The 72,089-nt window shown below is 38.5% G+C and overlaps 1 protein-coding gene and 2 gene segments (V, D, J or C); all 3 read left to right on the top strand.

The window, feature by feature from the left end:
* Window positions 1-25,430: 25,430 nt before the first annotated feature.
* On the top strand, window positions 25,431-54,216 carry LOC132847883 (ephrin type-B receptor 2). Of its 2 annotated transcripts, XR_009648670.1 has the most exons (8): window positions 25,431-25,580; window positions 34,964-35,025; window positions 35,321-36,005; window positions 44,377-44,526; window positions 51,210-51,232; window positions 52,952-53,036; window positions 53,845-53,895; window positions 54,186-54,216. XR_009648670.1 is itself a non-coding variant. In XM_060873390.1 (4 exons), the coding sequence occupies exons 1-4, from the start codon at window positions 25,508-25,510 to the stop codon at window positions 44,400-44,402; spliced, it is 846 nt and encodes a 281-aa protein (XP_060729373.1). In that variant the 5' UTR covers window positions 25,431-25,507; the 3' UTR covers window positions 44,403-44,865. The 2 variants fall into 2 exon arrangements, 1 of the variants encoding a protein (XP_060729373.1); XM_060873390.1 differs by lacking the exons at window positions 51,210-51,232; window positions 52,952-53,036; window positions 53,845-53,895; window positions 54,186-54,216 and having other exon boundaries at window positions 44,377-44,865.
* A 3,368-nt stretch (window positions 54,217-57,584) lies between these two features.
* LOC132847882 (T cell receptor alpha variable 12-3-like) lies at window positions 57,585-58,111 on the top strand. The segment is given in 2 exon segments: window positions 57,585-57,624; window positions 57,765-58,111. Coding segments are annotated over 2 exon segments (387 nt in total).
* A 9,425-nt stretch (window positions 58,112-67,536) lies between these two features.
* On the top strand, window positions 67,537-68,054 carry LOC132847880 (T cell receptor alpha variable 12-3-like). The segment is given in 2 exon segments: window positions 67,537-67,577; window positions 67,714-68,054. Coding segments are annotated over 2 exon segments (381 nt in total).
* Window positions 68,055-72,089: the final 4,035 nt, after the last annotated feature.

Here is a 72,089-nt window from a genome sequence, read left to right as displayed (position 1 = left end):
GGACTCACTAGCAGTGCTCAACATGCTTGCAGAAAATGGTCATAAAGTCAGCCGAGAGAAATTGCAGTTTTGTAAAGAGAAAGTTGAGTACCTTGGTAGGATGTTACAAGGAACAGATAGGTCTCCTACACCAGCTCATGTGGAAGCGGTACGCACCGCCCCAAAACCCCAAACAGTGAAACAAATGCTTTCCTTTTTAGGCATGGTGGGCTATAGTAGACAATGGATCTGTGACTTTGCGTTAAAAACAGCTCCTCTGCGTGCACTGATACATGCAGCCGATCAGAGAAATGAAAAAGCATCTCTTACTTGGACCTCAGAGGCCCTCGCAGCATTTGAGCTGCTAAAAGGTGATCTGTGCTCTGCACCCGCATTGGCTGGACCAGACTATAGCAGACCATTTCACCTATACGTCTCTGAGAAACAAGGCTTTGCGACTGCAGTCTTAACTCAACAACAGGGCCAGGGAAAGCAGCCTATCGCTTACTTTAGTACGTCACTTGATAACGTTGAAAAGGGAATGCCTCCTTGTTACAGAGGGTTGGCAGCGGCTGCTTTTGCTTATCAAAAGGCATCCACGATAACTATGGGCCACCCAACAACCCTGTATACGACCCATGCACTGCATGCCCTCTTGACTAGCCCAGCATTCGTAATTACCCATGCACGGAAAACAGGATATGACGTAATTCTGTCAGCACCTGAATTAACAATCCAGAGATGTCGTACGGTAAATCCGGCAGACAGAATGATGACCCCTTTAGAAGGAGAGCCACATGATTGTCATGCTGTCTCCAGTGCGCATCTAAAAGCGCGGCAAGATCTCGAGAATCAGCCACTGCCACATTCAACTCTGACTTATTTTGTCGACGGTTCGTGTTTTAGGGGAACGGAAGGGAATGTAGCTGGTTATGCGATCGTGGCCCCCAGCCTTGACCTATCATCCTTCGAAACCGTCCAGGCTCTGCCCGTGAGTCAGCCCTGTTCAGCCCAATTGGCAGAACTAAAAGCATTGACAGCAGCATGTGTATTGGCCAGTGGACAAACATGCACAATTTACACTGAATCAGCATATGCTTACGGAGTGTGTCATTTATACGGACCAATCTGGGCCCAGCGCGGGTTTCATAGGGCAGACGGCTCACCGGTTACGCATGGTCAGGCCATCTCAGATCTATTACATGCCATCAAACTCCCAGCTAAACTAGCTATTGTGAAGTGTGCTGCTCACAAAACGGATGGCACATTCGTGTCCAAGGGAAATGCGGCAGCGGATGAAGCCGCTAAAAAGGTGGCATCACAACGAGTAGATATCCTAGCAGTTACTGTCCCGCATGACACTCCTCCACCAGAGGCCAACTTGGCATCTTTAGCTGCCTCACAGAATGCAGCATCAGTCCATGAGACTACACGTTGGGAGGAAATGGGAGCACGGAAACACAGGCAAACTGGCCTATGGCGAGGGCCACATGGACACTTTGTTGCCCCTGTATCACTTTTGACTACCCTGATCAACACTGCGCATGGTTTGGACCATTGCGCAAGGGGGGAGGTGGTGAAAAGGCTTAAGAGAACATGGTGGTCGCCATTTTTAGACCCAACGATCGATCATGTATTAACTAGCTGTGAAATATGCGCCAAACGTAATATCAGGAAAAGCTTTACCGCTCCAATAGGGCACATCCCACAGCCCGACGGTCCATTCCGACATTTAGTGATTGATTTCATCGACATGGTTGAGAGGAAAGAAAGGAAAAGATATGTTTTGGTGGTAGTGGACAGGTTCAGTAGGTGGGTGGAAGCCCATCCTACAGCACATGCTGACACTGAGACGGTAGTGAAATTCCTTTGTAGAGAAGTGATACCTCGATTTGGAATTCCCGATAAGATCAGTTCGGATAATGGTATGCATTTCTTGAACAAAGTTGGATGTGTGTATCATCCGCAGTCGCAGGGTATGGTGGAAAGGGCTAATGGGACACTAAAAGCAAAATTGGCTAAAATCTGCGCAGAGACCAAATTGACATGTGTACAAGCACTACCATTGGCATTGATGAGTATGCGCATGCAGACGAATCGCATCACACACTTGACACCACACGAAATGCTTACGGGTCGACCCATGCCGGTGCCGTACTTGAGAGGTCCCTACAAAGGCCCCCCACTCGAACAATTAGAAGAGGAACTGGCTAGTTATGTAAAACACCTAACCCAAATACACAGAACTTTGTTTCAACAGGTAAAAGGGGCAACAGAAGCGAGAGCGATAGAACTACCCGACGAACTACGAAAAGTAGGACCAGGAGACTGGGTGTACATCAGAGCCTTCAAAAGGAAGTGGAACGACGTAAGAAGGACAGGACCATACAAGGTAACCCTAGCCACACCAACAGCCGTAAAGGTAGAAGGTAAGGCTGGATGGTACCACCTCAATCATTGCACACGTGCTCGAGACCCAGCTGTACCCTCAGCCCCAGAAGTATTCACCAGACAGGCACAGGACCCAGCACCGGAGACACCTGAAGCACCAGAGACACCTGAGACATCTGAGACACCTGAGACACAGGAAGACAAAGACACACCAACAGAGGACCCACCACCAGAGGCAAGACGGCCTGACGAGACCCAAGAAGGGAGGGTGCCGCCAGAAGAGCACTCTGATCCCTGTCCGGCACCGCCAGAGGTGCTACCTGAAACATCAGTAGGGGCCCCGGGAGATGACAGGCTGGGGCAGCCCGAGGAAGGAACCTCCCAGACAGTGATCAGCCCACAACAGGAGAATCGCTGGAGGGTAGGAGTAGAACAGGCACTAGATGCACTAAGACGCGAAGTGGAACAGATTCCCGAACTGCCCCAAGCAGCAAGAACACAAGAACGGGCTGACAGCCCAACCCTACCTGAGGCTGAGATACCGTCCACTATTAACAGGGCAGAGTGGGAACAGATACTTGCTGGGTGGGACAGCATAGATCAAGGGATAGAAAATATAGTGCCTGAAGATATAAGGGGTGGACCAGCATCCAGAACAAGAGCAAGAACTCGACAACAGGAACACAGCCACCGTCGGGAACCCCAGAGCAGCTGAAGATGGCCCCAAGTGGCACCAGAGAACAAATGAAAATGACCCAAAGAGATGTTAGAAGAATAAACCCAATGTCTGCAATATTAATAACGATGGCGATAGCAGCTATACTCATAATAGCAGCAGGGCTGCTGAGAACCATAAAGCGAACAACGGTCCAGATAGACTGTACTCAAATGTGGAAGATAAAAACTGGAGGCACAAGAGGCAGTAAGGTAAAATCATACGCCCACAACACGACCAGCAAGAGCCAGGAAAAGAAGAACCCAGAAGGCATCCAGCAAACACGGGTACCGCGTGAAGCAAAACAAACAATACTGGAACACTTGGAAGAAGTCAACCAAGGAACGGAAAATCTGTACCTTAAATGGCTGATGTTCACTGCCAAAGAAACTGTGAAAACAGACTGTGTAATATGTGCTCGGAGGAACTTACCTGTTAGGGTGGGCCCAATTCCAGGAAATTTAGCAACATGCCAGATGCGGAGCTGCAAGCTTATGTCACCATGCGCATTCCAGGGATGTGTCCCGTTCTGTCTGAATCGTTTCTTCGACCCAGCTATTCCATCAGTGAAAAGGCCAATAAGTAAGCCTGGAGAAACGCCAATAAGGTATGGCACTAAACATCTGTATGAAGAAAGCTGTGAGAGCATAGCCTCCCTAATAACAAGACCAATAGCTTCCAAGCCACCCGGAAATGTGAAAATAGCACACGATCTACGATTTCCCCACTGCTACAGAGGATATGGCCATAAAAAACTGGGAGAACTAAAGAACTGTGAGGAAGTGTGGGAAGCCAATAAAAATGTACGAGTACCATCTTTGGGGGTAGACGGGAAAATATCGAAACATATCTGGACAATCTCCGACCTGGTGAAAAAAGGAACGCTGCCAATAGCAGATGTATTCTGGTATTGCGGACAGGGACAGTCATTGCGACAAAAACTTCCAGAGCAATGGGGAGGAATCTGTGCCCCAGTAATCCTGATTGGGGCCCTAAGGGTTCTGCCCATAGGACAGATAGAGAATCCTGTACCGACTCTTCCCCTAGGACCAATCACGAATCCTGTGCCGACTAGATTGCCAAGGAGGCGGAAAAGGTTCAGCTATGATGAGGATAAATCCGTTTATGTAGACTGGGCAGGAATTCCGGTAGGCATCCCGGATGAGTATAGAGCACAGGGACAATCGGCCGTGGATAACCTCTTAGTGTTCTTTCCATGGTTACAAATGAAGAAAAACGCAGAATGGATCAACTACATATGGTATAATCAACAGCGATTCGTAAACGCCACAATCCTAGCTTTTCAGGGAATCGAGCAACAATTACATGCAGTATCTGTAATGGCATTACAAAACAGACTTGCCATCGATACCATGAGAGCACCCGATGACGGGGTGTGCAGTCTGATTGGAGATGAATGTTGTTCAGTAATACCAATCCATACAGGGGAAGGAGGTAACCTTACCATAGCCCTCAAAGCATTGGAGGATCTGCGCATGGAACATGTGCGAAACACCCACAAACCAGATGCAACCGGAAGAACTTGGTGGTACTGGCTGTTTTCAGGAAGCTGGAGAGCTATTCTAGCACGAATGGGGACGGTGCTAGCAACATTCTTGTTAATACTAATGCTGATTACTTGCTGTGTGATACCTTTGATTCGTAAAATGATTTCTAATGCCACACAGTCTATATTTGGACAGAATCTGCAGATCGTAGAAAATATTGAACCAGAGTACATGGAAATGAAAACCTTCGGGATATATGACATCCCCAAAAAGGCACTGGCCTGCCCAGACAATATAAAATTCCTGTAAATAAAATGTAGTGTGGTATGTTAAGATGGAAGAAAAATAAAAAATATAAAAATGAGTAACATAAAATTACATAAAAAACAAAAAACAATGAAGTATATACAAAGCACCTCAAGTTAAAACCTAAGTAGTACACATTGCGTAGAACTATTTATAATCTAGAAAACTAGAATGGTGTTATGTGTTGTTTGTCCCCGTGTTCTTTGTGTCCTGTAAAGTAACAGGAAGTGTGGAGAAGAAAATGACGAATATGGGACAAAGCAGGGACATCCTGAGGGACGAACTGGGAGAGTGGAGGTTGACCCACTGGGACAACCCAATTCCACAACAGGCAGACTACATCACCATGGACAGAAAGTGGGTAGCAGCACGGGAGAAACAGGTGTACGGGCCCTTGAACGAGGAAGGAGTCCAGATTTGGGTAACATACACGAAATACCACCTGATGCGAGAGGTATCGTATGGACTCAAGGTGGGAAACCTAGAGTGGCATTCTTTGAACACACCAATGTGGAAGAACATGGAAACCATCACGATTTGTGCAGGGACTGATAGACTATGGGGTGACCAACCCGTAAAAGTAGAACAGCTCTTGGAAGCCTTACCAAGTGCAAGGGCTGGAAGGCAACCTAGGGAACGGGGTGAAGTGCTAGTAACCTCTCCCCTGTTCCCCACCAAGCCTCTCTACGTGGTGCAAAGCCACCAGGGGCAGAAGTACACCGTTCTAAGAGGCGACAGAGAACAACGAAGAGAACCCACACACAAAGAGTAATAGATAACCTTCACTAATAATGTATTCACTAATGATGTATGTAATAAGTAGGGCACATCAGTAATCTAGTACTATAAGTGATCTGTAATCGACATGACATGTAATGCATAATTAATATGACATAAAAACATGTAAATGCATATAACATGCTGGGATGTATATACTTAAGTGCAAGGTCCAGGTGATGAATACACTGTCGAGCATAAAAAAGCTGACAAGGTGAGAATTTTTCCCTATCAATTGGCAAGTATGGGAGGGTTTTTTCGCTCACCTCTGGACCAATGTTTAGACATGAATAATGTATGTATGATGTATGTTGTGCTAGCATAAAATATGACATGCTTCCCTTTGCCACCCATAACTCCATCGAGTTTGTAGCTCTGCAGCTACAAAAGGGGGGAATTATGTGGGATTTTTATAAGATAAAGATACACCACGGCCCAGGGGAAAGATGAGATGAGAAAAACGTACATCAAGAGTCAAGTGTTATACTGTGCATAGGTCAGGAAGCAAGCAGGTCGTCGAGGTCAGTGATTGATTAACCACCCCTATAGGCTAAGAATACACAGAAACCAACTCACACACACACACAGGCAGAAAAGACACGCGCACACAGCATTAAGGAAAAACTGAGCAGAAGGGTTTTAATAAAGAAATGCAAAATCATAAGGAGTCACTTCTTAACATAAAAAGGTTTGACAGCATAGCGAGGAGGGTGTTGAGTCCTTTTATTGACACGCCATGGAGCTTGAGTAGCCTGAGTATGTGTAGATGGAGGTGGAAGAGTCTGAGTAGACTTGGTAACAACTGTAGCAGTCTGTGTTGAGACATCAACCCCCTTAACAGCAGACGTGTCGCTGGGTCGACCACGACTCTCCATATCCTGGATATAATGAGTAATGACCTCAGTAAAAAGATCAGCAGTAGGTGAAGGTGTGGAAAGGTCGGTTTCATCCAGAAGGTGTTTGACCCATGCAGAGATTGAAGCTAGAACACACCACAAACAGGGCCTTAGTAAGCATATGCAATACATGGCCATTGGGGTAATGAGTAAACCAATGACCACTGCACACCATATTCACAGAGACTGAACAGTAGAAGGACAGGTTTTAATCATATAGAAGAGAAAAAGTGCTAGAGTACAAGGAAAATCCATACATACCCATGAATAAGTGTGTTATGTTGACCCCAGAAAAAGAGAATAAGTCAAAAAGCACATGAAACCAACTTATAAACTCCATGGCCTGATGACGTAGGTCCAAAGTCCATGAGACCGGGGCCCTCCGGATGGAAAATAATGGAAAATTGAGAGGGCCTAAAGCACGGGCAAAACTTTCCAATGTGGAAATAATGGTAATTTCTGAAGCGGGCGAAACTGTGTACGTGAGCGGAATTATGATTGGATAACGAAGGGGGTATGGCAAAAGGGGGGGCATGTCAGAACTGTATATAAGCTTGTTGCAATCAGCAGTGCTTCGGTGCAAGTATCGTCTACTGGACAAACTTGTATCCCTGGTACCAGCTGGTTAATTGCTGTCTATACGACTGTCAATAAACCTACCTCAACTGAATCCATTCTTCGTGAGTTTGGCTGATCATTTCTTCTTTGAATTTTTACTTAGGACAGTTGTTTAAACTTATAGTCAGATTGCAGGAGCTAGCCTGGGCCAATGTAGGTTGGAGTCGGTTTTCTCCTACAAGAGGTCTAAAGCGCTCAGATTCTGCACTATATCATTGTGCTCTAAGAGACATAACACAGTGATACAGAGTCAGTGAAAGACTTTACAAAAACTTATAAAACCACATCAAAGATCCTTCCTTTACCAACCTGTTATCAGTTAACCACAGACACAAATGATAATTGTGGTAATTTTGTGGTATAAATGAATAAAGAAGCAAACAAGCAAACACTCCACAGTGTGTTACAGGTGCACAGGACATGAAATTGAGTTTATTGTACTTTTCTTGACAGTTTTGTCCATGATACACTGTAATCAATAGTCATTTAAAATTTACTGATTAATTAAATGGTGCATTCATTTAGTCATTCAGTCTTGTGTGTGTTATGTGGTATGTAAAGGATAAATAAAAAACTCCTCTAGAGAGTAGAAAGTTCAGTGGAAAGTTTGCTTTCACTTTAACTGCATGTACATTTGATTGCCAAAGGTCAATGTTTCTGTTACTGAATCTTTTCTAAAACATGACCGTGAGATTACGGATGTCTCTGATGTTATAGAGTTAACTCTATTCTGTTCCCACTAGAACTCAACACATTTTTATCTGCCAGCATTTGTTAGGTTGCAGCTGCAGGGCACTAAGCACTTGTTTATGATGTTTAAACGGTAAAGTAGGTTTGTATGTGATTATATAATACATTGTAGTTTTAGTTATGTCATAGACACACTGATAGAAATGACTAACTTACTTTAGGAAACATACTGTACTTGTATGTCTTTTGACAATTTTCTTTGTTTACCATGACACAGTTCACCAATTTCCAACAAACAGTAGCACTAATTCAGCTCTTATAGCCAGCAATGAATAAAGTGTTAGGGTTTAACAGAAATCAGACAATAGTATGATGTTAAAGGTGACTTTATGATCCAGCTGAAAGGACAGAGCTCTATACTGAGACATTGTGGCTTTGGTCTAGTGGAATACCTACACTATGGTAATGCTCAGTACATTTGTACACTGATACAAATACATTGATTTGTATTTATCAAGGAATCTCCTGTCCTTATGTGCAACAGAATAAATAGAAAATGACGATATGGACACTTAGAATCTTCTGTTAAAAACCTAGAATCAAGCACACAGAAAGTAGAGGTGCTATTTCAGGACTTGATGATGATGATGATGATGATGATGATGATAATAATAATAGTAATAGTAATAATAATCAGTTTTGCCAGTATGGTCACATTTCTAGATGCTACATTATATATTTATTTATTTATTTGAATTAGGACAGTGCACATTAATCAACAAATCAGCAATGAGCATCAGTGTAAATATGCCGGAATTACTTACAAGCATAACATGCATGTAGACATATTACACAGAACAACAGAGACTAAGTACAGTAAACAGCAGTCACACAGAAGTTAAAAGGCCACTAGGAACAGACATCCAATAAGAAAATGATTTACAAATGGGTACATCGCTGGTTTGATTTCAGCCATTGTTTAAGGTTTTTTTTTAAAGGTTAAGTAATTGTCACAATTCCTAACTTGAGTTGGTAATGTATTCCAAGACTGTGTGCCTCTGATAGACACCACCATTTGGCTAAGTTTAGTTCTGCGCCATTGTACATTACAGTTTCTTGTGGTTAATGCCCTAGTGTTTACTTTAATGTTAGTTTTTTTTGTATAAAGTCTCTTAATGGTGACGGGGCAAGCCCATTCAAAACTTTAAAAATGAGACAGACATCCAAAAACATCTGATAACTGTCAAGATCTAGGATATTATATTTACTTAGAATATTACAATGATGAAAATGTATAGGTTTCCTGTCTAGAATTTTCAATGTTTTCTTGAAGAGAGACTTGAGGGGTTTTAAGATGCTCTCGGTTGTATGAGACCAAGTTGTATAACAGTAAGTTATGTGAGTAAATATCATTGCATGCATATAAGCCTTTGCTAACTCAACAGTAAAAGGCCTTATATGTTGGAAATTTGACAAGTTAAATTTTATAATATTTGAGATTTTTTTTTACATGTTGTTTAAATGTCAGATGTGAATCAAAGACCACACCAAGATACTTAAATTGTTCTACCACATCTAGTCTCTCTCCAATGACTAAGACAGATGGCTCTGGCCCCTCTACTGGCTGCCGTAAGAAGAACATGCAGACAGTTTTTGTAGTATTCAGATGTAAACATGAGTTTCGGAGCCAAAGGGACACTGGTACCATGACCCCAGAAAGTATTGCAGCAGCTTCTTGTTTTGTTTTTGCGTGAGTATACAATACTGTATCATCATTTGATCATTTGATATTTGAACAGACATTTGGTAGGTTATTAACATAGAGACTGAATAAAATCGGCCCCAGTATTGAGCCTTGTGGGGCTCCAGCCGAACAAGTAAGATAAGATGACTGTGAATTTCCTATTTGTACAGCCTGTTTTCTGTCTGACAAATATGATTGCATCCAACAATGTGCTCTTTCAGAAAAATTAAAATAAGTCAATTAAGCAAGAAGCACATTATGATTAATGGTATCAAAAGCTTGTTTCAAGTCCAGAAAAACAGCCCCTACAAAGCTGCCCTGGTCTAACAGGCTTTTTAAATTCAAAAGAAAATAACAAGTGGCTGTTTCTGTTTCTGAGTGTTGTTTGCGAAAGCCAAACTGTTTAAGTGTTCAATTAACTGTGAGGCAACCCATTTTTCAGCTATTTTTGAAATTATTGGTAGAATGCTTATTGGGCAAAAATTCTCTGGTTTTGTCTTATCACCAGTCTTAAAGACTGGGATAACCCTAGCAGTCTTCCATGTTGAGGGCACTATTCCCTGTTTTATAGATAGATTTATCAGGTGTGCAATTGGGCTTGCAAGAGTTTTAAGAGTTGCAAGAGTTTTATGGAGTTTTAAAAGATTATTAGTAAAACCAAAAGTATCTCTGGCTTTTGAACATTTTAGAGATGAAATTATTTTTATAACGTCAGGGACAGCTATATCCTGTATACTAAATATTGGTTTATTAGCATCTAGAGGCTTATATGGGATGTCTGAGCATTTAAAATGCATTGTCAAATCCTCAACTGAGCTAATAAAGAATCTGTTAAAGCTATTGACGATAATGTCTAAATTATCAGTTAGCATAGTGTGGGAAAATAATTTTAAGTCATTGTTTTTTTCCTTTTAGATCTAGCATATTTCTGTGGATCATGTAGAAGCCCAATCAAGTTACAATGCTAGTTAAATTCAAACTTTACATTAGACTTGTGCTTCCTGTATCTCATTAATATGAAAGGAAAGGGGCAAGGTAACTCAGGGTATCATCTGTCTCTTTGCAACATTTGTCCCATTGTTTAAGGTGGCCATTTAAGGTGGCCAGTTTAAAGTGAAATTCCAGGATCTGGTGTGGGGGCTGTTACATCCTTTCATGCTTTGATTGTCACCTGAGTGTTTTGTCTCTATCTGATGGGACTGCCCCTAAAATGTGTATAATTACAATATATTACAACTTTAAGTCAGACTTGATGACTGCAGCGCCCGTGCCAGTACGCTCTGACTTGCAGACTCGTTTCATCGTGTATCTACAATAAAGACTACTGCACAAGGATATCCAAGTCTCCTGGTCTTCTCTGGAAAAAGTTTACAACAATAGCATTAACTTGAAGTTGCAGATCTTTGTAATTTACACCTTTATTTCATCCTAACAGATCATTTAAATTTTCCCATATTAATTTTCCGAATGTTTTCAAAAGCAAATATTAAACCGGTCAATAAGGAAATTTCCATCTGTCCCTTTAATTATCTCAATAAAGAAATTTGCTTTAGCTTTACGGATCTGATTTACAACTTTATTTCTAAGTGATGTAAAAATCTGACGGTCACTTGTAATCCCTGTTTTTAAAGATTTTTTAAGTGCATGATCTCGCTCTTTCATTAATTTCCTAATGTCATCACTTAGTCAGGGAAGGTTTTTTTCTTCGTTGTTTGTATTCCCTCTTTTTTGTAAAATGGGCTAAAATGTCTTTGACGCTTTTAATTAAGATGTCAGAACTAGCGTCAATATCATTGTTGTTCAATACGTTAGCCCAATCTAGTTGATGCAGTTCATTTTTCAGATTTTGTTGATCACCTTTGGGTATAAAGTAATGATGAGTAACTCTAGTAGGTGTCATTAAGTGCTGTCTCTTAATTTTTCTTGAGCACAATAAAATTGTGGTCGGAGAGTCCAGATAGAAAATTAAGTCGTAGAAATTCTATCAGGCTTATTAGTAAATATTAAGTCAATTGTTGTTTTTGACATATTTGTTATTCTTGTTGGTCCTTTTATAGTCTGTGTTAAATTATACTTGTCTGCAAGTTGTTTCAGTTTCTTTCTGTCTGACTTATTGTCCCAGTTGATATTAAGATCACCCATGAAAAAGATTCCCTTTTAGAATTACACTGTTTTAAAATTGTCTCAAATTGATCATAAAATAACTCAGTCCAGGGTGTATCCTGCCTTGATGCCCAGTGACGCCTGAGATAGGCACAGGCTCGCCGTGACCCGAGAATAGTTCGGATAAGCGGTAGAAAATGAGTGAGAGAGTGAGTGAATGATCATAAAATATATCTTTCACAGAGCGAGGTCGATACATACAAATCACTATGAAAGACATTGCTGTAGACAGTGTTATATTCTAACCAATGCATTCAACATTAACTTCTACTGGCCACCTAATTAATTCACATTTAAAATTGTCCCTAACATAAACCAATACTCCCCCTCCTCGCCCTGTTTCTCTGTCTCTTCTGAATACATTATATCATGGAATGTTGACGGCTGCTAAAGGTGATGAATGAGTCAACCAACTTTCAGATATTCCTAGTATATCAATATTAGATTCACTTAATAAATGTTCCATTTGCTCTGTTTTATTAACAATACTACGAATAATAATATGGCCCAACAAAAGACCTTTTGGTTTTGATCGTGAATCCCGAAAAAATTTTAGCATTGTTAAAAGTTTGAAAGAAATGCATTTTATGTTGTTTCTTAATTGCTGGATTTTCAAGGATTTTAATTTTACAATAGCAGAGGAACATTTTTGTACAGTCAATGGAGGTGCAATGAGGTCACGTTGTCTCGAAACCGAACATATTTATTGAATTGAAACCTTTATTGCCCCGAAGGGAATTTGTTTTGCACTCAAGGAAGCCACATTAACATCCAACATTACAAAATAGAAGACACAAAAAAAAAGAAAAAAAACATAACACAAAAACAGCAATGATAGTGACATACAATAATCAGTCCAATATCTAAAAATGAATCAATAGCTAATTAAAAAATTTCTTTCAAAATTCTATGTGCCTATGTCTGATCTGTTCAGTAACTGAATGCTCCTCGGTACAAATGATGTAATGGCACGTTTAGTTTTTGTTGGTGGCATTCGAAATCTACATCCAGATGGGAGTAAGTAGAACTCTAGGAAAAGTGGGTGATATGGATCATCCAGTATCCTCAATGCCAGATTGAGGGTATACTGATCTATAAGATTGGAGATGCTTTTAACATCGGATACATAATTTTTCTGCCCATTTTAGTCATAGAGTTACAAACGGGTCATTTGATATAGACCCTGTAGACTGAAGTTGCAATCCTGCTATGTGTAAATGTATCCCATCTTGCTGTGATTGTAGCCCCGCTAACGGTAACTGAAACTGCAGCCCAGCTAACTGTGCTTGTGACAAGGCTGACTGGTGCTGTGGCCTTGACAGTAATTGTTGTGACCCAGCTTCTAATGTTAAAGCTCCAGTTACCTGTGATTGTAGCACAGCTAGTGATTAATATAGCCCATCAAGGAATGGTTGTTGCCTAACTTCCCGTTGTTGCATCCCAGCTTGCCAGGTTAGCAGCAGTTGTAACCCAGTAAGCTGCGGTTGTAGCCATGTTAAAAGCAGTTACATTTACATTTACATTTACAGCATTTGGCAGACGCCCTTATCCAGAGCGACGTACATAAGTGCTTAAATCTCTAACATTGAATACATTAATGCTGGATCACTAAGTTACATACTTAAGATACCATGAGTTTAAAACATTTGTTCAAAGTTACAATGAAAGTGTCAAAGGTGTGTTTTTTTTTTTGTTTTTTTGTTTTTTTTAAATGCAAAAGATAATGAAAGAAGTGCTAGTTGAAGTGTTTCCTGAATAAGTAGGTCTTCAACCGCCGCTTGAAAATAGCCAGTGACTCAGCTGTCCGGACCTCTAGGGGAAGTTCGTTCCACCACCTTGGTGCCAGTACAGAGAAGAGTCTTGTAGTATACTTGCCTCTTACCCTGAGAGATGGTGGAACCAGTCGAGCAGTGCTGGTAGATCGGAGGGTGCGGGGTGCAGTGCGAGGAGTGATGAGGGCTTTGAGGTAAGAGGGAGCTGGTCCATTTTTGGCTTTGTAGGTCAGCATCAGTGTTTTGAATCTGATGCGTGCAGCTACCGGAAGCCAGTGGAGGGATCGCAGCAGCGGGGTGGTATGAGAGAACTTTGGCAGGTTGAAAACAAGCCGGGCAGCTGCATTTTGGATCATTTGCAGAGGACGGATTGCGTTCATAGGTAGACCTGCCAGCAGTGCATTGCAGTAATCCAGTCTAGAAATGACAAGAGACTGAACAAGTACCTGAGCAGCCTGTGTGGACAGAAATGGTCGAATCCTTCTAATGTTGTAGAGAAGAAACCGACATGAGCGAGTCACATTAGCAACATGAGAGGAAAAGGACAGTTGTAGCCCAGATAGCTGCGGTGGCAGCCTGGCTAGCTGCGGTGGCATCCTGGCTAGCTGCTGTTGTAATCCGGCTAGCTGCGGTTGTAACCCGGCTAGCTGCGGTTGTAGCCCGGCGAGTTGCTGTTGTAAGCGGGTTAGCTGTAGTCGTAGCCCAGTTAGCTGCGGATGCAGCCCAGTCAGCTGTGATTGCGGCCTGGTTAGCTGTAGTTGTAGCCCGGCTAATTGTGGCTGCAGTTCGGCTAGCTGTGGTAGTAACATGTTTAGCTGTAGTTGTAACCCGGCTAGTTGAAACTGTAGTCCGGCTAGCTGTGCATGTGGTATGGTTAGCTGTAGTTGTAAATGAGCCAGCTTTGTGTTTAATGATAGAGGCCCAGGATTTACTTCAATATCACCAGCCAAGAGTAGTATAATCAAAAGATGAATGACTCCCAGAAATGGTCTAGTTGGGACTGATGGTTCACGTTTACCTGGGGGTGGCCTAGCATGGCCATAATCCAGCAGTGTTGTGAGTAAAAGATGTTGACTCCTCTTGGCTGGGTACAGGGCTTGATCCTCCATTTTTCTTGGATAAGTTAAACTCAGGAGAAGATAAAAAGATACAAAGGCAGTAGACAGACATGCTGATGGCAAAATCCAAGTTGTTTTGATGTCATTAAAGGGTCTTTGAATCAAACACACAGAACCTGCCAAACTGTGTGTCTGCATCTTGGCAGCCATCTTGACCTTCACAAGATGTAAACATTGGTCCAGCAGCACTTCTGGTTTCATATTTTTTAAATACTACTTAATTAAACCTTAAAAGGTATTTGTGTAAAATTTTCATTTGGTTAAAATGTAAAACAAAACTAAAACTGAAAGAAAGTTATTCTGGACAATCTTCTAAATTTGTGTGTGTGTGCACATCTTTCATTTAGGTGCCACAGCATGAGGTGGTTTTGTAAAAAATGCTTTTAGCTTTTAGTCAGAAAAAGGCTACAACTTTTAAACCATTTACAGCTCAAACATGGACATTCTGGCTGTCAGTCATCAACCCCTTGTCTTTATGCTGATTGCCCTTGTTTATTTAAAACATTTAATGCTCTTCAAATACATTTGTCCCGACACCACACAGAATCGGACAAACCAGTTTCGTTTTTGCTCACAAAAAGTATTCTCGTCGCTTCACAACATTAAGGTTGAACCACTATAGTTATGTTCTCTATTTTAGCAATGTTTCTACCTTTCTGGACCTTAAAAGGTGCCATGGCATTGCTGCTTATGTGTGGATCAGAAGCCCTTTGATTTCACCAAAAATATCTTAATTTGTCTTCTGGAGATGAACGATGGTCTTACGGGTGTGGAACAACATGAGGGGGAGGAAATAATGACAGAAATTTTATTTTTTGGGTGAACTAACCCTTTAAGTGCAAAGGGTGATCACTTATCACATAAAATTAAAGAGAACATACAACTTACTGTACAGTATTGTAACCACTTTTTCACTCATTTGTGTATTTGACAGGATGTCAGAAGAGACATGATTGAAGATAGCTTCACCAATCGTGTAATGAAGATCATTGTTCTGGGCAGCACCGCAGGAGAGGAAGATCCCAACATAGCTGACGTCATCATCGTCATTGAGGGAACTGAGGTACTGTCGGGATGCAAGAATCTCACAAATGCCTGCCTTCTGCTCATGGGCTTCATTTACTTCCTGAACTTAAGCTATCCTTCAAAGCTAAGAAACACATTTGAAGTGTTTCAGAAAATCTTTCTTGGACTGTTTGTCCATTTGTTTTATCTTTTTTCTTTTTAATTGTTTTTCAGGAGTTTAATAAAAGTACTAAAGGAAATAAAAGTACTCAAGGAAAATGTCTGTCAGTGTTTTTTTTTATTGAAGACATCAGTTGTAATACATCACAAATTATGTTAGGTAATGTTTAAAGAATATTTAAAGTAAAGGTTACTCAGGATAACTAAAAGATAACTAGGCATCTTGTGTAAAAAAGGCAATAAATCATAATATATTTATAAGCATTACTTAAGTAATATTTAAAAACAAAGCCAATAAAATTAACTGGGAATTCCCAAGTAAACTTAACTTAAAAATGTCTAATTAAACCTACTAATAATTATGTTTAGCACTAGATTTACTAAGGCTGCGCAAATTTGCGTAAAATCCCTGGACCTCACACCTACTAGCACCCTGTCAGGACTCTGCCCGGATGCATTTATGCCACATGCATTTATTTACGTTTCCTGTCACGTGTCTGCCCCGCCTTCGTCTGCTCCTCCCTGTCGTTACACCTGATCCTTATTGTGTCTTCGTTGTTTGTTGTATTTAACTGTGCCGCGTTGCCTCGTGCAGCGCGGCATCTACTGTGGTTTTGTTCTGTTTCTAGTCTGCGTCATGTTTCGTGTTTTCTGTTATTAAACCCTGTTTGTTTTAGCTATCCTGCGTTTGGGTCCGCTCTGTTCCGTGTTCATTACACACCCCTACAGCTCCATTGTTCTCCTGCTTTTGTTGTGCAAACACCCCCATCACCTGTGAGGCCTGGCGCATTTGCATTTGTTCACTCAGTGTAGCTCAGATCCAAGGCAGGCCAAACCTCTGTGTATGACATGGAAACCTTCAGAAACGCCTGCCGTATTTATACAAAAGAAGCACATTCACAATATATGGATACACAAGTCTGTTTTATTTTAAAGTGTTTCAAACTTTACAGCGTTTGCAGACCCAGTGTCCATCGTCCCTGCATTTGGCACAGGTGAATTTCTGACATGTTGCACAGGTAAACCTGCTGCGATTCCTGTTGCAGCTCTCTTGCACCTGGCACTGCGTTGTCTGTACTGTCCCTGGCACAGCAGCTGCAGCAGCTTCAGCAGCCCGCCTCTGTGCCAATATTTATTGCTGCATGAATCGGCAACGAAGTTCCTTAGCTAGAAGACTCAGAAATGATCTTCTTTTGCCTGTCCACCCTGTACATGATTGTACAAAATGTAGGCATTCACCACCGCCAGGTCAAGCATATTGTAAAAAAACGCTACTGGCCACCTGCGTGTTGCTGCTCTTACGGAATACATCCGTGCCATTTGGTCCAACATGTCTACACCACACTGTAAAAGCAGAGAGAGAGAGTCATGAGTATACGTGCTTTTTTCTATAGGCCTGTATAGTACACATCAGAAAACATTGTAGCACTGGTGTAAAATTATACACACATTCACATACCTTCATGTGGTTATAGTCTGTTATCGTGTTGGGTTTCCTCTTTCTGCCATCACCGATCGTCACGTCTTGGTGCATGGAACTTAGAACACACAGTCTAGTTTTTTTTGGGTGCATAAATTGTCAAGGAGACACTGCCACTTCTAAGCACTGAAGTGGAGAATACCTCTCGCTATGCAGTGTCTTTTGCAAGTTGAGTAAGTTCACGCTGGACTTTATTCACCGTGCCCAGTAGCGTTGTTTTGCGCTGCAGCAGTCTGTGCGACAGTGACAGTGAAGTAAAGAAATTGACCGACGTGACATTTCTGCCATCATCCAAAAATGGCTCCATCAGATTCATGACCACGCTCTCTGCCAGCCTTTCTCCCTTCTGATGACTGGGGTCCTTTCCGAACCTTGGTAGGGAACAGCTGTTCATCTATGGTCATGTGTTCTCCTGGAGTGAAACTCTCAGCACAGTTCTTGTTGAAGTGTGTCCAGATGTCGGAGACCGCAGCAAATTTGTCTAGCAAAAATGTTTACAAGTGTATAGCTAATTGTTCTGTCTGGAGGCCAACTGAAATGCAATGCCCAATGCTTTGAACAGTGTTTGACTGTGTGTGTGTGTGTGTGTGTGTGTGTGTGTGTAGCATCATTTCCATAGATCATATTCTGCCCTCTGCTAGGCAAAGGCATATCAAAAGTGTGAAATATTTACAAATGTGTGCCTTTTTTTTTTCTGGAGGCCTAATGAAATGCAATACCCAATTTGTGTATGTGTGTGTGTGTGTATGTGTGTGTGTGTGTGGTGTGTGAGTGTGTGTTTTGGGTGTGTGTGTTAGTGGACATTTTATGTGTGCATTTTTGTGTCTGTATGTATGTTCATTGTGCTGAAAAGGGCAAAAGTGTGACCTATTACCCCACTAAATGTGTATTTTACAAACACATAGTTCAATGAAAATAGACAAAATTAATTTTACTTGCAAAGTTCATAATTTGGAACAATCCTGGTAAATTTCAGGCAAATATGTGGAAGGAGACCCAAGTTATGACACATTAAACTTTCCAGATGAGTCAAATAGACCCCACGGGTCTCATTTATAAAACTGTGCGTAGGATCCCTACTAAAAGTTTGCGTACGCCAAAAAGAATTCTGATTTATAAAACCGTGCGTACGCACACCTCTAAGCAATGTTCCCTTTATAAATTACAGATCATTCGCAGATGGGCGGATGATTTGTGCGTGGGAAAATGGGGTGAGGAGCCAGCGTCTCAGGGGGTAGCCACTGTCGCCTGCAGGTTATAATTATATTAAAAGCAACATTATTATAATTATATTAAAAACAAAATTGTTACAGTTTCTACTTTTTAATATTGTTAAACTCACCAAGAAGCCAGTCATCATGTACTGCGCCTGTATTTAGTCTGTTCCCTACACTGTTATGTGTCAAGATAAAGGAATCATGTGTTGAACCAGGCCAGCATGCCACAATGTTTGTGAGGGTCATGTTGGAGTCACATATGATTTGCACATTAATAGAATGCACATGCTTTCTATTAACATAAGCAAATTCATTTTCAGATGGTGCCCTTATAGCAACATGAGCGCAGTCAATTGCGCCGATTAAATTTGGGAAACCAGACATTGCTGCAAATTGCATTTTAATTTCGGCCTGTTCTCGCACAGTGTAGGGGAACCTGATGTATCGACTACCCATATTAAGTATACCATTCAAAACGTGAGATATTATGGCACTCAGGGACGGCTGTGATATACCAGACCTATAGGGTGAGATGATAGATTCCAATAGAATTATTTCATATACAAAAAGGTCTTAGAGACAAAGTTGAGGATTACTTATAGTTTTTTAATATAAATAATTTACCTGTCTGCCAATTCCCGCTGGAAACAGCCGGTTGCCAAGAACCCCAGAGTGGTGAGGACTTGTATTTGGACTGGGCATGGTTCCGGCGTGTTGTCCTCTCTAATACTGGACCCAATTCAACACATAGATCTAAGAGCACAGCTCTAGGGAATCTAAATCGGCTTCTTGGCCAGGAAATCATCATGGTCCCTGAAAACTCGTTCTCTCCTTATTTTGCCATTGGCGTAATCCTCCAACAGTGCCAGCAGTGCCATCATGAAGCATTACAAAACCTTGACAAAATCCCAGAATCAATTTGTGGGCGCAAATTTAAGACGAAAATGTTATAGTGAACACATGCTTCTTCATGACGGTTTTGTAATGAACACCGTAATAGTTAGGACCGATGATGAGTAGCGATTGTGCTTCATGACTGTATTTGCAGACTTTGACATTTTATGATATATGTACATTAATGAAAATATTTCGTTTTTACACTGTGCTCTGCAGTTCTCTAATAAAAGGGTATTTCATGCTATTTTGTATCACATGTAGTCGCGCCATCTCCTCCTGCGCTCCTGTTGTGGACAATGTGACTGTAAGGCAGCACTGATTATTCATTCATTCATTCTTATCCGAACTACTCGGGTCACGGGGAGCCTGTGCCTATCCTCAGGCGTCATTGGGCATCAAGGCAGGATACACCCTGGACGGAGTAGCGCTGATTATTATTATTATTATTATTTTATTTTTAATACAATTTGAATTACATTTGGATTTTACTAGATGTATATAGCCTCAAACAATCGGCACAAATAACACTGTTGGATATAATCTTCATGATAATGTGAAATGGAGTGGAAAATTAAATGTCATTAATTCTTATAATCGTTCTTCTCACATGTATTTTCTACAATCTAACTTCAGTTCACGACCTCACCATCTGTGTCGCCAATTCCCTTTGTCTCCAGAATGTGCGTACGCACGTCTCAAAGTTTGCTTAAAGGTGCGCACATTTTCCCGTCAAGTTTGTTTTTTATAGATCACAACCTTTGTGCGAAAACTGGCGTACGCACGTTTTCAGCCCCGTTTTATGCGTACGCACGCTTTATAAATGAGACCCCAGGTCTAAATGCCCTCCGAAACAGTTTTGAGACGGATATAAATCCGATCACTCAAACCACTTCAGGAGGTGGTCTGGGACACATTTCAGATGAAACTGGACAGGTGTAAATGAATGTGGTTGTTCAAGTCACATACGTCAGCGCTATACTCCTTCCAAACAGAAGTACGTCACTCGCAAGTGTGAGAGTCGTGCATCGCACCAGAAACAAATATGTTTTCCCACCAGTGCTGGCTCCGATCTTTCACCCAGGCGTCTCGTTTGGTCTTAAAATGCACTGGTGCCGCCAGCGAAAATGCAGCAAACAGTAACTGCTGTTTTTTGTAGCAACCGCATACACCAAAGCGTGTTCCATTTCAACTACCCAGAAATGAGGTAAAATATATTTGCATTTTGGGCAAGAGTAAAAAGCTCGGATTGATATCCGATTCGCCAAGACGCATTTATGTGGCCTAATGTAAATGGAACAGTTTTAACAAATCAGATAGCTATCGGATCAGAGAAAACACATGAAGTGACAAGGTGTAAAAAGGCCCTAAGATTTTGGGGTGTGATCACAGGGCCATCAAACGTTTTGTTGCAAATAGTCAACAGGGTCGCAAGAAACGTGTCGAGAAGAAAAGACACAAATTAACCGCCAAAGATTTGAGAAGAATCAAACATGACGCTACCAGGAACCCGTTATCCTCCACTGCTGCCATATTCCACAACTGCATCCTACCTGGAGTGTCAAGAAGTATGAGGTGTTCAGTTCCCAGAGACATGGCCAAGGAAAGAAAGGCTGAAACCAGGCTCCACTTCGACTCAGTACTCAAAATCAACTCTCAGACCTACTGCTAATTTTTAGAAGACACTTTCTTCAAGCAGTGGTACAGGAAAAAGTCTACATCTTTCAAGAAGACTTCGATTTTTATGCAAGACAACGCTCCATCACATGCTTCAAAGTACTCCACTGCGTGGCTGGCCATTAAAGGCCTTAAAGATGAAAACTAATGACATGGCCCCCTTCTTCACCTGACTTAAACCCTACTGAGAACCTTTGGGCCATTCTTAAGCAGGAACTTTACAGTGAAGGTAAACGGTACACCTCTCTGAACAGTGTCTGGGAGGCTGTGGTTGCAGCTGCACAAAAAGTTGATTCTGACCAGATCAAGAAACTGACTGGCTCTGTGAATGGAAGGCTTGTGACTGTTATCGAAAAGAAAGGTGGCTATATTGATCACTGAGGGTTTTTTTTTTTTTAATTTCAGAAATGTTTATTTGTAAATTTTGAGTTTATTATTCTCACTTTAACAGGTGAAAATAAACAAGTGAGATGGGGAAATCTTTGATTTTCATTTAGTTGCATAATAATTCTGCACAATAATAGTTGCATAATATTGGTGTACATATAGATATTCTAAGAATGCCAAAACTTCACTTTTACTACTTAAATGTTCAGGTTTGATGGTTTGTTAACATTTTGGATTGACCAAGCGTGCCGTAGTTGTACAATAACAAAAGTAATCCTCAAAAATACAACTTGCCTAATAATTGTGCACAGTGTACATGTGTACTTAAATCCTCCGTGACTTGTGTCGATGACCCAAATTATTCCTCTACCCCTGCCCCCTGTGGGCAGCTCATATAATAGCATAAACAAATATCCACCCCATGACATGACTCAACACTGGAGGTTGCTGTTGCTGTTATCCTAGATTCTTTTATGTCAGCTCCATATTCTTCTGCTCTATTTCCTCAATTCTATCTATGTTTCTGCCTTTCTGTTTAGTTTATCTGACCTTTCTCACAGCTTTGCATATTTCTCTTGTGTGGCATAAATATATGATGTAGTTCTGCATGAGACATCAAGAATTTTCCTTCCTTCAAATTAAACATCAGTGCCAAAAAGGCTGACTATGAAATAACACAACTAGACAAAATAAATGTTTCTGGCCTTTGGGTGCTAGCATGGTTAACAAAATTGTACAAGCCAAGTATTAAGGTCTTCACATCTGAGTGTTCACCATGTAAAAGCCTCACACATACTGTAGGGTCAAAGGCAGTGAGAACAGATACAAAGATGTAAACCAATTATATTCCTCACATCAGTGCTTCCATCAGTGCTGTGATAATGAGTGAATGAGGAACAAATGAGAATTTAATGGATAACTACAGTATGAACCACTCGAAATACTCTACTCTTCCCTGTCAACCAAATTATTTCTATTAACTCCAGATGGCACTGTTGACGTGAGATCTTAACACAGGCATAAATCGTATTAGTAATAAATATTAAGAACTCTAGGTGTAATTCTGGACTCTATACAACAAATTAATAATGTTACCAAAAGGGATTCTAATCATGGAAAGTACATACAAAAGGTTATGTATATAAAACTTGTGTTGAACTAGCTTGAAAGTTCACAAAACTGGGTACCGTTATGTATTACAGTGTATGTCTATGTGCTGTGTTTTATGTAGCACCATGTTTCTGAAGGAACGCTGTTTCATTTTACTGTCTACTGTACATGCTGTATATGATTAAATTGACAATAAAAGATTCTTGAATTATTTTTATGCACCATAAAAGCACAATATAGCAATAAACATTGCTATATAAACATAAACAACGAGACGTGGTTTTTCAGTTTAAGAATTAAGTAGAATCTGCCCTAATTGTACTCCAAGTTACCTTTTTTTCTGTATTTATTAGTTGTGTATTTATACTACTTTTTGCATGATTTTGATTGATTTGTGAAAAGGACAATGGATGTTTCCCTTACCCACCAGCTTTAAATGCTTTTATTATAAGGAAGCAAATGAAGTGCCCCAGAAGTATCGGAGGCTATATTTTATGGGAGCATGACCTCTGACACTTGCACAAATTTCTATGCCTCCTGATGTACCACTAAACTGTATATGCAATGCATAAAAAAAGTTCACTTATTACAAAGCATGTTGATATTAGCTTTAAGTTTTGAGCTGTTTATTTAATCTAACCTCATTTTGTATGACCTGTGACAAGTTTCCTTTTGTTTGGTTTGTGTTCTGGTTCATCCTCTGCTCTTGATCTCTATCTCTCTCTGTCTATAAATCTATAATCTTGTTTACTCACTCATGGATTATGGTCGAATTTATGTTGCTTACCTGGTTGCTCATAAAATTTCTGCATATGGATCCTCATCTGTTGTCCCAGTCTCTCAAATTACAGAAGGTTCCACCTCAACCCTTTGATCCGGTGGAACTGCAGGAACTATAGAGAGTATTGTTGGGATCTTAAGAATTAATCAGAGTTTGCCTAGGATTCATACAAGCATTCACACAAATTTACTGAATTGTCATAGATATTCACAGTCAATGAATGGATAAAAAGAAGCAAACATCCCTAATAACTGGAACATGTATGACTACAGAGTACCCTCAGGTGGCAGAAGCCTTCCTTGTCGAATTGCTGATACCAGCTTGTTCTTCATAAAGGGGGGATACCAGCAACTGAGCCTCCTTCTCCCTAGTCCTAGAGGGTTGACTTTCATACCTTGTAGGGAAGATGCTTGATTCTGGATGCCAGTGCCTGTGGCTGTAGTATGTAGTGAACTGGGAGGAATATGTTTCTGAAAAGTGATCATGGGTCACTGCTGATGACTTCCTGGACCAATCACAAATCACAAATTTCAGAACTTCTAAACTGTAAACATCTGCACCAACCTGTTCAGTTCTGAAAGTGGTTCAGCTTTGGCAGCTGCCTGTGGTGGTTACTAGGTGGTTAAAATTTATATTGTGACAACTTATAAAACACCAGCACTATCAATATCACTTCCTAATTTCATTAGGTATAGAAGATGTTAAACGTGTGCAATTAAATTTCCAACACTCACCATAAAATGTGTTATAGTTCTTATAAAATGTGAAATATATATATTTATTCTGTCCCAATAAATCTGTATTATTATTATTATTATTATTATTATTATTATTATTGTTGCTGTTGTTGTTATTGTTGTTGTTGTTGTTATTATTATTAACAACAACAATAATAACAACAATAACAACAACAACAATAATAACAACAACAACAATAATAATACTAATAATAACAACAACAACAACAACAATAATAATAATAATTAAAGCTGCAAGCAGCATTTCCTGGGTTCAAGCGTTTAAGGCCTTTGGATTGACATGACAATATATGTCATGTCATGCTACATATGTCATGCTACAGAGGGTGCCACAACATATGTCATGTGAAGTACTCACCCGTCCAGTTTTCCCTAAAATGAACAAAGTCATATCCATTAGAGATGAGCCGGATACTTGGTTGAAACGAGTAACCTGACCAAGTGGCCAATCGCCGCGGTTTTTGAAATGTGACCTCAGTTTGACCTCTTTCACATGTGTCCCAAGTTTGGTGTTGATAGCTCATTTAATTCTTGAGTTATTGACATTTTAGTAAAACTGGCCCCTCACAGTCCAAAAAGTTTGGACTGTGAGGGGCCAGTTTTCGACGTTTTTTCAAAAATTATTGTCATTGAGACTCCAGAGAATTATTACTCCACTGGATTGGTCTTGATCAGGCGAAAAACCTAGGACTAGTTAGCAAAAGTAGGTTTCGGATAAAATGCGCGATAGCGAAAAAATTTAATGGCGGAAATGAAATTGGAGATATACGTTTGAGCCAAGGATTCCACTGATATAAAGCACTTGAGATTTGGACATAGGGGTTTTAGGGGTTTAGGGGTTATGGGGACAAACACGTTTTGGGGTGCTGAAGCGTCCCAAATTGTCCGATTCCGCTGAAATTTTGGCCCTGAGTAACTGTGACCAGTACTACCATCTGACCAAGTTTGAGCTCTCTAGGCCTTACGGTTTGGGCTGCACGACCGTTTCTAGGGCGGAATAATAATAATAATAATAATAATAATAATAATAATAATTATAATAATCCAAACAAAAACAATAGGTTTCCAGCGCTTCGCGCTTGAACCCTAATAATAATGAGTGATTAGTGTTAAACAGAGCTACTCATTACCGACCAGACACCTCCCCCTTCCCTTCCCTCCCCTCCTCTCCCTCCCCCTTTGTCCGTATTTGATTGGTTTCGCCCGAACGAGCCGTAGTTATGTGCGTGTGCGCGCGCTTGCTCTCAGTGTGCTCTCTCCGCCTGGCAGTGTGAACACGGCGCTTTTACAGATAGACCAGCGGATTCATCCTCAGTGAACAGCCCGGCTCTTCGTAGTCAGATGGCTCCTCTGATGGCACTTCCACACATTATTGCTTTATTATGGATAATACCACCTATCTGTGCGATAGAAGGTGAGTGCGGCTCCTATATCTCTGTCACAACGTGTGGTCTGCTGTTTTTTTTTTTGTTTGTTTTTTTTTGTTGGAACTGGAGACTTTAGCAATGACTTTACTATGTATTCTTTCGGATTAGTGAACTTCAAACTCAGACCATTTTCTGTAGGTTACTTCATATCAGGAACTATCAGAAAACTAGACTATTTTTTCTTTTGCTGGAGCACATGCTTCTCTATAACAAGAATCTCATAAAAGTCACAACCTGGTTTTAATGTGTAGACGTAACCAGACAAACAGGGGTCAATAATAATAATAATAATAATAATAATAATAATAATTTATTATTATTATTATTATTATTATTATTATATACTTTTATGTATGAAAACCACATTTTCACTGCTTATTGGCCGGGACGGTGTTCGTTAACGGGATGACTTTGTTTTTCATTCTGCATCCCGTTAACGAACACCGTCCCGGCCACGGGACACACGCCCCTGAGCCGAGGCTGCATCAACTTCCGTCCATTCTTTCGGCTCTCACTTCTCATTGGAGGCTTATAAAACTACACTTGGGTGTCAGATTTGTAGTCCAGAGTCTTACCAATCAAACAAGCCCTCACATGAGCCAATCGGTGCCCGTAGGGCAGAGATAGACAGCTTAGGAGCAAATGATGGCTCTCCATTCTATTCGGAACACCCTCCGTTTGTTTGACAGTTGTTCCAGCCAGTAGCAATTTCATGATCCGAGACCCTGTTATCTCTTTAGCCAATAAGGAGACGATTTCAACGAGATGCGACATGGGCCATCTGGCAAGGGGTGTGTGTGTGTGTGTGTGTGTGTGTGTGTGTGTGTGTGTGTGTGTGTGTGTGTGTGTGTGTGTGTGTGTGTGTGTGTGTGTGTGTGTGTGTTGTTAGAGCCGTGTGAAGACAGTCATTACGCAATTCTTGAACACACACACACAGAATTCCTGTGTTTTTTGAGCCGATACTACTGCCTAGTGGTCTAGGCAAAGGGGTTAAAAGGTTATAGGCCTTTGAAACTCTTGTTTACTCTTGTAAACAAGGTTTATTTGGGGCAAAAAAAACAAAAACGCACAGACATATCTGTAGAAAAAAATGCATATAAAATCCATTTTTGAGTCTTTTGATTTCAAATTTTTTCTGGTGAAAGCTGTCATGTGGCTATGACATTGAGTTTGTCTTTAGCTCCTGACATGTGTTTACAGTAGTGTATTTTAGTCAGTTTACAGTAAAATGATTTGAGCGGAAATGAAATCCTCCATTCTAGCCTCTGTAACTCTGTGGCAGTAAGGCCTAGAATCACGCTGATACTTGTATCTGAAACTAGAGATTGTCTTCTTTCCAATGAGACCAGGCATTTGGGTATGTCATTTAGGCGAAAATCATGAAATCTAGGCCGTTCGCTAGAAGAAATTAATTTTGGGAGATGTGTGCCTTCTCACAAGTCACTGCGTTTAGGAATAGGTCCGGTTGACAAGTGTGGATTGAAAAAAGTCTGTATGGACCATGACGTCTGCACATCCACACAACTTGCGACATTGTTAAGCCATAAACTAGGTTATGGCAACTGAAATAGTTCCTAATTTTCTTTTTATTCACATTTTATGACTCCAAATCACATCCTCATGGTGGTTAATATTCAGTGCTTGAACACCATCAGTCATAATGTCAGATAAAATTTAATTTTACTTTCATCCCAGCCAAATACATATACAGTGAAATATATTGCACAATGTATAAATTGCCACATAAGGGACCAGTAAAGCTAATTCAAAAGAAATGTTGAGAAATGTCAATAAAATAATCTTATATAGCCAAGACTATAATCTGTTTATAAGAAATAACACAGAAATTCTCTCTCCCTTCCACTATGCATATAGAAGACTGATTTTATTATTTTCATACTTGTTGAGCATGACACTAAAAGCTCTTTCTCTTTAATACAACTAGATCAATGGTTGTAATAAAGGAACAATCTGAGTTCCTTCCATGTTTATGGAACTACCCTTTAAACTTCCAGGGTTTTTTTTCCAGACCCCAAATTTTTTTCAGAACTTTTAGCGTAATCGCAGGTCAGTGCCGAGGTCGGTGATTATTCTGCAGTTAATAGTGATTATGTAATGTGCTTATGTAGAAGTCACTACTAGTTTTAAATTACACAGTTATGTGTTAAGCCTTGATAAAGACTGGCCGGATGAATAAGCATGTGGAGGCTGGTGATGACTTAATGCTTATTTTTCACTTTTTATTTTTCATTTTCAGTGCTTTAATATCCAGTGTGTAGAACTGAACCAATTCTGACTTTTACATTGATTATAGTCTTTACTAATTTATTATAAGGCAGAAGTGTGTTTGCTTTTTGCCTTTAAAGCTTTTAAAGTTTTGTTTTTTTGTTTTGTTCGTTAGTTCTCCATAATGAAACTGGAAGCAGTTTCTAGAATGATATTTGTGTTTCTAAAAGTCGGATTTGGATCTGCAGATTTGTTTATTTGCTCTGTTTTGGGCTGGCATTTTAGGCAAATGTTCAAACCCTCGAACCCTGACCCAGTCTTCTATGTCCAAATCCATTTCGGATTTTGTGAGTAAAAATGGGTTTGTAAACCCTTGGAGATTTTACAACCCTAGTGCTAGGACATATTCCTTTTACTCTCAGGTGCACCAGTTTTTTTCACATATTGATTATTTTTTATTGACAATTCCCTAATCCCTAAAGTCACAGAGTCTGACTATCACGCAATTGTTATTTCTGACCATGCACCAGTTATATCAAATTTGTGGGCTAGTCACGTTTTTCCTCACCCTGGAGGTTCAATTCTTTGTTATTGTCAGATGAGGCATTTAACGTTTTTACCTTGTCTGCAATAGGTGAATATATAGTCTTTAATAGGAGTGATGCTGTCTCATCTTCATTGCTGTGGGAATCTCTTAAAGCGTATATGCGCGGACAAATTATTTCGTATTCTGTCCATTCCAATAAAGACCGCAAAGCTAAGCTTCAGGATCTGACTACAAACATTTATGATTTAGACAAGCAAATGGCTGCCAATCCAACTTCCAGCATTCAAAAGAAACGACTTGAGCTACAGACTGAATTTGACTTGCTTTCAACAACTGAAGCTGAGCGTCTCCTGTTGCGTTCCCGCGCAATTTATTATGAGCATGGGGATAAATCTAGTACGCTCTTTGCCCACATCCCTTCTCAACGTGGATGTAAAAATCTTGGCCAAGGTATTAGCGAGACGCCTTGAAAAAATCCTTTCTTCTATTATTTCAGAGGAACAGAATGGCTTCATTAAAGGACGGCAGTTATTTTTTAACGTTCGCACACTTTTGAATAGACAGAATGACAATCACTCTTTAACTAGTCCAGAAGTAGTCATCTCGCTTGATGCCGAGAAAGCTTTCGATCGGGTGGAGTGGGTCTATCTTTTTGCCGTCCTAAATACGTTTGGCTTTGGGGACAGATTTATTTCATGGATTCGATTGTTATACAATTCCCCTCAGGCTAGCGTCCACACAAATGAGATTTCTTCTGACTATTTTACTTTGTCACGTGGCACTAGACAGGGCTGCTCCCTCTCTCCTTTACTTTTTGTTTTTGCCATTGAACCCTTGTCATTAGCTTTGCAATCACTCACTTCATTTCACGGAGTATCCCGCTATAATATTGGTCTGAAATTGTCACTGTATGCAGATGATCTCCTTCTATATGTTTCTGATCCTTTGGCAAGTGTTCCACCAATTTCATCATTGTTGAAGAGATTTGGCTCTTTTTCAGGTTATAAAGTGAACTTACTTAAAAGTGAATGCTATCCTATAAATTCTCTGGCTCTTACACTGAAACAGTCTGACATTCCTTTCAAGTTCAGTCCTTCAGGTTTCAAATATTTAGGAGTCAACGTGACCCGGACTCTGCCTTCCTAATATTCGGCTAATTTCTCCCCATTGCTTAGCCAGATCAAGTCGGATTTTCAAAGGTGGGGTTCCCTCCATTTGTCTCTAATTGGTCGTATTAACGCCATTAAAATGAACATTTTGCCTCGGCTACTTTTTCTGTTTCAGTGTATTCCTGTATTTTTGGCCAAAAAAATTTTCAAAACACTGGACCAACTTATTACCTCTTTTTTGTGGGGAGGTAAAAATCCCAGGGTGAGGAAATCACTTTTGCAGAGATTTACGTTTAGTGGCGGTCAGGCTTTACCTAATTTTCTGTTGTATTATTGGTCGGCTCACATTCACAAATTGACTTACTGGCTTCAATCACAAGAACTGCTATGGTGTAGGCTTGAGGACCAGTCCTGTATCTCCTCTTCTTTAAATGCTTTACTGACATCTTCCCTCCCGATTAATCCATCTTTTTTCACAAAGAATCCTGTGGTTCAGTCCAGTATTAAAATCTGGTCGCAATTCAGGAATAATTACAAGTTTGTTTCAGCCTCAACCACAATGCCCATAACGAAAAATCACTTATTTCCCCCTGGTCTGACTGATCCTGTCTATATACAGCGGGAAAACTGTGGCATTAAAAATACTCAACTTTGGGAAGAGCTGCTGTCTCTTAAGCCCAACAAGAAATCTATCATATCAATAATATATAAAGAGTTAATGGATTTAGATATCTATTCAACAGCTAAAATTCAGAGGTCTTGGGAACAAGAGCTACTGTAGGAATAACTTTTTCAGATCAGCGATGGGAAAAGGCATTATCATGTGTTCGCTCCAGCACATCCTGTGCAAGGTTGCAACTAATTCAGTTTAAGGCATTATACAGGGTTCATTATTCACAGTCTCGTTTATCCAAAATTTATCCACAGATAACCGATCAGTGTGAGCGGTGTCACGGTACTCCGTGTAATCTTGGTCACATGTTTTTCTTCTGCCCTAGACTTCACAACTTCTGGAGCCAGTATTCCACGATTCTCTCTAAAGTTCTTAGAATTTAGGTTCATATGGATCCTTTCTTGGCTGTATTTGGGCTCCCGGTTAACTCTGTGTTAACCGACCCTGCTCAGGCTGATATATTGGCATTTACGTCACTTGTGGCTAGACGGTGCATTTTACTTCTCTGGAAAGCCTCTAAAACACCTTCGGTTTCTGTGTGGCTCCAGAATGTGATGTCATTGCTTAAACTGGAAAAGATAAGGTTTTCATCCAGGGGTAACACAGAAAAATTTTACCATAAATGGGGCTCTTTCATGGAATATTTTAATTCGCTACAGACGCTACCATGTGATTGATTCTGCCTCCCCCCCCATACTTTATTTATATATATATATATATATATATATATATATATATATATATATATATATATATATATATATATATATATATATATATGTATATGTGTATATATATAATTTTATTCTTATTTTTATTGCGTGTGTTTTCTGACTCCTGTATGTCTTTTTTTTCTTTACTTACTGTTTTATAATATTTTTTAATATTATATAATATTAATATTTATATTAATATTATTTATTATTATTATTATTATTATTATTATAATTATTATTATTATTACTATTTAATATTTATTATAATATTATAGTTTTTTTTTTATAATATTTTATATTTTAAATAATGTTTTAAAATAACACATTTAAGGGGAATACCTGTAAACTGTTTGTACATGACTGTTTGTGATATTTCCTCAATAAAAAAGATTGAAATAAAAAATATATATATATATATTTAAAACAGCATTTGTTTTCAATTCAGAATTACACAATTACAAACATACAATACATCAGAGCACTTTGGAAAAACAATCAAGCCCCAAATAAATTTTTTCAGCCAATCGGCAGTCAGGTCAAATGATTGATTGATTAAAAAAAAAGAAGCATATTTTGATATTCGACAAAGATTTATGATATTCACATCCAAATCTTAGTGCCATAACTATCATTGTAAAGGAACTGAACCTCTGTACCTTTTTTTCTTTCTGTTGATCAGGTCACATTTGAACCTACAATCTGACCCAAAAGCTTTTGTTCCAAGGAGAATTGTGGGCAAAAGTGCAAGAGTTCACTACTTAGAGTGATTAAAAATCAGATGAAAAGTTAATTTGTTTCTGTGGCCTGAAGCTACTAATCTACTCACATATCCATCAAGGTGCAGATGTGATTTGATTTATATGGATATTTTAGAGACCATCAGTCTTTGGAAGTCATATCACCCATTAGGACCGTGTGCTCATTCTTACAGAGTAATTGGAGTTCACTATTTACTGGTTGGCGAATATGAAATCATTGTCCTATTTTAAGTAAGGAGGAACTGTCCTATTGTAAGTCAGACAAAGCGTTTAATACTATTATTACTATTAATATCTGTTCCTTTGCGATTATTATCTGTAACGTAAGATGTAATTGTCTTAATGTTTACTCAGTGTTGCGTTTCCTGTTATGTTTACTCCCTCTTTATGGGATTTCATTAGGTTATGACGCATTTAATAACACTAACAAGGTCTTAATGGTCCTATGAATATGAGGGGTAAGGATAGAGGGCCAGTGTGGAAAGAAAAAAGTAAAAATAATCTTCCATAAAGTTCTACTTCATAAGTTAAGTGTATTTTTATTGCTTTAAATTCAGTGAAGGCTGTATTACAAATTGTAATCTTTTTGTCACTGTACTCTATGGTGCATGGTTTTACAGCACGGTGCTCTTATCTCTCATAAATTGTTCAGTTTTATCAGTTCTTTATTGGTAACAAATCGATATTCAGGAACTACAATGAAATAAAACTACGAAGGAGATTAAGGAGTTTAAATATAGACAAGTTTTTCTCCTGGGAATTAAAGGGGGTAATATTTTCTCCTCAGTTGTAACAGGGACCCAATGGCTTAACAATAATGATCACAGCAACAACTTCCATACAATCAATGGCCGTAATTATTCAGTAGGACTCATTTCCTTTAGCTAATAAGCTTGTGGGAAACTTAACACAAACCTGCTGAATAATTTTGATAGAATCTCAGGAAGAAAATATGTTGGTTTTTTTTTAACAAATAACAATGGCTCAGCAAAGGGTTTGACAGAAGTGTGTACTTTGTGGTACAGATTTCCTTCAGTGATGTCTATGACATTTCCCTTACACACTGACAAGCGAGGAAAACACTGCAAGAAAACTAGGCTTAAAACTCTTTTAAAACGTATTGGCTATTGAAATGTATTATGGCAGAAGGCTGAAAAAACGGCAATGAGGTGCTGAGAAAATGAACAGGACGTTTTTGTGCTGTGAGCCTCTTGACTTGATATCGGTGTTCTAATGACATTTACTTTAAACATTTAGGCCATGTGATCAAATGAATAACAACAACAATAATAATAACAAACGCACGAATAACAATGACAACAACATCTGTACTTATATAGTGTCTCAATATGCTTTACATTTTAATGCATATAAAGATAATACAAAATATAAAAAAAAATGTACTTAAATTCAATTCAAATTAAAGCAAGCATACAAATAAATAAGCAAATAATTATATACCATGGCCAACACAATCAACAATATAGAAATATAATTTTATATCCTTACCAAAATTCATTATTATGAAATCTAGCATTTTTTTTTTAATTTATAGCAGTTTTTATTTCAGTTTATAATCTTTGTTTATAAGATATAATGCCTAATTTGTGTGTGTGAATAATTTAGACACTTCTTTCTTAGACCTGCTGAAAAATGTGTTGAAGATACGGCGTCTTTCTGCTTTGCTCCAGCACTTTGTTCAGCTCAGATGGTTTATTCTTGTTATTTTGGTCCAGCTTTGCCAACCACTGATGGACTGAAGTGTTTAAGGCAGTAAAACCTGCTAGAGGGTCATTGCCTGATTGTACTGTAAAGGCAGCAGGTCTATTGTCTAATAGGTGAAATAATAGCTTTTTTTTTTGTCTTCTACTACAGCCTGGAAACTTGATTCACTCAGATCTAACAGTCCATCACATATTGTTACCGTTTTGACTGATCTGTGTATAAGACCCAGGAGGGACTCCAGTTCCATAGCACTAATGTGCTTTTTCAGCTGCAGCTGAAACATTACCCCGGTTTTTTTCTATTTATGCACTAATGAAGTGTTGAGATTAGCTGTCATCACAGAGTTGCCCCGTAGAAAACCCCATGTCTCTGGAGAACTTGATTTAACCCCTTAAGAACTCAGATTATTATTCATTCATTCATCTTCTACCGCTTATCCGAACTCAGATTATTATTCAGTAATTGATTTTTAAGCATATTATCCAATAACGTATTATTCCTGTATTATTTAGTTACTGCAGTGAAACTAAAGGAAAGTTTGTTTTTCGATTCCGTAGAAGCTGCAAATGCAAGATTTTTAAATTGACTGTATTTGGCAGACACCCTAATCCCAAGCAATTTACAGTGATCTCATTTTATATAACTGAGCAGAGTGTTGAGGGCCTTGCTCAGGAACCTAGCAGTGGCAGCTTGGTGGCCCTGGTATTTGAACTCACAAGCTTCTGAGTAATAGTCTAACAGCGTAACCATTGAGCTACCACTTAGTAAGGCGAGATTTATAAACGCATATAACGGATATAGAACAAGGACGTGGAACACACAACCACAGTGATTTGACATTGACAAAGACAGAAACCAGAACTTATAATGTTAGTTTTTATATTGACATAGCATTATCAGTGGGACGTGATATTGTCGTGCTGTGCTGGGTCCGATGTGTAATATAATTCACCCTCAATTTCAACATAATTGTCCAAATGGTTAGGCTTATAAGACTGGGCTCAATAGTACGACTAAATTAATATGCAAGTCACTTGCATAGGATTTTTACTTTAAAGAAATCAAACATGATCACGAACCCAAATTCGCCCAAGATTTTACATGGAAACGAAATGAGATTTTTGTACCAAAAAATGCTGTTTAATTGCTGTCTTTGATAGTGGTACCAATGGGCTTCATCTCTACCTATATAGAACAATGCTTAGGTTCTTTAGTCTGTCCAGTTCTCTCACCTCTTCATCTGTACAGTCTTCTCATACCGATCAGCATAAAAAGTTTCAGCCTTCATGCTGATTCTGCTGTCAGTGCCATCGTGCTTGAAATCTCGTAGATCGCCAACTACCTGAGCCGAGTCTTCGAGTCATATTTTTATATTGCATTCTTTAAATTTGAATCTGTTGTTTGAATCTTGTCTCCTTCGAAATCTGTGCTGGATTTCTCATTAATATGACTACTCAAAAAAAAGTTTCTTTTTTCATTCACTAGAGTTAACAGCCTTATGAATGCCTGAATGCTATAGAGAAAAAAAAAAAATCTTATTACTGCAGCTGCATTGAAATTGGGAGTATATTATATTCATGAGTCTCTGCCTGGTTTTTATTTTTTTCCCCTCCCAGATGTGCTAATGGACTCGACAGCAACTGCAGAACTGGGCTGGACGATATACCCATCAGAAGGGGTGAGCACTGTTTAGCTGACCTACTCTGGTATGACCATTTACCTTATGTAAACGGAACGCTCCGCTGCTTTACCTTATCTGACTCGTGATGTTCAGCGCCTGCAGGGCATTTGAATGAAATCCAAATGAAGCCCAATAAAATGTAATGAAACCTTTTTTATTTGCTGGTGTGTGTGTGTGTTGATTCTATGTTGATTCCTGGAAAATGAGATCAGTGGCTAGGAGACACTAAGGATTTGTCAGATATGTTTTCTTTCCCATTACTAATTCAGTCTTGCCTCCACTCTTTCCCCAGTGGGAGGAGGTGAGTGGCTATGATGAGCACATGAACACCATCCGCACCTACCAGGTCTGCAACGTCTTTAGGACCAATCAAGACAACTGGGTGCGCACCAAATACATCCAACGGCGAGGGGCCCAGCACATCTATGTCGAGATCAAGTTCTCAGTGCGAGACTGTGGCAGCATCCCTGATATCCCAAGTACACCATGCAAGGAGACCTTCAAGCTCTACTACTTCGAGTCTGACTCAGATACGGCCAGTAAAGTTTACCCCCAGTGGACGGAGAACCCCTGGATCATTTTGGACACCATCGCAGCCGACGAGACCACGCAGGTGGAACTGGGTGGCCTGGGGATGCATATTAACACGAATGTATTCAGCATTGGTCCTCTGTCTCGCAACGGCTTCTACTTGGCCTTTCAGGACACCGGCGCCTGCATGTCTCTTACTGCTGTGCGGGTTTTTTTCCGGAAGTGTCCCCGCGTTGTCCGGAACGGAGCTGTCTTCCCAGAAACTTTGTCAGGAGCAGAGAGAACTTCGTTGGTTGCAGCTAGAGGTACCTGCATACCCAACGCAGAGGAAGTTGATGTGCCAATTAAACTTTACTGCAACAGAGATGGCGAGTGGGTGGATCCTATCGGGCGCTGCATGTGCAAAGCTGGACACGAGGCAGGCGAGAACGGCACTCTCTGCCAAGGTGAGCTTCTTGAGATAACTTTTGGGTATCTGGGGATTTCAGGCTCTTTCTAGTAGAAAAAGCTACTCTCATATGAAGATTTGATAAGGTGACTTTGTGTGATCCAGCACACAGAATATTTTGACAGTTGAGCAAGTTGATACACATTCAAGGAATATTAGACTACATCCCAAACCACATACTACACACTAAAGTGTCTTTAGAAACATTAATACAATCATATGTGTACTTTTTAGTATGAATATGTAAACCTTTTTCTGCAGTCTGCTCGTTCATTTAGCAAATCTGAACTTAGTGGGATCAGAGCACATTTTTCAGTATTTCATTTTAAATACATTTTTTTGTTCTTTTTTAAATTAAGTAATTTGTTTATTTACGTTTTTTTTTTTTTTTTCAAAGATTAGAGCTAAAAACAAATTAAAATGAATTGAATTAAATGATTAAAAGAAACTTTCTGACTGCTGACGTTGCCGTAAAGTGGCTTGACAATACTGCGTTGGAGCTGTACATGTCTATGAGTCATTTCTATCAAAACACGCTTGACACCTTATTTCTTTCTTGTATTATAAAGTAAAACTGTACAAGTTATTATATCAGACAGTACTAAAAATGAGATGTGATGTCTGAGAGACGCATAGAGAGTTGAATCTGGACTTTCTACTCCAGTACTGTTTCACAATAATTAAAATAAAAAAAAAACATTTTAGCATAATTTGACATCAAAACTTAAAATATATAAATTTGTGTAGAAATGTTTTTATTTGCAGTACTACACACTAATATTGCTTAATCATTCTGTGAAGAACATGTTAAGTCAATATAAAGCCAGTTTAACATACAGTACACGCAGAGCCGATCCTGACCTCCCTGGGGCCCTCCTACTGTACATTTCATGCAGGATTGCACGCGCATATGAACGCATGTTCACGCGTGGCATGGTTATCGAGCTGCCGTTTATAAACACCGTTGCCCTTGGGCATTTATTCACGCGAATGTTCACGCAATAAATTGTTGTGTAACAGACAGGCCAAGAGATGCACTGTCAGCACTGCACAGCTAATTTAGCTAGTCAGATAGAGACTAGAGACAGAATCACATCAACTTAACTTTACTGTTATTTGCTCTTGCTGACATCAAACTTAAAGACAACACAAGTTTACCTGATTGCTGTTCTCGCATTTCACTCTCATTTTTTTTCTTTTTTCTCTTTTCATGGCCAGATGGATAGCTCCGCTTCATATTGTCATCTACACAGTAAACATTACACGCGCTGTAAAATGAGGCAGGGGGAGGCGGGGCCTTGCGTAATTTGCGGGGCCTTGCGTAACTTGCGTAGTGAGCGTATAGGGCTGATCGGCTCTGCATACACGTTTGTATAAACAGTCTGTCTGCCCAGTGAAGATGCTTTAATCGCTAGCTTGCTTGCTACCTATGCTTTCTTCGCACTGACCGAGACTGTCAGTGACTTGACCTTGGCTAATTCCCATCTCTACCCCATTGCATGGTATCTACCAACCATGGAAAGTGGTGCTGGCAACATGTGAAGCCAACCTTTTAAACTGCTGTCATGCAGAGTAACATGCTGGACAGAAAGTGCTATCTGCCCTTTTTCAAGCACATGAGCTCATAGACACCTGCTATTGGTTAGTGTCACTTTGAGTGACGGGGAGGGAGTGAAAGAGAGAGAGACTATACTTTCCTTCCCACCAAGAGAGCTTGGATAGTTTTGCTGTCTTGGCTGCTGGCGACAGATATCTGGGACTTGAACTCATGCCCTCACCATTTAGGAGCCGGAACGGAATCTCTACCTTTATTAAAATTCTATACATTTCCTTGTTTATAAAGACATGTTATATTTTTGAAACAGAAGAAACTTCATTTCAGAAGGAAAACGGTTTATTTTCAGAAATTGATTTAATAAAATGTACATTTTTTTGTATGATTTGAATTATCGTTTGAACAAATTGAACAATTACAGTAAAAGTGGAAAAAAACAGTCATTTTTAACCCTTGGCCACATGACATCCATCTCTCATTTGGCCACACACACCAACTGTCAGAAAAATCTCCAAATGTTTAAAAAAATTAATAACTGAGAAGATATAGTGGGGAATAATAAAGAAAATTGAAATAGCATATCAATAAAAACCAAAACATCAAATAAAACAAGTTGCTGAGAAGTGAAAAGAACAAAAAGTTGGTCTACTACAGGGATTTAGCATACAATAATTTGCACTCCAAATGCAGTAGAATAAAAGAAAACATGTCATTTGAGATTGTGTGAGTCAGAGTAGTTACAGTACAGTAGTTACAGTACAGTATAAACACACCGATCACGCATACACACGACACCACTAGCATCATAGCTCCAGGTTATAATATCAGTTAAATGCATGCACAAATATTCCCCATTCTTCACAGAAAACAGAACAGTGACTAACAGAAATCCGTCACTGCGTGGATAATCCTTCCGTGAGTGGTAATGCGATCCTCTAGAAGAATTTAGGAAGGTGTTTTCCCCTCGCTCACTCGGCACTTTGCAGATATGATTACGCTCACAGAGACAGAAGAGTTCAAATGAGGAAATGATTTTGGCAGAGTACTCATGGGCGCTGCTGACAGATTATAAATTACTAATGTCCCTCCATCTGGAGCAATAATGGATGGAGATCTGCAATATCCTCTGCGAGCATGCGGCAGATCGTCTCTTTTATTTCCCCTGGTGTTAATCCCTTCGCCTACTACTAATTGACTAATTTGGAGTGTGGAGAGGGAGCAGTGTGCAAGCTTAGGCACGGCTCTCCCTGGTGATTCCATTCAAATATAACGCACAACTAATATCCCCCTGTGGTGGTTTACCAAGAAGTGCGTACAAAAAAAAAAAAAAAAAAAAATGAATTGAGGATCTGTATTTTGTGTGCTACTCTGAATTACTCTCATTACCAGAGGTAACAGAGTTTATTTCAGTATTTGTAAGCTTGTTGTTCAGCCTAATTTGATGCAAGCAGACCGCAAACTGCATACAGGGATAGGATAACCTCAAAAAGGAGGTTATTATATGTTTTTTTTTTTTTTTTTTTTAATATTATTACAGTTATTAATAACTTGAATTATATAAGACAAAACCGTTCTGATAATATAATTAACTTTCATCTATTTTGCTCCAGCGCTACACTTCAGCACGTGTTTGATAACTACAAAGTGTTCCTTGAAGTATGGCTTTGTGCTTGCATGAATAAACTCGGCTTTAAGTATGGATCACAGCCAAAAGCGATGCCTGTAGGAAGAACCGTGCATGTACAGTATGCAAACATTATGAGCACAATTATATATTGTTACAGCTTCAAATCAATAGCTCATTTCCAGAGAGTTACAATATGTTCATTTCTCTATGATATATACTGTAAGACTGCTACAGTACATCTGTCTCACTGGGGCTCTTTGTACAGCTGAGATTTTCTATAAGAAATATTGCATAAAGTACCAATAAGGTGTGGAGTTTGACGTTTTAGTTATTCAGTTGGATTGCAATGTACTTTTATCTTTTTGGAATTAAAGATGTCTTGTTGCAAAAGGGACTTGTGGAAAAGAAATAGGACATGGATGCAGCTTAATTAATGTACTTGCATTATCTTGATTTGAACGTTTGTTCTCAGTGATCAACGCGAGGCATGGATTTCTCTCCATGAGAGAATAGATACGCTCTAGATGGGAATGTATGTCACCGTCAGTGCTAAGATTCTAAGTGTACATTATTACCAAGTCTGCAGTTTTTGCTGTGAATTTGCTGCTTCGACCTAATGCATACTCAGGTGATAGATTTTTATGGATGCATACTGGGTAATATATCCATATTTTCCTGAATACAAGCAGCATATATTATGTCCTCCTAAACAAGAAAGTGATTGTGAAGTTATGTAACACAGCTGCTTGCTGGAGACATGGAGCTCTAGCAGTTATAGTTATTTGCCCTTTTATTGCTGTTTTTTCTGGTAGGCGTGAATGTAATAGAAAGGAGAATTACCTTTCGCTTGCACTGACATAACCTTGAAAAACCCTGCAGCCACACTAGCAGAAAGCAGTAGCATTATTGTGTCAGCAGTATTCAGATAGTTAAATGCTACGTATGCAGTTTTAGCTTTTTTATGTTGTTGTGTTCTAATGTCGTCATATTTGTAAGGATTTACAATTTTTTTTTTTTTAATTTTATAATTTTTTTTTTTTTTAATCTTCTGCAATGTATTACGGGGGCACGGTGGCTTAGTGGTTAGCACGTTCGCCTCACACCTCCAGGGTTGGGGGTTCGATTCCCGCCTCCACCTTGTGTGTGTGGAGGAGTTTGCATGTTCTCCCCGTGCCTCGGGGGTTTCCTCCGGGTACTCCGGTTTCCTCCCCCGGTCCAAAGACATGCATGGTAGGTTGATTGGCATCTCTGGAAAATTGTCCGTAGTGTGTGATTGCGTGAGTGAATGAGAGTGTGTGTGTGCCCTGCGATGGGTTGGCACTCCATCCAGGGTGTATCCTGCCTTGATGCCCGATGATGCCTGAGATAGGCACAGGCTCCCCGTGACCCGAGGTAGTTCGGATAAGCGGTAGAAGATGAATGAATGAATGAATGCAATGTATTACATTCCATTCTTTGTAGCTCTACAGAATAATAGGGAAAGCAGGGGATGAAAGTCGAATGGAGGGATACACTAATGAAATGGGTATATTTCATTTCACTGATCTTTGATTTGGTTGATTGGATTTGCTTTTTCCTTCTACTCCTAATTCTGTTGTGCTTGACAAGAAGTAATCATATGTGTACATTTTGAAACTCTTTCCTCAGAATACTGTATACACAGTGGATGTACCTTGTAAGGAATATTTAGGAACTTGACCCTGGTGTCCTGACAAGTAATGATATTTCAGAAGGCAAGTAACATTAATTGTCTTGAAAAGCAGGTCCTGCTTCAGCATTTTTATTTTTGTTTTTGCAGTTAAAGATGTGATGAACTTAGTACTGAGACCTGAATCTTTAAAAACATTTTATAAAATAAAGTCAAATTGAAATTTGTTAAGAAATGACAACGTGGTTGCCGTTGATGATGTCAGATAAACATGAAGGATTTTTTTTTTATTTAAATGATTTTTTAATATATATAATAATATATATATATCTTTTTAAACCCAAAGCTGCTCAACATACCATTGCCATTAATATAAAGTGGTGAAATGCAGCCCAATGCATCTAATAACAGCATTTTATATAGCAAGTTTTATTCCTCTTATACCACTGAAAATTTTCCAATACTGACCATTTTTGACTGCTTGCTTTTTGTTTTTCGTTTAGAAAAAAGACAAAAGATAAATCTGTTCATTCCAAACAAAGTATAATTATTTATATCTTTATTGTATATTAACAGTGCATTGTGTTTCAGTTGTGTATGGATTGGCTACAATTCATTGTCTAAAGGGGCTGGAAATCTAAAGCAGGATAAATTCTGGGTGCATGAAGGGTTAATCTATCCCGAGTGCTGGGTGTCCAGGCTGCCTCTAGCAGGCCTTCTTCTCTTTGATAGGAAGCAGAGGTGTCCTGTTGTCATCAATTTGCACATCTACTGTATATTTGAATTTGCACATTTATACTTCAATTTGCACATTCTTTTTTTTTTCCACTGTACATACAACTGTCTATTATATATGTGTTCATTTCTTATCATTGCCATACTGTGGAGCTCCTGTACTAGAAAAAATTCCTCGTATGTGAAAACAGACTTAAAAAAGACCGTTCTGATTCATTGATCAAAGGCCCGTCAGGAATCTAGTCTTCGCCCGTCAGTCTTCAGCAGGCAGACAATGTCTGACGATACACTGAGACGAGCATGAGTTTTGGAACTTTGCCTCCTTCATATTAGGCGGTCATCTGCTGTTGGCTTTGGCCCTTTTGGCCTGGCTTCTAGTCTCTCTCTGGGATTTTAAAGCGTTGGATTCCGGTCTTTTTAAAAAAGTGTTACATTTACCCCTTTTCCACCAAAAAGAACCAGGTGCTGGTTCAAAGTTGGTTCCACTGGCGATCCTTCTAAGAACCGGTTTGCCTTTCCATCGGCTAGAGAGCCATCACAGAGCCGAGTCTGACGTCACTGTATACTGTACGTGTCACGTTTCCCAGCAACTTTAGCACAGCAGCGGCAAACACGACATCAACAATGGCGGATGTTGCTTTAGTGTTAATGCTCATGGCTTTGTGAACCTACATTGGCATCCAAACGCGGTGAATCCAACGTGTACGTGCAGCTCCATGTAATTTGTATAAACGGAGGTTATAATCGAGAAAGTACATAACGTTATTTTATCATTAACACAGAAAAAAGTTAGCCTTAGCATGTAGCTACCTACTATCATGTGTGCTGATAATTGATCATGTTGCAGTAAAGTAAAAGTGTATTAAACATTAGTATACTTAAGGTACATTATCAAATGCGCTAACAGTAGCCCCGCCCACAGCCCCTGACGCAAGCGGTTCTTAAATCTAGACCAGAAACGTTTTGGTGCTACTTAAGAACCTTTCTTGGTTTAGAGCCGGTGCTTTGGCTGTCAAAAAAGGAAGAACTGGTTCTAGATTAGGCTCTGGCTCCGAACCAGCCCTCAAACTACCTCGGTGGAAAAGGGGCATTACTGCACTGTACTGCACTGTACTGGGGGAAGTCATGGCCTAATGCTTAGAGAGATTTGACTCCTAACCTTAAGGTTGTGGGTTCGAGTCTCGGGCCGGCAATACCACGACTGAGGTGCCCTTGAGCAAGGCACCGAACTCCCCCCTCCCCCCAGGTGCTGCAGCATAAATGGCTGCCCACTGCTCCGGGTGGGTTTTCATGGTGTGTGTGTTCACTGCTGTGTGTGTGCACTTTGGATGGGTTAAATGCAGAGAAGGAATTCTGAGTATGGGTCACCATACTTAGCTGTATGTCACATCACTTTCACTTCACTTTCACATTACAGGTCATTCATTGTATTATATAATATTTATGTTTGTTTTATAGCATTTAAGTTTGTTTAAGCATATAGTAATTTCCTAATTTACCAGGTTAATATTTGCTTTTGTTCAATGCAAATTTATTTCTTTATATTGTTTCACTCCAGACAGATTTGCAGCTAAAATTGGACCAAAGGATGAAGATGCCAACAGTGTGGGGAAAGAAACAGACACTGTTACTCTGAAATGTTCATATGAGACAAACAATGAAAACATTAGTCTTTATTGGTACAAACAATATCCTAACAGCGCACCACAGTTTTTACTGTATAAAGGAGCAAGATCAACTAGTTATGCAAGCACTCCTGCTGACACTCGATTAGAGTCAGAAACAAGCAGAGACTCTACTGAACTTACTATCAGAGGTCTAAAGCTCTCAGATTCTGCTCTCTATCACTGTGCTCTAAGAGTTGATGCACAGTGATACAGAGTCAGTGAAAGGCTTTACAAAAACTTATAAAACCACATCAAAGATCCTCCCTTTACCAAACTGTTATCAGTTAACCACAGACACAAACGATACTTGTGATAATTTTCTGGTACAAATGAATAAAGAAGCAAACAAGCAAACATTCCACAGTGTGTAACAGGTGCACAGGATATGAGATTAAGTTTATTGAAGTTTTCTTGCCAGTTTTGTCCATTATACACTGTAATCAATAGTCATTTATAATTGACTGATTAATGAAATGGTGCATTCATTCAGTCTTGTGTGTGTTATGCATGTATGTACAGCTGCATGTTACTTTGTAGGATGTGAACTAGAGCAATGTCCTTTTACAAACCTCTCAGAACAGATGTGAGTTTGATTGTACAGATACAATGTACAGATTGTACAGAAGATAAAATGGATAAATAAAGAAACTCGTGTAAAAAGTTCAGTAGAAAGTTTGTTGTCACTTTAACTGCGTTTACATTTGATTTGCTAAATGTCAATGTTTCTGTTACTGCATCTATTCTAAAACATGACCGTGAGATTACGGATGTCTCTGACGTTTTAGTTAACTCTATTCTGTTCCCACTAGAACTGTGACATTCAAGATTTCCTCAACACAGTTTTATCTGCCAGCATTTGTTAGGTTGCAGCTACAGGGCACTAAGCACTTGTTTATGATGTTTAGAAGGTAAAGTGGGCTTTGGTCTAGTGGAATACCTACACTATGGTAATGCTCAGTACATGCTGATTTGTATTTATCAAGAAATCTCCTGTCCTTATGTGCAACAGAATGAATAGAAAATGAGGATATGGACACACAGGATATTCTATTTAACATCTAGAATCAAGCACACAGAACATATTGTTAAAATATGCTTCTAGAGTTTAGTTTGTACAAATGTTTTTTTTTCACACAGACAACTACAGTGACCTTCAGCAGTAGATGGAGGAATTCATAAAAGATGTGGATATCTAAGCAGTCAAGTGGAAGAAAAAGCCAAACAGCAGGAGGACAAAGGATACAGGAGAGGAGGATGAAAGATGTACAAAACAGGTGATAGCATTGTGTAAGTACAGTCTACAGAGAATTGTATGCTAGCTCTCTGACAACAGGTTACTATTACTGTATTGTTTATGTACAATTTTTGCTTCAGAAACAATTTACTGGTATATTTATATTCAGTCAGCACAAGTACTTTGTGTACATACAAAGTTATTAAAATTTTATTCCAACCTAATCTGATCCCATTTATTCCAACAATTCAACCTAACATCATTTGTTATTTAAAATATTCTAATGTTTTCATAATTGTAAAATAAATAATGCTTTTAAATTAAATGTATATATTATGTTAATATTTATATTTAATATTTGTTTATATATTTAATCTAAGGTCAATATTAAACCTAAGTCGTCTTTTTGATATATATTAATGCAATAAACTAGAATTCAAATTTCAGCAAATATTAATTTTTGTTGTCTCATACCTTTCAGTACATTTTTTCTTGATCATTTTTAACATCCAATTTCTCACCATTTAAAGCAATGACAGTTTTAAAATCCATTGTTTCAAATGTTATTATAATACAGAACCTGGTTCAACAGCCGGTGTCCCCACTTTAAATGTGCCAAGTTAAAATTCCACAAATAATTACTAATATTTTCAATAAGTAAAAACTACATTGCAGATTCTAGGGTTTCAATGTGATGACTTTAATTTGCTACATTGCATTATAATTTACACATAACCGTGAACAACGGCAAAATTATTCTAAAATATATATAAAATATTATTCCCAAATAAAACAGAAACAACAAATATGCAGGAACTGCATAAAAATGACAACAGTAACACAGCATATGGAATATTAATTAAACATGAAAACAATTTGACAGTAATTACAAGTGCAAAACATCAGTAACCTTAAACTTGGTTAAAGTGAAAAGAACCAGCCACAGCACTCAGTCCAGGAATGTAGAGCTAAAAGATTTTTACTCCTGACATTAAGAACAAGAACAGTGAACTCTCTTCACTGGTGAAGTTCATTTTATAAGCTCTGTCCTTTCTTAATAGTTCAGCTGAATCTAATTCCATTCTAAGCTTTTGAGTAACTTCAAATGTGTAGTGAACAGGGTTCCCACGCGTCCTGGAAAACCTGGAAAACCTGGAAAATTAATGACCAATGTTCCAGTCCTGGAAAACACATGGAAAATGAGAGAAAACATAAATTGTCCTGGAAAAAATCTTGCTGTCCTGGAAAATTATTATTTTTAAATGTTCTTGATCATTTAAAGAACAGTTTACAACTCTGGTCTAAACAATTAACGTTAGTAACAGAAAGCGCTCTGTTCAGGGACGCTGAGTTTTGACGGGTTTTTTGTTATGCTGTTTAATCTCGCTGTGACGGATGACGCTGTCTTGTGTTGGCGGTTTCAGGTGCTACTGTTGTTTTCAGCAAATGGTGACGGGTAAGAAGGTTATATTAACCTTGTTAATCTGAATATCGTGTGCAAGGGGAATGCACAGTAAACTAAAGCATGCATGACGGCATTGGCCTGAGAAAGGAGAGGGTATTAATATGTGCAGTCTTTTTATTTTATAAATATTGAAATTTCATTCACATGACAAATTGTCTTTAAAAGTAATCCATCCACACAGTCCCCAAACCTGTTTTATGAGCGATATAAGAAGTCAAAATTAGATATTCTACTGACGCTATGCACAGTGAATCATATATTGAACAATTGTTTCCATGCTCAAAGTGCAGCACAGACTAGTGTTGTAAACATAAGGCGAAGGCCGGTAACATATAATAGGTTTACTTATATAAACTTAAAAACACGTGTGCAAATGTGATATTGATTTTTGCAACGTTCACTAAACATGAAGTGACTCCCTTTCTATCCTTCACTAACCATAGTAGTTCCAAACAAAGCCGGAGCAGAACGTTTTTACAATACAGTGGGATTTCTTTGAATATGCGTTTATTAACGAATCGTTTGTGAAAGTGAGTCAATGACATTCATAAATACCGTCATTTTTTTATTCCTAAATGAATACGTATTTTGAATGACTCGTTTGAAAGAGTGCCTCTATGAAGTCCCTCCTTCAGAAATACGTAACGAGTTCTGATTGTGTAGTTTGTGTAGTGTGTCGTGATTTGAGTTTAGCAGCTTAGCTTAGCCAATGCCGTTAGAGCAACTGTATTCCTGTGGGCGGAGTTTAGTCAAACACTCTTGCTTTGGACGTCATTCAACCGGGAAGTAGAGGGCTGTAAAATGGGATGTAAATGTAATGTAAAAAAAATTTAAAATCTGATCAGGAAGAACGTGACCTTTAAAGCATCTTTCCTTTTCTCTTCTAAATTGTATTCATTTTAAAACATTAAACTCTTTTGCATTATTTATAAAATTGTTATATACTGTTTGTTGATATTTTATTAATGCACTAGATTATTACTCCTAGTGATTTTTGGTATCATTTTTTAAAAATAGTTTGTTAATATAATATTCATTCATTCATCTTCTACCGCTTATCCGAACTACCTCGGGTCACGGGGAGCCTGTGCCTATCTCAGGCGTCATCGGGCATCAAGGCAGGATACACCCTGGACGGAGTGCCAACCCATCGCAGGGCACACACACACACTCTCATTCACTCACGCAATCACACACTACGGACAATTTTCCAGAGATGCCAATCAACCTACCATGCATGTCTTTGGACCGGGGGAGGAAACCGGAGTACCCGGAGGAAACCCCCGAGGCACGGGGAGAACATGCAAACTCCACACACACAAGGTGGAGGCGGGAATCGAACCCCGACCCTGGAGGTGTGAGGCGAACGTGCTAACCACTAAGCCACCGTGCCCCTGTTAATATAATATGATTAACGTAATTTATTATTGGATGTGTGCATTCTGAAAAAGAAAAGACAATGAAGTACAACAACTAGATACAAAATTAAAACAAAGAGAGGTGTAAAAAGAGATGGTAATGAAAAATAAAGCTACTAGAACATGTAAAGGCTCTTCCTACCCTTCACTGAATCTGTAACACATCTGAACTTAAATTACAGAAATAGACAAGACAAATGTCAGGGAGGCAGTGCAAGTTTAAGAAGGAATGGAAAGAAGATCCCCAGTTCAGGGACTGGCTAGGAGAAGCATCAGGAGATGCGCAAAGGGCATATTGCAAGTTTTGCAGGAAATCCTTTGATGTCGGTAACATGGGTCTCTCCGCACTCAAGAGTCATGAACGAGGACAAGGCCATGTAAAAATTGCTACACAAATGAAAAAGGAGACGAAAATTACACATTTTCTCAGGGAAATTACTTCTGAAGACAGAGGACAGGAAATTTGCAGACAATCTAGCAAAGACCTACAAGCAACCACTGTAGATGTTGAAAGTGGCAATCAGGAAAGCACAGCTTTTCAAGTATCCAATACAGATGAAGAGGCAACATGCTCAGGCCCACAAAGCAACTCAACACTGTCAAAGTTTTTTTCGAGCCAAGCTGTGCTTGAAGCCGAGATTCGTTGGGTAATCAAAATGGTCAGGTCACACTACTCATTCAACTCCAGCTCTGATGTGTCAGTCATTTTTAATCAAATGTTCCCAGACAGTGATATTGCCAAACGGTTTTCATGTGGTGCAACAAAATCTGCTTACCTTTTATCCTTTGGATTGTGCCCATATTTCAAAGAGAAGTTGATTAAAGATGTCAGGAAGGCAAAATGCTATGTAGTGTCATTTGACGAATGCTTGAATAAAGTGACACAGATGGAGCAGATGGATATAATTGTCCGTTATTGGTGTGATCGTGAAGAGAAAGTAGCTGTGCGCTATTTTGATTCAGAGTTTTTGGGACATACTCAGGCAGAGAAGCTTTTGGAGAAAATTAAGAAAACCCTCTCACCACTTGATCCCAATAAGCTCCTACAAATCTCAATGGATGGCCCTATGGTCAATTGGAAATTCCTAAAGATAAGACAAAAGCCAATCAGACCCTTCTGCATCAAAGTTGCTGCATTTGGGAAGCTGTGCTTTGCATGTTGTGCATGGAAGCTTTCAAAGTGGAGAGAAAGAAACAGGTTGGAAGGTGGGAGATGTACTGAGGGCTCTTTGGCAGTTGTTTCATGACTCCCCGGCCAGACGTGCGGATTTTATTGAGATGACTAAAACATCAGCATTTCCTTTAAAGTTCTGTGCTCATCGATGGGTAGAAGACTTGGCAGTTGCAGAGAGAGCAATTGAAATTTGGCCCGCAGTGCAGATGTACATCAACAGCCATAGGAAACTTCCGAAAAGTAAAGTTCCATCATCAGCATCATACTGCACAGTAAAGGAGGCGACTGCAGATCCTCTTTTTGTAGCTAAGCTCCATTTTTTTGCATTTGTTGCTAGACAGCTGAAGCCATTTTTGGAAAAATTCCAGACAGACGCTCCAATGGTTCCTTTTTTAGCAAAGGAGCTCCAGTCAACCATAAGAGGCTTGCTATCAAGCTATATCAAAAGGGAAGAACTGGAAAAGTTAAAGACACCTCTCCAACTGCTAAAACTAGATCCACAAGACAAAGCAAACTATGTACCACTTAAACAGCTTGACACTGGATTTGGTACGAAGCAAGCTTTAGAAAAGGCATCTGAAAACCTCCAGGACCATCCTCTAAAAATTCAGCAGTTTAAGAAAGAATGTATCTCCTTCCTTTCCATGACTTGCAAGAAAATGATGGAGAGAAGTCCCTTAATGTTCCCAGTTGTGCGGCACCTGAGCTCCCTTGACCCTGTGGCCATGGTTGCAAACGGAGAAAGTTCAAGAGAAATGTTTCAGAAACTCTTACAAAATTTGCTTAATGCTGGTTGGTACACTGCACCTCAGTGTGATGAGATTCTTGCACAGTACAAAACATTTTCAATAGACATCAACACACACCATAAAGCAGAATTCCAACATTTTGCTTACACTTCCAGGCTGGACAAGTTTCTTGGAAATCTTATCAGTGGCAGACCAGAATATACAGCCTTGTGGGACCTGATTAAACATCTGCTTACACTATCTCATGGACAAGGGGCAGTGGAACGAGGATATTCTATCAACAAAGATATGCTTGTTGAAAACCTTAAAGAGAGGTCTCTGGTAGCACTGCGCATGGTCCAGGATGCAATGGCTGAACACCCACTGGATGAAGTCCTGCCAAGAGATCTCATACTACACTGCAAAGGAGCAAGGATGAGATATGTACAGTACTTGGAGGATGAAAAGAAAAAGAAAGTCGAAACTGCCAATGAGAGGAAAAGAAAAGACCTGCAGCAAGAAATTGCAAATGTCAATGCAAAAAGACAAAAAATAATGCATAGCATAGAAACCATGCAAAAAGAGGCAGATGAAATGGCAGTCAGGGCAGAGAGAAAGCATGACTTCACCTTACTGTCAAAATCAAATGCCTATCGAAAAAGTGTCACAGAGAAAAGTGAGGAGTTAGCAGCTCTAGAACAAAGTTTGAAAAACATGCAAGAGAGTTTAAAGCAACTACACTAAAAAGTTCAAAAGGATACTGTTCATTGGAGCTTAATGCAGTGAATGTTTTGGACAAATTAAATGTTGTTTATTCCGTTTGGGAATGCTTCTGCAGTTATTTTTCATAATGCTGTTTTTTTTTTGTTTTTTTTTTTGAGAATGCAGTTGGGGAAGAGGGAAGGGAAAGTTTAACAAGAAGGGCCTCGGCAGTCGTTATAATGTGTTCATTATAATAAAGTGAAGAGTTTAACTTCAGAAGCTCTGTGTGTGTGTGTATCTGGTGTTTTTCTAATTTTATAGTTAAGTAATAGCCATAAAGTGTACGCTGTTTTAAAGACTTCTGGAGAGAAGAACAACTTTAGGCCGTGAATCTGTGATCCTTGTCTTTTTTTCCTAAATTTGAAATGTCCTGGAAAAGTCCTGGAAAATGATCTCTGAAAAAGAGTGGGAACCCTGAGTGAAGCTTCGATGAGTACCTCATATTTAAGGTAGAAAAAACCCAAGGGTCACAATCTCCAAATCAGATTTACAATACTTTTATAACTCACTGTGTAACAGAAGAGTGTCAGCTAGAATCAAAGTATAGGTGTACAAGACAGTAGTAAGAGCAGCTCTGCTGTATGGGTTAGAGACTGTAGCAGGTGCGAGAGTAGAGGATGCGGAAGTTAGGTGGAAACAGATGATTTGTTGTGGTGAACCCTAACAGGAAAAGCCCAAAGTAGAAGAAGTGTAACAGACCACAAAGAATGATATGGTTGGTACATCACACTGCAGCTTATCCAATCAGGAGACAGAGAAAAGCACTTATTTAAAGTTTATTTCAACTGTTATGTTAAACCTAAACCATAATTATGATTTGATGCACACAAGGGCACGGAATCTTGCCTTCGATTAATAAGTGTTAGCAAACAACTAGTATTTATTTTTATTTTTGTCAGGGTCACATACTGCAAGTTATACAAGTTTTACAGTAAAGCAGGTGTAACATAGTGATTAGACACATACATAATTAGCTCCGGACTTTTAGTTACAATGTGTTTTCTACCTGTAGAATGTAGCTAATCATTTCATTTACACAACAGCACAGTGAGGGTCATATTGTATTTAAGGGTTAATAGGAAACATTACAGACTTTTATTTAATTATAGTTTATTATTATTCTCTCTCTCTCTCTCCAAAATAAAATGTATTTTAACTTAAAAATTGTATTGTTTTTTTCTGTCTACAGACTCCTTCATCTCACTGTCTGAGGTACTGAACAGTGCTGCAGCTAAACAGATTCAAACACACCCACACACACACACAAATAACACAGCATTTTTGCTTAATTTTGCAATAAATTATAATATATTAACTACATCTATGACGTTTAATTAATTCTATTTTTTCTACTACTAATTCTACTTCTAATAACAGCATTAATAATAAATATAGCTGCAAGCAGTGATACCGGGGTCAAGCCGATCAGATGCGCTCAGAACATGTCGCTGATGAACCATACCAAGTTTCGTAGCGATACGGCATTGCATTCGTAAAAAATACTGAACTTAACGTGAAAATTCAAAATGGCCGACACACAACCCTCTAAACAATCTGTTAATCTGAATCACAATGATATAATTGTAAAAATATGCTTTAAAGGAAAAATATGCTTAGTAACTGTTAGAATTTAAAGGGGTTTTTGGAAATTACTCTCACCTGTAAGGGACCCTGTGCACAAAAAGTTTGAGAAGCCCTCATTTACACTCACTCAATCTCAGAACCATATACATTATATGTCTAAATACATCATATTTAGGCCTTTCCACACTGACGCAGGGTTGTTATCTGTTAATTTAATGACTGGTATACGACCGATGCATTCTCGTATACCGTGGCAACATACATGGTGGCGAGCACGCCAAAACAGACGTGAGGCTGTATCTTCGCAAAACTTATGCGTGTCGACATGAAACTTGGTATATGTCATTATAGTCATGACCTGAGGGTGCAACCAACGTTTCGTGACAGCGCCACCTAGTGGCCACGAAATTTTAAAAACAGCTATTTTTGCTTATAACTAGTGCAAACTTGAGTCTAAAATCATGAAGGAGGTGGTGTTAGATTCCTTGAGGCATGCTGAGTCAAACGATACCAAAGGGTTTTCCGACGGCCATTTTGTGTGTCGGCCATTTTGAATTCTCACGTTAAGTTCAGTATTTTACGAATGCAATGCCATATCGCTACAAAACTTGGTATGGTTCATCAGCGACATGTTCTGAGCACATGTGATCGGCTTGACCCCGGTCATTTATATTATGTGTGTGAGTGTGTGTGTGTGTGTGTGTAAGTGTGTGTGTGTAAGTGTGAGTGTGTGTGTGTAAGTGTGAGTGTGTGTGTAAGTGTAAGTGTGTGTAAGTGTGTGTAAGTGTGAGTGTGTGTGTAAGTGTAAGTGTGTGTGTGCGTGTGAGTGAGTGTGTGTGCGTATGTGAGTAAGTGTGCGAGTGTGAGTAAGTGTGCGAGTGTGAGTAAGTGTGTGTGTAAGTGTAAGTGTGTGTGAGTGAGTGGGTGTGTGTGCAAGTTTGAGTGTGTGAGTGTGTGTGTGTGTGTGTGTGTTCCTCGTATGTGAAAACATACTTGGTAATAAAGACCATTCTGATTCTGATGAGCAAAGGATCCAAAATATGCAAGAATTTTGTCTCTCGGCCTTACGAGTCAACAGTTATGAACATGAACATAATTGGATTTTTGGACTGTTGGTAGCGCTAGATGGTTTGAGCTAGACACACCAAAGTTGCTATAGTAACTTCTAAGACTGGCCTCTACATGTGTGCAAAATGACATAACTTTCCTACGTACGGTTCCATGGGCTGCCATTGACTTCAATGGCGGAAGAGGAAGAATAATAATATTAGGAAGAAAACTAACGATAACAATAGGTGTCTACGCCCCTTCGGGTGCTTGACCCCTAATAATCTTTTACTTTCCCAGTCTGCTGTTCCTGCACCAGCTCAGAAGCCCCTGACAATCTACATGTTGGAGTCAGCTGATCTGGACAAACAGATCATAATGCTGTGTGAGTCTCACAGTCATATACAAACTTACACACACATACAGCTCAAATACACTTCCTCACATCATAAGAAGTGTTTCCTTAAATACAACAGTGTATACAGTCTACTGTCTACTTTACACTCCTCTTGCTTTTGGAATATGGAGCCAAACAAAACCAAACAAAAGACAGAGCAGCATCTCTCTCTCTCTCCCTCTCTCTCTCTCTCTGCAGATGAGTACATGTTTCCCCTAGTAGAGAAAATCCACCCGACTGGGGCCAAACATATAACCAGGTTGGTTATCGAAGGAGAGAACAACTACGACCTGCTTAACTTGATTGCGGAGCCCAACCGTCTGTGTGCCCATGTACACACAAACTCTCTTTTTTTTGTATGTTTTAGTAAATTGTCTAGATGTTTAGTAATATGTCAACTGCATTAATCTGACAAAGCACAATATAGTTTATATGAGTTAGCTTTACTTGTGTGGAAACAAAGCCACACCGACTAATGACTTATTTACAGATACTCACATTCATGTATATCATTTGCTTATTCAATCATATCTTGTGCTCTCACCAAAACGAAGCCAGCCAATGAGCGGTTAACGCTCAGTTCCAGTCCTGAGCACAGATACAATTGGAGGGTTGAGTCAGGAAGGGCTTCAGACATAAAACCTGTGCCAAATCAAAACATGTGGATTGGACGATCCGCTGTGGCGACCCCGAACAGGGAGCAGCCGAAGGACAACAACTTGCTTATTCAATCATCATACACAAATCAGACAGATGAAACACTGTAATTTACCGTCATATTTATACGTGTGTGCAGGTCGAGCAGATTGCTGCTGTGCTTCAGGCAAGGGAAGCTGGCCAGGACGTGGTAAGTACTCTGATGCACACAATAATTCTTAGACAAATGCTACACAATTTTATTCTGCAGTCATTACACACACTTTGCAATGATTGAATTTCTTCAATCTGCTCAATAGAAATCTGCTGAATAGAACGCATGCGGAATGACAATAATTTTGGGATATCATAATTATTAAGACCAGAGCAATAATAGTATAATATTGTTATAATATAATAAACTGTAGTTTTGGTAATTATCATTATATATAAAAGAAATATAACAATATAATAATCAGTGCATGTCTTTTCTTTTTTCAGCATTTTCCTTCACTCAAGAAGAAGAAGAGGAACATCCAATATTTTCAATAAACTGTATATATTATTGTATATTTTATGTTAATTTGTATGTAATGTTTTAACATTAAAAACTTTTAATTAAAATATTAATGACTGTGTTTATTTAATAATAGTAATAATTATATAAGGGATAATTCAGAGAATTTCTACACTTTTTTCCTGAATAATGTTAATCTCCAAGTAATGCAACAAAATAAAAACTTCTTTTTGTAATGGGAAATGTTGAGAAAAATCTGACAGAAGGAGAGTGTGATAAAGTGTAAAAATATAATAACGCAATGTAACTACCTGAATCTAATTGTATTAAAATCAGACTTTATAGCACATTATCAATTAAGCCTAAGTGCCTTAGCTGTAGTAGATAAGCTAATCAAAATGAAATAATCACTCAGAGAAAAGGAGAGTAGGTGAAAGACAAGGACGCATAAAGAAAGCTGCCTAAAATGGTGAAGATGCCAGGAGTGCTGGGAAGCCTGGGATGACATAGAACTACTTATAGAATACTTATATAGAAGCAATAAGATGAGAAGGCTGAGGACAAATAATCCACGGAGACTGTTGTTGTTAAAATCCACACACAATTGTTCTCTTGGAGTCCAGAGAGGAATGTGCAGGTTTCAGGAAGTGTCAGGTGTTAAATAGAAGTATTTTTTTTTTTAAATATAAACTCAGAAACAAGGTCATTTGAAGGTCAGGTTGTAAAAATGCTGTATGAAGCTGACATGCTCTAAAAAGTCTCTTTAGGTTGACAGGGAGCTCTGGTTAAGCCCATTTGAAGTTCGGGTTGTAAAAGTGCTGTATGAAGCTGGCTTGCTCCAGTGAGACTCTTTAGGATGACCAGAAGCTCTGGTTTGGCTCGTTTGAAGTTCGGGTAGTAAAAGTGCTGTATGAAGCTGACTTGCTCCAATGAGACCATATAGTCCGGGCACACCTTTCTGAAGACGTACAGGTTTATCTGGTGAACAAAACTAAAGAAATTTGTCGTTCTGAAGTACTTGTTCATCTGCTTGTTGGCTGTAGACAGCACTTCAGCTTTGAAGGCCTCCAGACAGATCAGTATTCCTTCCCCAGTATCATCCCAGCAGATTGAACAAATCTGAGGATCAGTCACCAAATGCCACAAGTTGATGGGAAAGTTTCTGCAGTTGATCCAGACTTCCATCCCAGCTAAATGATTTGTAATCAACAGATAGAAGCTCATTGTTATTGAACTATAGATTTTTATCCATCTAGACAGTTAATAACTAGATTGTGACAGTTGATCTCTAGAGCTAACTAGATAGCAGGGCGGCTATCTAACATATTCATCCATGTTCATGAACAAATGATTTGTTAAATGAATGAATGAATGAATGAATAAGTAAATAAATATTAAGAACTCAAAAAATATCCATCAGCAACACACTATCAACAGCTCTCCTGAGTTTTCTGGCTTCCTGAGTGGAAAATAAATTAAAAAACAAAAGAAACACGATATCAGGTGTTTGTTTATCTTGGCCCCTTCTGTAGAATCCTCGTTTCCACTCATGATCAGAAGCGTTTTAACTCTTAAGCTCTCGCAGTCCTTGGGAGTTTAAATTTAATGGACTTGTGTGTCAATGATGTTGTTATTTGTGAAAAAGCTCCGTTTTGCTGTGCGACTTGGGTGACATGATTGATAAACTGTCCAATCCGCGGATGGTTTGTGTAAGGCGCCAGCCAATCATCTATAAAAAGGTGCGGGATCTATTTGGAGCCTAATGGTTAGCGTGTTCGTCTATGAGTTCTGGCCCATAGACACTCGGGATCAAAACCCGTGCATGACTCTGAAAGAGGCTGTTATTATATCCGCTCAGCAGCTGTTGTTGAAAGTAAAGTAAGAGGATTTGTAAAAGTTGTAAAACAGGTTTTGTAAAAGTTTAACATCTTCGAAGGTCTCTCGATCTCTTATAGCTTCGTAGCCACATGTGTGAATGTTTTTATTTATTTGGATTGTTTTGATGGGTTTATTAATCATGACTTTAATGCTTTATTTATAATCATACTAATAAAGGAATTCATATATACATGAATCTGTACATTTATTCATTATTCATTATTAATGTAAAAGTATCCTTTTGTTTTTGAAAAAAGAGGAAACACAAAAACAAAAACAGTGACAAAAATACTAAGATTTACATAAAATCATTTATTTATTTATTTATTTATTTATTTATTTATTGGTGTTTTGTTCTATTAATTATTTGTTTTCATTCACAAATTTATTTCAAATATATTTATGTATTTACATTTCTATAAAGTTGCATATTTTTGCATGTTTTCCTCTTTCCCCTATTCATTTATCTATATGTTTCTTTGCTTTTTCTTTGTTTGCAGTTGATATTAAAAATAGTAGTAAGTCATTGCTTCTTCCTGGCTGTGGCTCATGAAAGAGCAATTTTTTTACATCTAAACTTTAGGCTTTTCTTAAATTCTCAGGTATCATGACAGAAATACCCCCAAAGTGCCATACAATTACAGGAATAATGATATTAAAAGTTAATTATTTGAGCAGTTATTGTTTATTGTGATTGAGATTTAAGTATGTCATGTAGTTTTATCCTTAGAAAAAATAGAATAGCCACAAATTTTAATTACATCGGCAGCAATTAAAGATAAAAGAAAAAAGTAATATTATTTTTCTCCACTAGGGGGCAACATCAAGTCTGACAACTGCTGTGATAATTTCTCTCTGTAACCATATTACTTATTAGGTTAGGTTTGATTAAAGTTTAAAAACAGAATTTTAAACATTTTTAAAAATATTATTTTTCCTCCGTAGTAATAATTTTATTTGCTAACTTATTTTTTATAGATATATTCATAAGATTCAAGATTATATAAATTTCAGTCCAAAAACAAAAAGTTTGAGAGGATGACAAATAATGCAAGATACATTCTATACATTTTGAAATGAAAATGTGGATTTTTTTTTTTGCAAGTGATTTTTCATTACTGTTATATTACTTCATCTGTATGTTGTATATCTGTATGTATATTCAGATGATGATTTCCACATGAATTTTTGATTTCCACATGAAGTCCATTTCAATTAAAAAAGTGAAGCAGGTGCAAAAAAATTAAGACAAAATCTCTGTATATATTTCAGAACTGAAATGGTGATTTTTCTAATGATTTAAAAGCATATGGATATTATTATTATTATTATGGATATATCACTTGTTTAATAAGTGACTAGGTGGACTGCAGCAAGTCAAGAAACTGTCAGATGAACAGGAGGTGTCATGTGATGCTGTGGGGTGGAGCTTCATGAACCTTTATGATGTTCATATAATACAGAGAGACCTTTTCATTTGGCAACACCATTCATCACCATTCATCATGTTCACTGTTATACTGATGTGCCTGTGGCTTTCACTAAGTGAGTTCACATTTAAATTCAGAAACATTGGTGGTAATGTTAAATAGTAGTGAGTGAAAAACTCAATGTGAGTCTGAGTTATTTAACTTTGTCTTAATCATGTAAAGACTAATAATATTATGTTCTCTTCTCTATGACAGGTGACTCCATGGCAGATCCAATAAAGGCACTTTTCACTCATAAAGTTGTAGATGAAGGTGATGATGTTACTCTGTCCTGCAGCTACAAAGACTTCAGTGCTGCTGTACAGAGTCTGTTCTGGTACAGACAATATCCAAAATCTAATCCTGAGTATCTTCTTTACATAATTCCAAGTGGAGATAAAAGTAACCCTCTTCCACCACGTCTGGATGCTAAAGTTGATGATAAAGATAAAAAACAAGTGTATCTGATCATCTCCTCTGCTGCTGTATCAGACTCTGCTCTATACTATTGTGCTCTGCAGCCCACAGTGACAGGAAATCCAGCTACACTGTACAAAAACTAACACACAGTATTGTTATACTATAGTAATTGTACTTACAAAGGCTTGAAAATTTCTTCAGTTTAAAACTGTAGACGAGAAGCCCTGTTATTTTTTGCTATCTCTTTCTCTCTGTGTGTTTGTTATATCAGATATTCACAGGCAGGTCACAAAACTGCTGACAAAATAGCTGAGTTGCCAAATTATATTCGTAATATATTAACTGTATTTTCATTAACCAAGTATTGCCTAGAAAAAAAGAGAGATATTTCTCAGAAATCTGCGTAAAATAGACATATGCTTGTATAAATCTGTAAGAATTAACGATGCTGTCTTTCCTTCTGAAGCATTCCACTAAAGACGACCAGTTCACATATAAATGTTACTGCAGCATAACTTCATGAACAGAAAATTCCTGTACACCTCACTGTTATACAGAGTCTTTGTACATTTACAGGTACCAAATTTAATGAAATTGAAATAACAGAAAATGGACAATGCAGATTTAATTCTAGCTACAATAATAACAGTATTAATGTCGATGAATGTGAATGTTAACAAAGTACTAAAACATTGTATCTAAGGTTAAAGGTCCTGGATATGATCAGATACACAACATAAAGAGTGTTGTAAATGTATGGATGCTGTCATCTGTTCCCTTTAAACAAGACACCCAATTCACCCAGCAGGTAGTAGTAGAGCTCCACCTACTTGATGACCAGACAATTTGTCTCAATTGTGCTGTACTTAATCAGCCTTTCCTGGAGATTATGGCTGATTTCCATCATGGGGCACAAAAATGTCTATACATCATGCTATAGATGTAATATCCTTTAATAGGTTTATGCTTGATTGCTTTGTGTCTGGCTCCATTTCAGTGTATTAATAATTTGTTTCCATCCTGTTCTCTTTTACCTTATTATAATCCAGTACAATATTAATTTAAATCTCATCCTTAATAAATGTTTGGCCATCAGAAGGAGAGAAAATTTTACCTTCTTCTGAGAGAAGTATTATTAAAAATTCTATCTATCACGCAGACAGAAGACAGGATGAGGCTGAAGATCTCTTGGAGTTTACAATAATCTAGAGGGATGTTGCTTTGTGAGTACATTACTGTGCAAAGGTTTTAGGCAGGTGTGGAAAAAATGCTGTAAACAAAGAATTCTTCCAGAAATATAAATAACGAGTGTTTTTTCTGTCAATTTACAAAATGCAAAGTGAGCAACCAAAATAAAAATCTCAATCAAATCAATATTTGGTGTTATTTTTTTTTGCCTTCAAACCAGCATGAAGTGATAGCACGACCCCCACAGAGCCCTGATCTCAACATCATCGAGTGTGTCTGGGATTACATGAAGAGACAGAAGCATGTGAGAAAGCCTACATCCACAGAAGATCTGTGGTTAGTTCTCCAAGATGTTTGGAACAACCTACCAGCCGAGTTCCTTCAAAAACTGTGTGCAAGTGTACCTAGAAGCATTGCTGCTCTTTTGAAGACAAATGGTTGTCACGGCAAATATTGATTTGATTTAGATTTCTCTTTTGTTCATTCACTGCATTTTGTTCATTTATGAAAATAAATGTTTAACACTTCCATTTTTGAAAGCATTCTTTGTTTACAGCATTTGTTGACGCACCTGCCTAAAACTTTTGCACAGTACTGTATGTCTGAGGACTCTGTCCAGGGTGTATCCTGCCTTGATGCCCGATGATGCCTGAGATAGGCACAGGCTCCCCGTGACCCGAGGTAGTTCGGATAAGCGGTAGAAGATGAATGAATGAATGAATGTATGTCTGAGGGCCTTCTATGGAGCTGAAGGCTATCATGAGCTCATGCTTGTGAATCAATATTCTAGGCAAAAGCCAAGATGAAATGAGGAAGAATCCTTGAAAGGAAACAGACTCAAAAGGGAACCCATTCTCATCTGGGTCTCACAGGAGATTGTGATTGTAAATAATATTTTTTCAATAAGAGCACCATGATGTCACCATTTACATTTACAAATTGATAATCAGTCACATAAGACTTGAGCCAGATGATGGCTATTCGCTTAACTCAAACAATATTTCTCCAGCCTATCAAGTAGAATAGTATGATCAGTGGTGTCAAAAACTCCACTCAGGCCAAGCAACACCAGCAAAAAGACACAACCCCGATCAAAGGCTAGTAGTAGGTCATTTACATCTTTAACCAGTGCTGTCTCTGTGCTATGATGAGGCTTAAATCCTGACTGATACATTTCATAAATGTTATTCCTATGTAGGCTATTAGCATAACTGCTGTGCTACAACCTTTTCTTGGATCTTGGAGATAAAGGGTAGGTTTACAAAGGGTTGGAGGTATAGCTGACAGGGGTCAAGTTCTGTTTTTTTATCAGGGTTTGATAAACATCAGTTTAAAGATTTAGGCATTCAGGCAGTATTATGGAAAAAATTGGTTATTTTTAGAAGGGGTTCACTGGCTACTGGTAATATTTGTTAACAGAAACATGTAGGTAATGTCTGGTTCCTTGTATAGGATAAGGAGTTACTCTCCAGCCTCTTTATCATCTGGGGAATGATTGAATACATAACACAACAGCTTAGTAAACTACTGCTATAACAGTCCTTCAATTTTGCTGTTGTCATTCTCTTGTGTGTGTGTGTGTGTGTTTGGTGCCCTTGATATATATTGTTGAAGGCTGCATGTTGTCCCTATTTATTCACTAAATGTACAACTGCATATTTATGAAGTTATCTAATCATGCAATCATGTGTACAGCTGATCATGGGATGCTTATCTGTGGCACAGGACGCACTCTTTCAAGCAATAAATTGGCCCAATACCACCAGTTTGATGATATGATCCCTGCTCCTCTACCATTAACCACTGGAAACAGGAGTCCTTCTGTTGCTGCTTGTGGGTGAAGGGGTGAAAGCCTCAGAGGGCTGCAGTAAGTGTTAGATGATTGATGTTCCTCGAGTTTGATCAACATACTACAGGACCACCCTCTTCACTCAGATATTCCAGCTCAGTTGTATCCATTGTGCCAGCAGCTTGAAGGCAACTGTTCTCCTCCAACCATTCCCAAGCATCTGTGCATGATTATACAGTTTCAGAAAGGTCTCCTGAGCATCACATGCGGTGTCATTGTAGGGGATACAGCTAGAGACATGTTGCACTACAGCAGGTTTTGGTGTGAGGTTTTGGTGTGGACTGCTCCTGCTTTCATGTCAGCTTCAAACCACAGTTTCAGCAGCACTGTAGTGCCCTGGCATGTGAAATTGTGGAGGAAGACTCAGGAGACAGGTGAAAAATAAGAAAAAACTCATAACTTTTAGTTCTGTCAAGAAATCTTGATATGTCTATATTTATGTGTGTGGGTGTGGGTTCATTCTTTCTCTCAGGTCATGGTAGACCCTGCTGAAAAATCCTGCATAACCCAGCATCAATTCCATGCTGGTCCAGGCTGGTTTTTACTGGTTCATGCTGGTATAGTGCTGGTATAATGCTGGTCAGTGCTGATATAGCGCTGGTATAGCTGGGAATACAGAATTTAGAAATATATATATTTATATATGATCCATTTGTCTCAATTAAGAGGTACTTAAGTTGTTTGTCTGTTTTATTAGTAAAGCGGTAATGTGAAGAGATATTACCCAGCATCAGCGTTGCTATGCAACCTTTAAAGCAACTATGTTCACGAAGGTAAATGTAGTTCCTGCACTTTCCAAAAATAAATCTCGCAATGTTTTTGACCACATTATATACCTTACAGTGTTTATCGAAATTAGTATAAGTGCATGCGTTCCAGATCATCTTATTTTTCACCGTAATTAGGATTTTGTTTTGGGGTAAATAAAAAGCTTCCGCTTCTACACAACGAATCTGTTGATCACTGGGAATCAGAATGTTTGCATACGTGATGTACCTGGATGACGGCTGCACGGCAGTTCTTTCAACTAGAGAAATTAAGGACTTTAACTATGACATGTTTGACCAAACTCAGGTTTATTGGGTACGATGGAAGCAAGACTTCTTCAGGGCACAAATACTGATGCTTAAAGGTATGTAACTTAAGCAGTAGCTGTTTTATCGTAACTCGTTCACTGCACAATATAAACAAATGAGTTATATATAGGTTTGTTTCTATAATTTTTCAGAGAATAAAGAAGACATAGAGCAGGAGTTGTCTAAAGAACAAACAAATGGTCATCGCCACCACCTCATCATGTAAAAAAACATGGTCATCGCCACCACATACTACTTGTTACTCGCTAAAAGAGAGAGTGGAAGCTAAGACCAAAAATGTGTGTTGTAAAGGTTATATTGTGTAACGTTATTTGTTCACGTGTGTATATTACAGTGTGATGGCAAATGTCATTGTCCAATAAATATTTTAAACAAACTTTTTTTGTCAATTTCATATTTTTTCACATATCGATGCTATTGGTCAGTCCCCACAAATCTCATAACTCCATTGGACACTTCAACTGTCCACCTCTTCCTCACTCCGCGGGAGAGCTTCGCGGCATATTTCTCCTCAAGAAGAGTCGCAACGAATCAACACGTCGGTTTTTAACGGTTTTGGAGATACGAGGATTCCGCCCGACAGCGACGATATATATATATATATATGTATACCTTATGCTGGACCAGCAATGCTGGTTTTTTTAGCAGGGGACTTTTAAATCACAAAGAAACACAACTAACCGCACAGATAAGAATCATTACATGATACCTGTTGGTTCAATAACCAATGCTTGACTACAGCTACACTGCCACTGTAATGATCTCACATGAATGGTGTAAGGATTGAACTTGATGAAATCTTTGCTTGTCTCAATTATAAAACATTAGATAACATCACCTGGATATAATGGACTCAAAGCTAGAAATGGATTTAACACTGTGTACTGCTTTAGAATCTCACTACTACGTGTCATTTAGAGGACTATTTGTTCTTCCAATGGATTTCTCCTGAAGTATCTCAGAATGGTATTCACACACACACACACACACACACACACACACACACACACACACATCAAATTACAAAACTAGGTAGATTTGGAAGAAGTAAAATATCATCCTGCTCCTTATATGCTATAGATTTAATATCTTATAATAGGTTTTTGCTTGATTGTACCTCCTTATAAGAGGAGTCGTATTAAACATTCAGGGAAATAAACTGGGAATAATTATACATGAATTATACATTTTTTCATGAGGTAAAATCTTTTTTAAGATCTATTTAAGATGATTTAAGTAGGTCATGTAGTTTTATCCTTAAAAAATAGAATAGCCCACAAATTATAACTATATCGACGACAATTAAAAGAAAATGAAAAAAGGTAATAAGACAATATTTTTCTCCACTAGGGGGCAACATAAAGCCATAAAGTCTGACAACTACTGTGATTTCTCTGTGTAACCATGTCCCTTATTTAAAAGAATTAAGTTAGGGATTTAACAACAGAATTTTAATGTTTTTCCCATATTATTAATTTTAGTAACTAATTTATTATTTATTTATTGTTGTGGATTCATGATGTAGATTCAAGTTTATATAAATTTCAGTCTAAAAACAAAACGTTCGAGAGGATGACAAATTATGCAAGACACATTCTATATATTTTGGAATGAAAATGTGAATTTGGTTATATTACTTAATCTGTATGTTGTATATCTCTCTGTATATATAGAGAATGATAGTCTCAAGCAAGACAAAACAAGACACTGTCAGAAGATCAGGGGCCTGTTTCAGAAAGCGGGTTAAGTGAAAACTCTGAGTATGTTAACCCTGAAATGAGGGAAACTCTGGGTTTTCCGTTTCAGAAAGGGAGGTAAGTTAAACCCGAGAAAGCAGGTTAAGTCAAGCCCATTTCTGAAAGAGAGGTAACTTATACTCAGAGTCAGTTACCATAGTAACTTACTCTGTGAACCTAACCTGGTCAGGAGCAGGTTTTCTTCAGTAAACCCAGAGTTTCTTTCGGTCTCCTCCACTTTTTAAAAGAGGAAGCGACGTTTAAACACCTCATTCATTGCCCACATTTCAGTTACGCAGAGAGCGGCAAAGGGAATGTGGGATGTGGTAGCTCAGTGGTTAAGGTGTTGGACTACTGAGCAGAAGGTCATGGGTTCAAATCCCAGGTCCACCAAGCTTCTATTGCTGAGCCCCTGAGCAAGGCCCTTAACCCTCAATTGCTCAGTTGTATAAATTGAAACAAAATATAAGTCACTCTGGGTAAGGGGGTCTGCTAAATGTAAAATGAATGAAGTGTTGTGTCCTTTTATGGACGATCCTGTTGATGAAGGGTCTGTATTAATTAGTTTGAGCCCAGAGTGGATTTTTGTCACATCCCTATGGATTTTTATTTGAGCGGTACCGTTTTTCTTTACAGTCAATAAGATCCATAATCTCAGGCAAAAAGGTCTGGAGGAACTTTATCAGAAGCAGATGTTAAGGAGGGTTGAGTCTATCTTGTCAGATAATTCTCATCCCTTACAGGCTGAATTTCAGATGTTGCCATCAGGATTACGTTTTAAACTCCCAAAATTCAGAACCAACAGATATAAACACTCCTTTGTCCCTGCAGCCATTCTGCTTCTCAATTCTTCAAAGAATATAGATAACTTTATTATTTTACTGCCTGTTTATTGTTTTTATTATTTTATTTTATTATGCCTGCATAGTAGGCAATCTTTTGTATTGTTGTTGTGTGTGTGTGACTGTGTGTGATTTGTTACACTATCTGTTGCACAATTAATTGCCCCATTGCGGGACAAATAAAGATTTGAAATTGAAATTGAATTGAATTGAAATTGAAATAATCTCATCCATTCTTACATCAGCCATCGCGGCCGTGCTCTTACATCCGAGCAGATGCTTTGTGTTGCCTTACGTATCTTTGCGAATTGTAGTTTTGTGTATAACAGAACATATTAGTAAGGCTACTGTTTGCAGAGTGGTCAGGAAAGTGTGCCTCGCTCTTAAGTGCTTTCTGACAATTTTTGTGTTGTTTCCTGATAAAATACTGTTCTTCCGGTTTCACCTCTGATATTATAACAGTTGGGAATTTACTCTAAAATACTTAATTACTAAATACAAATTACATCTTCAACAAGTCTAATTAGATTAATGTAATCGTTATTATCTCTAGAAAGCATTGGTCTACTTACTAATTTGGTGTACCTACTTATTAATTACTTTCTAAATCCCAAATCAACCTCAAGCACTTGAACAATAAGGAGAGACAAGAAACTGCACTTATAATGCTTTCAAATAAACAATATATAATTGCATGAATTATCCTTGAATTAACCAAAGTGTGTAACTAGAGGGAAAAGTTTACATTAGAAATATACTTTTTAAAAGGTATATTTTATATATATATATATATATATATATATATATATATATATATATATATATATATATATACACGTATATATATATATATATATATATATATATATATATATATATATATATATATATATTATATTTATTAGGGCTGGTAATTTAACGCGTTAATTAGATTAATTAATTATGAGAAAAAATAACGCATTAATATTTTTAACGCATTTAACGCGCCCCGCCCCTCCCCACACCTGTACAAACGACTACACATCTTGCAATAAGCTGTAGTGGCGAGTTAGTCAAGCATGATGCCAAACGACACAGATCTGCCTGGCTTTCTGAAGGGCAAATTTAAATTCAAAACTCTTTCCAATGGAGCCACTGATAAAACCAAAGTACTTTGCGTTCTCTGCAATAAGGAATTTGCCTACCATCGAAGTAGTTCTAGCATGAAATACCACCTGAACTCAAAACATATTGCGAGCTCTGCAGTTAGCACAACCCCGGATGCTGCAGGCAAGCTCCGCCAAACCACGCTGACTGAAAATCGCCGCAAATTAAGTAAGTCGTCCTCAGAAACACTAACAAATGCAATATCTAAATGGATTGCAATGGACTGTAGGCCTGTTAATATTGTGGAAGACAAGGGGTTAATGGATGCTTTTCGAATTGCGTCTTCCGATACAAGCTACACACTACCGGCAAGACGTACAGTACTTTCGAGAATAAATCAGCTGTATGGCACCGAAAATCTATCAAAACAGGAAAAATTGACTCAATCACAATATGTTGCTCTGACCGGAGACCACTGGACTTCAATCAGTAATCACAACTATCTAGGTGTTACCTGGACACTTCAGTCCTTCGCGTTAACGGTACTTAAAACAGAGACACGGCATTATTCTGATGCATGTGCCGAACAGTTCCTAACGGTGGCAGACAAGTGGAACATTACAGAAAAACTGACAACTATCGGAACGGACAACGCTCGAAATATGGTTGCAGCAGCAAGAAAACTTCCGTTTGATCACATCCCCGGATCACATATTGCAGAGGACCATTACTGTTTGCCTTTCGGACAGTGGGTTTGTTGATGCATTGACAAAGTGTCGCAAAATTGTAGGACATTTTAAGCACAGCCCTGCTAACACAGAGGAGCTACATCAGCAACAAACAGCAATCGGACAACAAAGAGAGCAACTGATACAGGACGTTTCAACGAGGTGGAACTCATCACTCGATATGATCACACGTCTCTTACGGAATGAAGAGGCTGTTAAGGCTACTTTGCCTAAGTGAAGCCTAAGTGATAGGCCATTGTAGCCTAAGTGATAAGCTTGTATTCAATAATAAAAAAAAATGTTATGACCATTGTAGCCTAAGTGATAGGCTTGTGTTAAATAAAAAAAACTGCTATTTGTTATATTGGTTCGATCTTCCTCAAACACAATCATTTTAAATGACATTTTGCAAGAAATTCTCAACTAATATTTATGTGCAATTAAATGCGATTAATTAGGTTAATTAATCGCCACATCATGTAATTAATTAGATTAAAATTTTTAATCGCTTACCAGCCCTAATATATATATATATATATATACACCTTTTAAAATTTGATGTTAAATCCACTATTGTTTTATACAGCAGTGTTGCTTTTTTTTTTGTTTTTTGTTTTTTAAAGTGTGTTCAAATTATCCATATGCTAGCATAAGCACTTCCAGTTCTGCTGGTGAGAAATATGCAGACTTTTCTTTTGTCTGACGCTGTTGCCATGGTGACTTGTTATATCTGCGCTCCATTGATAATGGCTTTTTTTAGTTGTGGTGCATGCGCTTAACTCAGAGTCAGTCAATTTAGAGTTGATTAAACTAACTCTTTTCAGCTGTTCTGTAACCGAAAACTCTGTTTCCCATCTCAGGGTTTGTCAACTCAGAGTTCAAGTTTACACTCAGAGTTGGTTTAACCTACTTTCTGAAACAGGCCCTACCTAGGAGGTGTCATGTGATGCTGTGGGGTGGAGCTTCATGAAGCTTTATGATGATCACTTAATAGAGTACGGAGAGAACTTTTCATTTGGCAACACCATTCATCACCATTCATCATGTTCACTGTTATACTGATGTGTCTGTGGCTTTCACTAAGTGAGTTCACATTTACATTCAGAAACATTAGTGTTAATGGTAAATAGTAGTGAGTGAAAAAATCAGAATCAGAATTATTTAACTTTGTCTTGATCATGTAAAGACTAATGATATTATGTTCTCTTCTCTATGACAGGTGACTCCATGGCAGATCCAATAGAGACACTTTTGACTCATAAATTTGCAGATGAAGGTGATGATGTTACTCTGTCCTGCAGATATAAAAGCAGTGATACTGTACAGAATCTGCAGTGGTACAGACAATATCCTAAATATAGACCAGAATTCCTTCTTTACATCTTTCCAAGTGGGGATAAAAGTAACCCTCTTCCACCACGTCTGGATGCTAAAGTTGATAAAAATGATAAACGTGTGGATCTGATCATCTCCTCTGCTGTTGTATCAGACTCTGCTCTATACTACTGTGCTCTGAGGCCCACAGTGACAGGAAATCCAGCTGCACTGTACAAAAACTAACACTTACACCTCACTGTTATACAGTCTTTGTACATTTACAGGTACCAAATTTAATGAAATTGAAATAACAGAAAACGGACAATGCAGATTTAATTCTAGCTACAATAATAACAGTATTAATGTCGATGAATGTGAATGTTAACAAAGTACTAAAACAAGGTGTCTAAGGTTAAAGATCCTGAATATGATCAGCTACACAACATAAAGAGTGTTGGACTGGGTGAAGCACTGTGTCACTGCCTCCTTAAAGTATTCTTCAATGGCTTGTTGTTCAGCTAAGGAAAAGGGGTAAACTTGACCCCAGGGAGCAAGGCACCTGGTAGCCAATCTATGGCACAGACAGAAGACATAGATGTATGCTGAACCACACCGTCACAGCATCTTTCTCAGCATGTCACTGATCAAACAATGGAAAACTGAGGGCGTTCTGAGTAGGCACTAAAGATGCTGAAGGCTTTTTTTCACTCATGAAACAAGTTGTATGCACTGTGTTGGACCAGCTTTGTGAATATTTTTGCTATTTGGAGCCTTTCTAGTGCAGCTGGGATGAGTGGGAGGGGATGGAAGACTGTTCAAGGCTTTAATAATCAATGCATGGTCATCTTTCTTGCCCACCAAGAAAAAGCCTTCAAATGCTAGGGAGGTGGGTGGCCAGATGTATCCCTGTTGAAGTGCCTCCTTAAAGCATTCTTCAATGGCTTGTTGTTTAGGAACAATGGTAAACTTGACCCCAGGGGCCAGGCACGTCAATCTATGGTGCAGACAGAAGACAGGATGAGGCTGAAGATCTCTTGGCGGTCACAATAGTCTAAAGGGATGTTGCTCTGTGAGTATGTCTCAGGGCCTTCTAAGGAGCTGAAGGCTATCATGAGCTCACGCTTGAAACATAATGCTTCACGTGACTCTGGAAGAGACGAAAGTGGGAACATAGATCTGTGGGTCAGAGAGCAATATGGACGTGAACAAGCAGTGATGTTCTTAAGACGGCTTCTTAAAAACTTATAAGCTCTGCATATGGTTCAAGAGGTGCACACAGTATTTGTTTGTTTCTTTCTTGTTATGGTATTTTGTGTTGGTGTTTTTATGTGCCTTCACACACATAATGTATTTTCTTTCACTTTATTTTTAACAATATGTAATGATGTGGATGACTGAGAGATATGAGTTTGAGTATTATTTGTCTTTATTTTTGTAGTTTTCATGGTGTCTTCAGAACTACAGTTCCAAGAGAAAAGAGATCTCTGGTGTGGGCGGAGCTTCGGTTTGCTGATTGGCAGAAGACAGGAGTTTTGGCTTCTGGCATCATGGAAGACATTACCGAGTCTTACCAAGAAAGGGCCGCGTTCACTTGCATGGACTACAGTGCTGCAAAATCTTCAGACAAGACTTCAGAGTGCATATTTGCTTTACTTAGAATGCAACCATATAAACATCAGTTTTGACTGTGCTACCTTTACAAATTTATGAACATTAAAAAGAGGACTTTGATAAAAAGGAAATATTTCATTCAGTTATAAGTTTACTGTTTATTTCAATTATTATTATTATAGTCACACAAACTATCTTTATCATCTTGCAATTTAATTGTTGTACTTGCCTTGCCAGTGATTTTGAGTTCTCTAATGGTAATTTGAGGTAATATATATGTACAGTATATAAGAGAAGTGCATTAAGGGTTTTTGAGTAAATAATTACTATAATATTTCTGCTAAATTGCACTTTTGTCTCAAAGGGTATGTCAGTTAATGAAGCAACATTACAGGATGAGCAAATGGAGTCCAGTCAGGCAGAATTGGAAAGAATGCAGGAAGTAGTGAAAGGTTCTATTTCTATTTCTTCTAAAAAAGAACCAAGAAAGTCTTCAAGAGAAAGGAAATTAACGCACATGATGCTGGAGTTCCAGCAAAAAGAGTTTTCTCAGAATGAGAATAAATGGATCAAGCTGTATGAAAACTGGATAGATCAAGTCAGAGATTCAGGTATCAAATTAAAGAATGAGTGCTCTGATGAAGACTTAAGTAAAATGATGGATGCAGTAGAATGGTTAGAGACACAAGTAAAGGAGATGTAAAAAACATTTCATCTCAAACAGCACATTCTACTGAAATTAGAAGATGAATGGATTCCTGTACAGCAGTAACAGCACTTAATTGTCAGCGTGGATAAAAACAGACCCAAATGCAGGATGGCGTAAAAATAAACTGATGTAATAAATAAAACACAAAACAGGGACACAGACAAAACCGGATGTGACACATGCCGAGGATTCGCATGGTTAAATACACAAGACAATTAGACATAAGGAACAGGTGTGCAAGAATGGGAGGGAGGTCCACGGAGCAAAAGAATTAAACAAAAATATCCATGGGGCAAAATACGAGCCTGCAACACCCCCAGCGGAAGTAAGTGAGGGTGGCGTTCTCCACGGGAAACCAGGAAGTGAAGCAACGTCCCCCACCGGAACAGTTGCGGGTGTAGTACCTGTTAATGAAGTACCGAAAGGATTAATTAATGAAACAATGATGACACAGAGAGCGCTGCAGTGATGGCTTCCGTGATGGTGTATTAACTAAGAATGAACATGAATGTATACATAACAAAAACCTATTATATGACAGTATCAATACATGTTTGTATCACTGTTTTTTCACTGTAGTGACCAGAATATAAACAGAAGTGACTTAACACTTTCTTTGCATCACATGTTCTTTGCAATTTCCTCTTAAATTGAAATAAAACAATCAAATCATCTGAAACAATATAACAATATAATTATACTTTCAATAACCAATATTATAAGTATTTATAACAGATAGTGTCTCTCACGTTGACCGCGAGGTACTCATACTAAACATGTGCTCAGGCCTGCTAGCTCATGACACAATATCAATACAGTAATATAAACAGTTTAACACACTCAAATCGATTATATTGCATTAAATAGTGTTCGTTTCTACATAAAAGTGTCTTAATCTACAACTACCTGTTAATGAAGTACCGAAAGGATTAATTAATGAAACAATGATGACACAGAGAGCGCTGCAGTGATGGCTTCCATGATGGTGTATTAACTAAGAATGAACATGAATGTATACATAACAAAAACAAAGAATAAAGTGGATCTCGGGGCGCATCACCTAGTGACGCATGCGATGACGTCATCACACAGGTACGTCAACTAATGATAATTAATAGTGATGTTACCAGTGACACCGAAGCTCCGAGGCGTGTGTCAAAAAAAGAACCGATTTTCATTGAAGCTTTGTATCGAAGCTTGATTCGTTCTGGCAAAATCACGTGACCAATGATGTCCGAAGCTTCATTTCACACACCCATGTGACTGCTATGTTATCTGATTCAAAGGTTTTAAATCGCGCGCGACACACGGCGCGCCCTCGTGTGTTGTATTGGAGTGTAATGTGGGAACACTTTCATTTGATTTCGCCCAATAAGGTGGATGTATATGGTTTTGTTGTGAAGCCTATATTTATAACTTAAATCTCACTCATTATTGGGCAATTATTAGATTAGATTAGATTAGATTAGATTCAACTTTATTGTCATTGTGCAAGGTACATGTACAGAGCCAATGAAATGCAGTTAGCATCTAACAAGAAGTGCATAGATAGCTTATTTACAAGTGGCAGTGTAATAAATAAGGGTATAAGGTTATACAGAAGGTGTAGTAATATGTATATATAACTGAATAAGGGTATATATAGTGTGGTTTTTATATAAGTATGATACAGTATGAAAAGGTATGACAGATATACGATTCAGTGTAACATTTCATGTCGTATATTTTGTCATATATATATTTAATGGATGGTAGTAATAAGTTGAAAAAATATAGGAATGCAAGAAAAGCCTTTTGTGCACCGCTTAATACCATGATCTTTTTTTTAAATGGTTCACACTTTATACTTTTGAGACAAGGTCTAACCCTAATCTGTTTTTAGGTCCAGTGTTTGGTTTTGCTCCCAGCAGCTGGCCTATAATAATAATACATCATCCATGTCACTCATTCAAGAACAC

This window comes from Tachysurus vachellii, chromosome 7 (genome assembly GCF_030014155.1).
Source record: "Tachysurus vachellii isolate PV-2020 chromosome 7, HZAU_Pvac_v1, whole genome shotgun sequence".
NCBI classification, from domain to species: Eukaryota; Metazoa; Chordata; class Actinopteri; order Siluriformes; family Bagridae; genus Tachysurus; species Tachysurus vachellii.
The sequence above is the reverse complement of the archived record's forward strand: the minus strand, read 5'-3'. Positions and strand labels throughout refer to the sequence as shown.

Bases quoted from the DNA above. Each gene is read 5' to 3' on its own strand.
- LOC132847883 (XM_060873390.1), top strand. From the start codon at position 25,508: ATGGCTCCTCTGATGGCACTTCCACACATTATTGCTTTATTATGGATA. The intron at 25,581-34,963 runs GTGAGTGCGGCT...TTCCCCTCCCAG, and splicing joins ACCTATCTGTGCGATAGAAG to ATGTGCTAATGGACTCGACA. The intron at 36,006-44,376 runs GTGAGCTTCTTG...TTTTTCACACAG, and splicing joins GAACGGCACTCTCTGCCAAG to ACAACTACAGTGACCTTCAG.